We start from the raw sequence: 72,089 nt of genomic DNA, 5'->3' as shown, positions 1-72,089 counted from the left end.
TGTAGTTGCACCAGTATCAAAAAGTACTTTGCCAGGATGAGTGAGTATCTGGAGCGTACCTATCACTGCCTGATCGGAGTTAACCACCTCCTCCAAGCTGGTGCAGTTTAACTTGCCGAAGGGTTTCTTGTTCTTCGAATTCCCTCCGGTGTTTCCTCCTCGGCCTCCTCCTCCTCCTGGCTGACCTCCTCCACTCTTATTCCTAGGGCAATCCTTCATCATGTGCCCCTCCTCATGACAACCAAAACAGATGATCCTTGGCTTCCTGCAATCCCTGGAAAGGTGGCCTGTTCTTCCACAGCTTCGACATAATACCAGGTTTGCAGGCTAGGATCCTTGATTCCTCTTCTGGTTGTTGTTGTTGTTGTTGTTGTAGTTGTTGTTGTTGTTGTAGTTGTTGTTGTTGTTGTACCTTCGTTTGAAACTCAAGCCAGTGTTAGGCTTGTTGATGACAAACCTCTTAGGCTCGAATTTAGCCTTCTTCCTCTTCTCATCCTGCAGTTGCTTAAAGTCATCTTCAAGAGTGATGGCTGCATCCACCAACTCTTGGAATTCAGTTGCCCTCATCATCCTAAGCTGAACCTTGAACTGGGGATTCAATCCCCGCATGAACCTCTTTTTCTTCTTGTCCTCGGTGTTGACCTCCTCAACATCGTACCGGGACAATTTTGAAAACTCCCTGACATAAGTCATGATGGCCTTATCCTTCTGCTCGAGACTCTCAAATTCTCGACGCTTCAGCTCCACAATGCTTTCAGGGACATTGGATTCCCTGAACTTCCTCTTAAACTCCTCCCAGGTGAATACCTTCCCAGCCGGATAAACGGCTACTATATTGTCCCACCATGATGCGGCAGGTCCACACAACAAGTGTGTTGCGTATCTGACCTTCTCCAGGTCATTGCATTCGACGGTGTTGAGCTTTCGCTCAGTGTCCATCAGCCAATCCTCCGCGTCCATAGGCTCGGGCGCGTATGCGAAGGATATAGGCTTAGTATTCTGGAAGTCTGACAGAGTGACTCCCGGGTTATCGGGTCTTTCCACCTTGTTTTGTTGAAGTAGCTCCTGAAAGAACTTGTTCTGCTGCTCCAACGTTATCTGTTGCCTCTCTTCCATCATTTGCATGTACTGGATGAAGTTCTGCTGCGTCATGGGTGGTGGTGGTGGTGGAAACTGATTTCTGGCTGCTTCGTCAGCCTCCTCCTTTTGCTTAGCCTCGCGCTCCATGCGCTGCGCTTCACTCTCCTCACCTACCGGTCCCGACATATCCCCCTAGTTCTGCAACACAAGGTGATACTCATAATTACTCCATGCGCAAGTTTTCTGAGCTCAACTTTGTCCACAGAACTAGTCACGCAATGGAAATCAAGAAGCAAATCCAAATCATTCAAAACATATACCATGTATATACATACTTAAGTGGTCTTATTACAATACTCAGGTCGATGTGAGTATGCAAACTCACTTATTGAAGTATATGTGCAAATTTCTACAAATATTACACACTACAATACATGTGGTACTTATGTATTGTAGTCTCGCCTCCCTTGGTGGTCTCTAGTCGTACTTCACTCCCGGTACATCCCAGGCTTCCATCCGGTCGAACGTGTCATCCTCCTGACAGAATCTGGAATGTAGGGTCTTGCCGTTGGCTGGTAGTCGGAATCAGAGGATGATCCGAGGGAGAAATCTGTGTTCATGAATTGATTATTCAAAACATCATAATCCACCCATCGGGTATACTCCCCTGTGACTCCGCCATAGGTATTACCTCCATCAGTATCTGACTCGATCAGTATCGGGTACTCCTCATAGTCACCCCTATTATACTGATTGCCCTGGAACTGGGTTGTGGCGTCCTCATTCATCTCCACATTATTTCTGACTGGATTGCTAGAGTTTCCGGTGTCTGACCCCCAACGCCAACCTGTTGAGTTCTCTATAGGAGTCTCGGAACGCTGATTGTTTCCGGATTCCTCTCCACCCTCATATCCTTTATAGGAACTACTAGGATAGTGCCTAGGTGTAATGGGTGTAGTTTCTAGTTCAGGATGGTCAATACTAATGTAGTCACCAGCTGAGTAAACTGGTGTGTGCACTTCATTCTCCATGGTTTCCTTCCCCTTAGTCTCCTCCTTGGGTTCAGTGAACTCCTCTAGCATTGTATCAATTGCCCCCGACAAATGTCGGTTCAACTGAAAGAACAATGACAGTAAGTTGCGGCTATTGTCCATGTACTTCGCGGCTTCTGCTGGTTTGCGTTTTGCAAATTTGAAGTGGTTAAGCATAGGATCATCTTCCTCCTCCATGTGAGGAATGTGTGAGAATTCGGAACCCATAAGCTCTTTCGTCTTATGCTCCCGGATATCAGTGATGGCTCTCATAATGGCTATATGGTAGGCTGTTTGGGTAGTTCTAGCCTCACCTGCTGGCATCACTATACTCATTCCTAGGGATTCTGGAAGTCTTAGTCCTACCCTACACTTTGCCAATACAGTACCGTCGTAGTACATGTATTTCTTTACTTGGATCTGGGGATCACACCCAAATTCAAGTAACATGGCACGAAGAATATCTGCGAGTCCTCCTTCGTATTCACTCAGTGTTGAATCCATCACTTTCACGTTTCGTCCCGGACGTGAACTTGCCATAGTTGGCTGTAGAAATAGAAAGAATATAAGATTAGTAATAATGCATCATAATAGAGATAATAAAGAATTATCGCACTAAAAGATATGATTGTTGTATTCTCAATTGAATATACACCATATTTTTAGAGAATTATTTACTAATCCTATTTGACTCCTAACGTTCGGTCCCATTTACTAGGTTCCAACCTAAGGTCAAAGCTTTTGCTCTGATACCAACTGTGGTCACCCTGCATACCACTGCATGTTGTAGTATGCCAGTCGTTGATATAACATTCACGAAGTACCATTCCGCAAATATTACATCCCTCAGAGTAGTACAACAGAACATAGCAGGTCCATAAATCATTCATTTATTATTACAAGCATAATGTACATATCATCTCGGAGCTCCTCTTGGGTCCTAAGAGGAATACTCCTGGGTTCGAGGCGAACCCAACTTAACTTATAATACATGAGTCTTACTAAGTGGTACATTTATTCCCTCGAGCAACTAAGTACTAAGAGTTCGTACTGCTCGGATACTACTACTACTTGGTTATTCTAGACTTGATCTCCTCCGGAACCCTCCCCGGTTCCGTAGACTATAAGGTAGTCTACGCCTTCAACACCTCCAGAGAGGTCTGGTTCTTCATAGCCGATGATCTCGGCTCCTTCAGGGTTGTCGTTGTCCTCCTCCAGACGGTTCAGACAATCTAAGTAGGGGATTTAAGAGTGGGATGAGTACGAGCGTACTCAACAAGTTCATTATAGAAAAGAGGTGTTTGATGCACTAGCTCCGATATTAGACCAGAAAGTCTAATACCAATGCAGGTTTTGATAAACATTTCTTCAAGAGGTTGCTTTTATTTCAAAGAACTATGTCCGTCAGCCTTCACCGGTTTACTAGAACTTCATGGAGCTCCTTTCCGGCCGCGTTCGCAGTTCCATATCCCGGAATAGGGAGTGACAGGTCACGGTTCTTTACACTCTGCAGAGGTGTGTTGCTTTACCCATAAGAAATCTTAATCTTGGTGCCAACCGGGCAGCTTTCCCGTCCACACTTCCTTCGGTGTGGGGCCCGGTATAAGGTCATAGCCAATCATATTCCTCCGCTACCTCGCACACCCACCCTTTGCTGCACCCCCGACCCTGGGTACTCGCCGGTCCCATTAGTCCCGTATTAGGGTGGACCCCGACCACGACGACAGTCTGGGATCGAACCAAACTCCTTTGCCGGCAGATGCAACCCCTCATAGACCGCAATACCGTGGGGACTTAGCTGGCTTCCCCAACCTACCGCTTGCACTTCGGCGACAAGTGTGCTACGGACAAAGCCGTGGGGACTTAATTGGCTTCCCCAGCCTACCGCTTGCCCCGACAGATGATAAGTGTGCTACGGTAAAGCGCGTCTGTTGATGTACAAGAGGTGGAAATACGATTGACTATTCCGTCCCACTCCAGATCTTATGGTTAACACGGGTATTACGGCACAAGAATTACTGGACGACATTTGTTGTTTAATCCTAGATGGATATAAACCCTTGCAATGGAACCTCCACCATATCAACACAATCCATGGTTCCATTTCCCACCACATAGTCATATTCATAGTTATGAAAATAGTGGTTTTGGTTTTTATGCAATAGTGATAATCATAGTACTTTGCAAGTAATTTGATAAAAATACTCAAATGGTATGAGCAAGTGATGAACTTGCCTAAACACTGCAAAGTGTTGCAGTTGGATGGTGTGGACTGACCCTTGTCCTCTGTTTCTGAAAAATAGCATCATTGTCCGATAAGGGCAATGGTTAAAGAAGCATTGATGCATGATTCCATTTTTAGGGTTTGTTCCCCCCTTCCGATGTCGTTATTATTTCATGTAAGAGGTTAATACTAAGAATAATTTGGGGATACTCTATTTAGAGCAAAATACAACCTTGAAATGTTTTCAAGGTGTTTTTAAAGTCCAAAAGAATTTATGGACTTATTTTCATTATTGAAAATAATATATGTGATTTAAATGATTATTTTAATCATCAAATTTGAACTTATTCTTGTTTATCTTCAAAAATTATATTTCATATTTTATTATGATAGAGTTTTTTATACTGAGTGGTTTTCATATTTTTAATTATTTTTTTAGAGCTATTAAACATTTCTTGTGCAATTTCAAAGTTTCTGTATTTTAAAGAATTGTGAAATGACACAATTGCCCCTGGGCCCATCTGTCGGTGTAACCCAGTGGGTTAGGTCGGCCGACCCACCTGGTCCTCGACCAGCTCACTCCTCTCTCTCTCTCTCTCTCACGCGCGTTCGAACCCTAACCCTATCCCTCTCTGGCGATTCGCGTCGCCTCCGCCGTCGCCGCTCGATTCCGGCGAGCTCCGCTGGAACTGGCCCCCGCCATGATGCGCAATCGACGCGCCTCACGACGGCGGTCATCTTCATCCGCGTCGATCTGGAGCGGTGCTGCTCCAGCTCGTCTTCGTCCTCCTCTGCGGCGGCTAGGGTTACGGGATCCGGACGATCCCGCCGTTCCTGGCGCCCTGGTGCTGTGGCGCCACCGTGGCTTCGCCGCCGAGGTGCATGTGGTGCCGTGGTGCTGCCATGGCCTGGCTTGGCCTGGCGCCACCACGCTCCAGCGTGTGCCACCGTGGCCGCCATGGCTGCGCTGTTCTGCTTGACTCCAAGTAAGTGCGCCTCCTTTTCTGCTCCCCTCCTGTGCCTGACCTTCTTCTTCCTCTAGCCCTACTGATGTGCTTTGCTTGCCTGTGCAAGAGCTGTGGTGCTCTTCTGCAGCGCCTTGTTTGCCTACTCCTGCTGTGCTATGCTGCTGCGCTATGCGTGTGCTACTGCTGCTGTGCCATGCGTGTGCTACTGCTGGGTGTGGCCCTGCCATGCCTCTGTGCAGGAATTCCTAGTCTAAGCACTTGCTATGCTAGCATTTCTTGTCTAATTCCATCCCTGTGCCTCTGTTCTTGTTAATAAGCTTGCCAGATCCTCAAGTGTATTCATTTCAATTGCTATGGCTTGATTACAGTGTGTAATTCTTGCATATTTGCAAGTGCCAGAACAATTGTGGGCTAATTCTTGTGCTCAATTCATGATTATGCTCAATTGAGCATTACTGTGGGCTTAACAGTGTTATTCAGTAATGAATTGATGTGTGCTTTGCTTGTGTAATATGATCCAGTGGCTCATCAATCATTTGATGTGCTACTGGATACAATCATAAATTAATTATGTGATTATCTGTGATATAACTGTTGCTTAACTGTGGCTATTTCATTTATATGGTTCATGGATTGATGCCAGGCTTGCCCATGTCAAGCTTTTGTATGCTAAGGCAAGACCTGATGATCATATGATCATCAGTACTTGATGACTCTCTGCTGTCCTATGGCTTGTGTTTCACTGATGCTCTTACTTGGCCTGTGTGTCACTCAAGCCTGTGCTGGTGCATGCTCTTGCCTACCCCAGCACCTGCTGTTGCTTGCAGTGATCATCTAGATCATTTGCAAGTGTCTGTATCATTGGTTGCTTGTGTATTTCAATTATCTATCTAGTTTGGCTTGATCATATGGATAATTGATGTGAACTGCTCTGCAGTTATGATCATTTTATTGAGTTTGGTAGGGCTAGATGGATGCCAACACTTGGTTGTGTACCCTAGCCCTCCTTTTGAACCCTACAGGGTGATGATATCTATGCATGGCTTCTTTGTTGGGATTGGTTAAGTGGTTGAGGTGGCCTTGACAGCAATTCTTTGCTGTTAAGGTAGCTCCCACCCTTGTTGGCTAGTTGTGACTCACTGGATGCTTTCTGGGTGATCCTTTTGTTGGATTGCCAGTAGCTTTTGATGTTGAAATCAAATAGACAATGATTTGTCTAAACTCTGATGGTTTATGAACCATTTAGTGCTAGGTGAATTGGAATGGCTGGTTAGGGATTAAATCCTTGTTGGATTTCTCTGGTTGTGTCACTGTGTTGACACAACCAGTGTTCCCTGGATGTTTTCCTCTAGTTATTTGTCAACACCCGGATTTTTAAGTCCAGATGCCTATTATGCCGTACATCGCAATCCCAGGAATAATGTTTTTGCGAGACATAATAGTAAGTAGCATAGAGTAATCATTTATTACAACACATATTGTCTTACAACCATAGATCACATGATCCAATATTACACAAATATATTGTTCAACAACACAAATAGTAGTGGAAGCGAAGTAGTAGTGGACTATCTATTCCACAGGCAACGCTTGACGTTAGAAGACGATCCTAGTTATCGTAGACGTCATGCTGTCCGTCATCCTGATACTGTTGCTCTCCTTCAAAGTCTGGCATTTGAATAGCCAGGGCAAAGCCATGAGTACTTTAAAGTACTCGCAAACTAACACTAGAGTAATTACTTATTGAGTGTAGTAAGGGTGCTAAGATCTAGGTTTATTTGCATAAAGCCAAGTTTTAATTTGATAAACATTTAGTAAAGCCTTATCATGTGCTAGACTAACTCAAGTGGGAACATTAGTGTCATTCCCACAACTCATTTTGATTCACCTCGATATCACCTTTCAATTCATCATTCCTTTTTAAGATCAAAATTCTGATAACGGAGACAGTATGGCCTTTCCAATCGTCCGTAACCGTGGACACGGCTATTCGAATAGGTTTAACACTCTGCAGAGGTTGTACTCTTGTGCCACAACTTTTGATTACATCCGTCGAGGATAACCCCGAATCATCGTAACACAGTACGCGGATCATCAATCATAACCTTTCACTTATATATGCTAGTATGAGCACCTCTCCCCATGAGCTTGGCCTCCCGGTGAAAACCAACAGTTAACCCGGGAACTGCACAGGGCTTGGGCCGTACATTCACCTCATATTCACATCATTCCACACTTAACGAAGGCAGCCTCGGCGTAACCCCTATGATGCTTGTTTAGAGGGAACCCATACTAAAATACACAAGTTTCTAGTTAAGCCCTACCCATAATCAGGTATTGTCGGGGTACTTGTATAATTGGAAGGGTATCGCATTCAAACCCAATCATCAGTTTTATCAAAAATAACCATCTTCTCTTGGTCATATTCACCTTCAACTTTACATTCTTTCAAAATCATTTCACTTCACCATGTTCCCATCTAGAGTAGTCAATTTTAATTGATTAGCACTAGCAACTATTTCCTGAGGGGTGCTATCTAGCTTTGATTTGTTCTAAGCTAACTTCAAGTATTGTTCTACTCTAGACCAAGTGAATCATATATCAAAAAGTACTTTGAAAGTAGATAAGCAAAATAATTGCAAGGTAAAAACATGGGATAGGTAAGACATTAAATAAAGTGTGATGGTGCCTTGCTCTTGTAGAGCTATACACTTGGTGTTTAGCAAGGGTTAGCTTGCCTTGAGCAGGGTAGTTGTCAAAGTTCTCCTCTTCTTCCTGGGAGTAGGCTTCCTCCTCTTGATACTCCTCGTTACTAGCGTCTATATACGAATACGAGGTATAAATACTAAACCAAGCTCACATACTAGTCTAAAACACACCAAAGATTCACACACTAATCCTAGCATCATATTACTCATGGCATGGTGGATTAAATGGGTTGGTTCTTATTTAAGAGAAAATAATTTCCTCTCATTATTCTTATTTCTTTAATTTGCTATTTAGATCTTTAGAGAAAATAATTTCCTCCCATTATTCTTAATAAGATTTAATCTCTTCATATAATAATCAGGTATGAAATATAGGTTGACCAAGGTCAACATTCCATATCTATTATATGTGAGTATAATTTAATTGAAGTGCTATACTTCACATAATTTAATACTAACATTTAAATGAATTAAAATCTCTAAGTAATACTAATCAGAGGTTCATTAGCCTAAGGTCATTTCCTCTGGTTATATTACTTAGGATCAAGATTTAAATGAGAGAGTAGCTCTCATACTATTTATAGAATTTAAATTTCAAGATTTAAATGCACTAGTAATGGCTACATAGCCACTATTTTGATCTAGCCCATGATCATACAAACAACCTGTCTATATTATTGCATAATCAATTAGAGGACATCAATTGTGATTTATTAGAGTTGGAAACAATTCAAAATCAATTATGGTTGAATTTTAAATAAAGTTTGAATTTACAAAAGTCCCTGTCTTGTTATTTTTATCAAATTAATTCTACTTTGAATTTGGAGGTGGGACCAGTGGCATTGGATGGCTAATTTCATTAGCTTTCCAACAGTATAAAGTTTGCTAGATTTGGATTTGTAGATTTCAAACTATTCAAATTTTACTAAAACATCTGCAGGGTTTTTGAGTAAATATTAAATCTAGATTTGAATTGCTGGGCTAGGCGGGAAACACTACTGGGACGAAACAGAATTTAAAGACACAGCCCTGACGAGGTGGGGGCCACCCGTCAGTGGCTTTTAAAACAGCGAATCGGTACGCGTGAGATGAGCCGTAGGATTAGAACAGAATCCAACGGCGTGTGATCGTCGTCATCTCCGACGAGCGACGGGCGCACTGGCGGCGAGCCCAGGGGGTCGGAGGGAGTACCAGGCCGTCGGAGAGGAAGGGCAGGCTACTCGGTGAAGTGGAAGTAGATGGGGAAGCATCTGGTGCAGCGGCGGAGCTCGGCAAGGCTCCAGGCGATGCAGAGCTTCCGCGGGCTCCGGCGGCTTCGAGCTCTCGATTCGAGCTACTCCGGCGAGGTGGGGTGAAATTGACTGGGGGAGAAGGGTCAGTGATGAGAGGGGAGCGAGTTGTGTGAAGAAATGGAGGGCCGATCGTCTCTATTTATAGAGGGAGGAGATGGCCGTGGGGTGCTGTGGAGGAGCGGCCATGGCGTGGTGTTTCTGCCAATCGAAGGGGCAAGGCGAGGACGGCTAGAGATAGGCCTCGTCCTGGCGATGCTCAACGTGCAAGGAGGCAGAGAAAAGGGCGACAGGATCGTTCACGAGCTTGCAGGGAGTGCGGCAGAGCGTGCGGCATGATTCGGTCGAGGACGACAGTGACGGAGCAGGGGCAGGCTAGGGAGGGTGTCTGGCGTGTAGAGGGCGGGGAGGCGATGCTCGACGCAGGCGTAGTCTTTGCAGGGGTGGCGTAGGGCACTCGAGCGCGTGGCGTCCTGGCGCGGCCAGAGCACGGTCACCGCGTTGGTTGGCATGTCCTGGCAGGGTTTGGACGCGCGTGTGCTGGCCAATGCCAAGCCTTGGCGAGCTGGGGCGGTGTACCGTCGGTGTCCTTGAGCTGTAGAGATGCTCCAGGACAAGAAGAAGGGGCGAGATGGTGGCCAGAGAGGGATTGGCCAAAGGTGGCCGGCATGGTACGGGTTAGGGTTCATCTCCTCACTTTTCCACTTTAAACGATGGTGACAAAGGCTAGGCTCGATGCAGGGATCATAGAGGGAGCTAATGATCACCAGAGAAAGTTGGTTTAGGCTAATATCCAGTGGACAATGGTGTGTAACACAAATCTGAAACTATGCCTGCCAAGTGTTCGATCATATGGCCGCATGAATTTTTTTGATGAATTTTGGAAATCTTTTTGGTACATCTTATTTATATAATTAATGTGAAAGATTGGTGGTGGTGGTATTCATTTTGGAGTTGAAATGCAAAGTTTCAAATTTGAGGTTATCTTGTTTTCATTTTCGGGTTCCATTTTGGCACATCCTTTCTGGTCAACCTAGTCAACTCTAGCCCTGGTGGTCAACATGAAAGTTAATCACCTTGACATGGTCTTGGATGACATAGCATTGGTTGACCAAGTTTAGTTTAGGAATAAAAAGATAAGGAGGTGCAAAGTGGTGAAGAAATTAAAAAGAGGACATATGACCATTATCATATGTGTGAAGGTTTTGAGATTTTCTTTGGTTTGATTCTTGTTTCATTGATGCAATTGTGTTTGTTTATCATATCTAAGCATTCTACAAGCAAGAGATTAAACAAAGATGGCCTTTGGTGAAGATTTGCAATTTGGCCTAAGTTGTATGTGAGGGAGAAATGGGTTTTTCTCAATTTCTTCAATTCCTCTCAATTTAGGGTTAGGTGATCTTGTTTTAGGGTTTAAGCACACTTGATCAACATACTAACACTCATCATGGCAAATGCACAAAATAAAATCACTCATATGCATGAACTATATGTGGCACTATATGCATAGAAAAAGTTTTTGTTAATTGCAAATTTTGAGTTTGGGAAAAGTTCTTTCTTGATTATTATTGTTGAAACTTGGGATGTTACATTATTCTTCATTTGCTTGCACCAAATGGCTGGATAGCCAGATGATGATACAAGCAGGGTTCTACCCTCTTTTGCTTCTGTGACTTGTGCATATGCTGGATTAATATGAGCAAAACCTTGCTTGCTCATGATTTATTGGTATACCTCACTCCAGCTCCTAGAAATGTGTTGGTGTAGAGGTTTAGCTGTTGGTTGATTTCTGGGCTTGCCCTGCTCCTCCTTGCAAGCTTGATGCTTGGTTTATTTTTGGTGATTATGGAATAGGTGAGACAGCTCTGGCTGTTCACCTGTTCTTGTTGTTCTTGGTGTGCTTACCCTTGTGGAGCTGCTGCCGGTGAACAGCTAGGGTTTGGCTCAAAAAAGGTTATATATGGTTCTCCCTTGCTCTCTCTGGTCGACAGCAGTGGTAATTTCATTTGGTGACTCCTCTCTGTGCTGGTGTGCTGTTTAGCATGCACACATGCAGTGTGAGCTGCCTGTGTGTGTGTGTGTACCTGATGCCTTGTACCTGGCTTGGGACTTGGCTGTGAGCTGATCAGCTCGGCAGCTGTTGGCCATATCCTCCCAATTTCCATTTCTTTCTAACCTGCCAAGTGGCTATGCCACTTGGCATAACTTGTGTTAGCTGTGTTTGTATGCAGGGATGTGGTGACCCGGCATACCACTGCATGGTGTAGTATGCAAGTCTGATATAACACCAATGAAACACCGTTCCACTAGTATTACATCGCTCAGAGTGGTACAACAGAAACATATGCGGGTCCAAGGCATGTCTATAGAATTACAACATTTACTCTGTTACATAAGATCATCATAGCCTCCTACTTTACAATGAGGTAAAACTGCAAATAAACTCCAGAAGAACGACTCGTAGTCTAATTCTATCACGAACTCTATTTGTAGAGTATTTGACTAGCTATAGAGGCTATGAATAGGTTCTAGCTAAATAGGAGCTAGGTTTAGGAAGCTAGTTCCTTTCTATGGCTAAACTAGGTTTTCTCCTTGTTGGATGTGGTGTCTGACTCCTCTGACAGGGTCCTGTCTCTTGAAGTAGTTGTTGACTCCTCGGCCTTCGAGTTGCACTGTAGATCCTCCTTCGATGCCTTCATATCTAAGCAGGGGATTTAAGAGTGGGATGAGTACGAGCGTACTCAACAAGTTCATTATGGGAAGGAGGTGTTTAATGCACTAGCTACGGCATTAGACCAGAAAGTCTAATACCAATGCAGGTTTTCATAAGCATTTCTTCAAAAGGTTGCTTTTATTCAGAAGAACTATGTCCGTCAGCCTTCACCGGTTTACTAGAACTTCATGGAGCTCCTTTCCGGCCGCGTTCGCAGTTCCATATCCCGGAACAGGGAGTGACAGGTCACGGTTCTTTACACTCTGCAGAGGTGTGTTGCTTTACCCATAAGAGATCTTATCCTTGGTGCCAACCGGGCATATTCCCCGTCCACACTTCCTATGGTGTGAGGCCCGGTATAAGGTCTAGCCAATCATGTTCCTCCGCTACCTCGAACACCCACCCTTTGTTGCATGCCCCGACCCTGGGTCCTCGCCGGTCCCATTATTCCCGTAATTTCAGGGTGGACCCCGACCACGACGACGATGCGGGATCGAACCAAACTCCTTCGCCGGTAGCTGCAACCCATCATAGACCGCAATACCGTGGGGACTTAGAATGGGTTCCCCACCCACAAGTTGTTCCGCAAGCCGCAACCGCTACGGTATGCACAGCATAACCGTGGGGACTTAGAATGGGTTCCCCACCCACAAGTTGCTCCGCAAGATACAACCGCTACGGTAAGCGCATCCGTTGATGAACGAGAGGTGGAAACACTTTTGACTACTCCGTCCCACTCCGGATCTTATGGTTAACACGGATATTACGGCACAAGAATCACTGGCGACATTTGTTGTTTAATCCTAGATGGATATAAACCCGTGCAATGGAACCTCCACCATATCAACACAATCCATGGTTCCATTGCCCACCACATAGTCATATTCATAGTTATGAAAATAGTGGTTTTGGTTTTTTATGCAATAGTGATAATCATAGTACTTTGCAAGTAATTTGATAAAAATACTCAAATGACATGAGCAAGTGATGAACTTGCCTTTCTTGACTGCAAGATTATGCAGGCAAGGTCTTCGATACGTAGTAACTCCAACTTCTGAAATAGCATCATCGTCCAGTAAGGACGATGTTGAAAAGATTGGCAAGGATGCAATAATGCATAAGTATGAGATGCAATCGCTCTAAGCGTGACTTAACCCCAATGATTTAGGATTAGTGAGTGGTAATGATTAGTTCAGGGTGTGTTGCACTTTTAGAGTGATTCACAAACAAGGTTCTTATTAAGGTGTGGTTACATGGTATCATAAACAGGTGTTGCAATATATCATAACAATAATATTAATAGCACACAACTATAACATTTGGTATAATCCTAACATGTAATGAATAGTGGTTGGTTTTAGCACTACATGGCATGGTTAATTATCATATACTTCAAAAGAATAACTTTTGAAGAACATGTTCTTTAATAAAGAACAAGTATGATAATTAAGGTGGTGGAGTTCTATGGTTTACTATGGTTTCAACTAATTTTCTGGAGTAAGGTTTAGATGGATCCAAACAAGGTTGGATTCATCAATACCTAAGGCTGGTAAGGCTGAGTTAAGCTTAGGCATCCCAAGCAAGTATTTATACATGGTTGCTATCAAGGTTGATTCAGCTGGCTGGTGATTGCTAGCTAGGGTTTATAGGTTCTTATAAGCAGGGTTGATGGTGATTCTTATTTTCTTCAAAAGAATAACTTTCGAAGAACATACTTCTTAAGTAATAAGAAGTATATCAATTAGGGTTGAGGTTGTTTAGGTTTGCTATTTAATTCCCTAAGTAAAGAATGGTTGGTTCTTAGATGGAATGGTTCCTAAATATTTCACACTAATAGGGTTTAGTGGAGTATGGTATGTAATGCTAAACATTAGATATGATTGTTATAAGAATTCATCACGATGGTGTGATGCTAAGTAGGAATGATTAAGTTTGGTGTTTTAGTAATAGGATCTAGGGTTTACACTTGGCTCACCCTACTTGATTAACTAGGTAGGATAGGTATGCATACATGGACTACCAATTATTGATAATAGGGCTCCTACAATTTTATGTGGCATGGCAAGTATGTAATTGCTATTATGATTCTATGTATGAAAATTAGAACACCAAGATTATATGAGAGGATCTAGGGTTTAGGTTTTAGAAGTAAATTAGAGTTCAAAAGAATTAGTGGAGCTATGGTTCCAATTTGGATTAGGGTTTTAGAATTACACATGAACTGATAAGTTCCTAGTTTTCTACCATAAGGAACTAGGGTTTACTATTTACCATTTAGTTCTATGATTAATAACTTCAATTTAAAGTTGAAGTTATTAATAACTTGGGAATAAAAATAATATTGAATTTGGTATTTTATTATTTTTAAACAATTAATAATTAAGGTAATTATTATTTAGGGTTTTAAATCCTCCTAATAAGGATTTAATAATTTAATAGAGAAGGAAAATTAATTTTATTGTTTTCCTTATATACTTTACTGGTTTTTATTTATATTATACCTTTTTCCTAATTATTGAATTTTAATTGAATTTAGAATTAAAATTAAAGGCTTAATTAACAAGTATTAAATAATTGAATTTTTATTAAAAATAAAAACTTCATATTATATTTTTATTGGATAGACTTTGGTTTTCTAAGAATTTTGATATCTCATTTATATTTTTCTGAGTTATATTGAATTTGATATGAATTTCTAAAGTTTCTATTATTTTCAGGAATATTGAAATAGCTATAATTACTAAGGATACCGGTTCGTTTTGTACCCAGACGCAGACAGGTGGGGTCATTGACCCGGTCAGTTGCCACGCAGGCAATGACCGGTCAAAGGACCTGAAACGGCTCCACGGCCACGTCGACTTGACCGGCGGCTCAACGCCGGCGACAGGAGCAGGCGGCGCAGCCGATTTATGGCACTCCAGGACGCGCGGCTGGGCTCAAACGAACCCCCGCGACACACTGAGTACCATGGTGGTAACGGTTTTCCCAAATAGCCACCGGAGCGTCACCGGAGAACAAGCCCGCGGCGGAGCAACTCCGGTGGGATCTCGAATCACGGGCTACGGTTGATGAAAATGCATAATTAAGGGGTCTCTGGGAGCGCACACTCACCCTGAAGCTGATAGGCTGCTCGACGAAGCCCGGGATGGTCGGAGTTGCCCTCACGGACATGATTTCCGATGAGCACCTGAGAAAGGGAATGTTGAAATTGGGCCAATTTGTAGCTCCCCTGGTCGCGTGCTTCCGCACAAAGGATCTACGCGTCGAGGCGCATCTCCAGGACCACTTGCCGGAGTCTGGGGCGGCTCCTATCGCTGGTTTCTTCTCCGACGCCGGCGACAGAGCTTGATGGTTTACGGTGAATAGAGAGGTACCGAGAGGGATTGGTTGAGCGGAGGTGAACAAGGATGGCACGGCGGTCATTCTGGTGCTTTTATAGGCCTCGAGGTGGTCTAGAACGACAACGAGTCGTCGGCGACGAACGGCCAGGATGCGGTGGAGATGCGACTAGGGTTTTCGGTGCCCAAATCTTGATGGTCCGACTGGCTGCGGATTCCACGACCATGTGCTAGGCTTCTGGGACGAGGCTTGCATCCGGATGGTGCTTATCGGCGACGAGAACGTGGCCGGCGAAACCGAGCACGTCGTCGCGGTGGCGTCCATGCGGGGAAGATGAAGACCACGTCTTCACACGATTTTTAAAGCAAGGTGAAACGGTATGTGGTTTGGGTTGGGTTGGCCTGGTGGACTTCTGCTGGGCTCGTGTTGGGCTGCACTTGGTGGGCTTCTGCGGCCAGGTAAGGTCCAGGTGGTTTTTCTTCTCTCTTCTTTTTCTTCTTTATTTTCTGTTTTGTAATTCTACTTTGAATTTAGATCTGAATTAATTTTCTATCATGCAGGTATTGCAAATTTAATTCATACAAGGGTTAGTCCAGGGTACTACAATTTCTTGAGTGGTGTATTTGCAAATTTAATATGACACTATATCATTAGTTTATTAATTAGTATTGGTATGTGGATTAAATTTCCATATGGACATAAATTTGAATAATAACTTTGAATTATTCAAATTATTCTCTAAGTAATATTTTAATGTCACCTTGAAATACTTAGAGTTAATAATACTCTTTTCATGGTTTGGTCTTGGTTATAATGATAAGTGGTTGATAACCACACCTGGGTTTAATCATATGATTTAGCTAGTGAGAAATTTTAGGTTCTAGTTATATTCACCTAGTGGGAAAGGGTTTAACTCTCAATTATGGCCTAGGTTTTAATTGTGATCACCCAAGTGATACACAAGCTAGGATTGAGATTTAATTCTAGGTTATAGAAATGAGATGACACCATATTGTATGTGCTAGGGTTTAATCTCCCCTAACCATGATAAGGTGGTTACTTGCTTAATATTTCATGTGCTTCTCTTTTGCTAAGGTTTGAGAATTAGATTTATCTTCTATCAATTGGCTTCTATTATTAACCTCAATTTATCATTTTAGTAACTACATTGGTTATAGTTCTGTTTATAGTTAACTTTGGTCATATGGATATATGGTTTCTCACCATATAAATTATAGGCTTTAACTCTAAGTTTTACTTAGGTGCTTGTATCCTATACTTCAAGTTCTTAGGGTTCATGATCACTACTCAATTTATAATGATCAAGATTTGGCTGCCTAAGGTATCTCTCATGAAATGAGTTTCTCACTTCTATGTTCAAGCATTGTCTTGATCAACTAAATATAACACTTCTATTTTACTTTCTTGGATGGGACTATTATGGTTGCTTCAATAATTTATATCCCAGGAGAATACCTGAGATATTCTGTTAGGGTTCTTCTTAAACAATGATGATATGGTCATCTGGTATAAGGATAGTTCTCTCCCTTAAATTTAAGTGTTGCCTCAACTATCTTGAGTATAACACTATAGCTTGAGCTCTCTCATATATGAATGGTTTATCCTAGGTTTTATGGTGTACTCCTAATATTTATTTAGGTTGCTGAGCTAAAGATTCAATTGTCTAACTTAGTTGGATTATTCCACTCCTTATTTCACTAATGCATGGATATAGTCTTATTCCACTTGGTATTTGGTTATCTCACCACTCCAAGATGAAATGGTTTACAACCCAATACTTTAGTTCCAAGATTGTCCTTTATTCATTAATAGGTAAATCTAGAATTGATATGAATGGCTCTCTCACTTGGGAATGACTTTAATGCTAACCTAAGGTTATTCTCCAAAGATAATGATGTGGTCACCAATATCTATGGTTAACATGAATGGGTTCTCTCTCTAGGAAATGTCTTCAATAATATCCTAGGGTTTCTCTGAGATGATGATTTGAATACATGGATGTATATTCAAGGTTTAGTTCAAGATTTATCATTGATCCTCTGATGAGTAACATAGAACTCTCACTTCTCTAGGTTTGATGTATATTAATATATAGTAAAGAGGATTATATATTTCTAGAGTTTATCTCCTTGTCTTGCTTCCAAGAATGAAGTAAAATAAATACCATGAGATTCATGGTAGGATCATGGATTAGTTTAAGACATGGAGAAGATAAGTGGAGAATAGTTTCTTCAATTATTGTTATTTGATTTCCAATTACATGGGTGTTCACATGTTATGGCTAGGAATATCATGTTGTGATATTTAATAAGATCAGGTAGTTGATCATTTAGTAAAGTGTTGTTGTGTTGATTATTAGTTCCATTTGATCTAACCCCTTAGATCAGTTCATCTCTTCCCTCAACAAGGTTTTAACATAGTCACGCTGAGGTTTATAGCGCTTGACTTGATGAGCTACTTCAATTCCACCAAGGTCAAGTGAAACTTCAGTTACTGTGACTGTTTTACTTTAAAGCGCGAAAATTCCCCAGATTTTCTATGCATGAATGCAATGCACACATCTGTTTCCTCTAATTTTATAACCCCAATACCTGGGATATTACAAGGGATCAAGATGATGATCAAATGGACATGAAGATCATCAAGTCCAAGACTAAATGAAGATTAATTTGTAGTGTTTAGGATAGAATCTGACATTGTACTTTTCTTTTATTTTATTTTTCTATTTTGCCAATTCTTGTAATGTGTTGTACTATTTCTTTATTTCAATTTGGAATATTGTAAAGACAATGTATCTTGTGTGATAATCAATAAAGATCAAGGTTTTCTCTAATGAGCTTTACTTATTATTTGTATTGTTTAGATTGTGTATTATTTATAATTGTTTATTGAATTATCTCAAGTTTGAATTATGAGATATCTATTTGATGTTTGAATTTGGAATTTCAAATTCAAGTTTAGGTTTGAATTCAATCATGCAACTTAAAATTGAATTCAATCATGCAACTTAAGTTTGTGATGCAATATCCCTTCTCTCTTCTCCAAAATCCTAGTTTAGTTGAATAAGAGCAAGTTTGTCGCACTCTCGAAACCCTAACCCTGTAAGGTGTCGAGAGAGAAACTTGTCCCCCTTCGATGCAGTTTTGTTTTAAAAGCGCGAAATTTCCCCAGAATTTACGATGCAATGCACATCCCTTTCTAAAATCTATTCCTCGATCGTCTCTAAACCTGGGATATTACAATAGTTGACTATCTCAATTATGAACATGTCTTGTCATTGGGTCTACAGATATTGTTATTTATAACATTAATCGTACCATCGAGTTAAGGAAATGATGATATAATACACATTTCAAAATGAGATGAAAAAAAAAACAATGGCAAAGAAAGTGCTTACACAAGTCCTGATACTTGCGTTGTCTAAACTATTCGAAACATGGAGGCATGCTAACAATAACCATTGTGTTCCATCTGATGAGATAAAACAAGTTTATTATCACCAGAACCATGCCACTCCTTTTTCAGCTAGCCATGAGCATTGCTTTTATTAACCTGCAATAACATAAAGCAAATAAATGCAACAACAACAAAGGAGGCTAAGCATGATGGATGGTACAAATAACATGAGTACAAAAACCGGCATGGAGCATAGAAATAAAAAAAGTGTGAAGTTCTGCCATTAGGTGAAACAATTGCATGTTTATAGATGGCAAAAGCAAAATCAATAAAAGTTTGAATTAAAGAACATGGTTGCATAATCCAAAGTTAAAGGCAAACTGCATAATTGTTTTTTTTTACATTCAGTTCATGAGTTGTATTACCAAGATGGGGCTGGGGTTATTGCCTCCTTATTCAAAATAAGTAATCACTAACACAAGAATAATTAAATAATTGGACAATAGCACCAAGGAATCACGGCACGACCATGCGGCTAGTCTATATAACTCAAAATCATGTCACATGATGATACGGGAAAAAATGATTTTCAAGTATAGGCACGTAAGACTCTTGGGTGATGTTGGTCTCAGATTTTATGGACTTGTGTAATGATCTCACAGTTGAAATAAGTGAGGTGATACGTGTATTTATCTACAAAGAGATATTAGTGAACAATAATTTATTCTCCTTAGACTATACATACTGTTAGGTTAGCCATGTTTGCAACAATAATCAAGATGAGTGCAGTGCATACATGAAAAGATACTATCTGATTAGTCCCTAAAGTACCAAGTTCCCACCTGATATATAATGTAGACAAAGGTCACAAAGCATAATGGGCTGTCCCCCAAATAACATTTGAAAAGCAGGAAGCAATAACATGCAATCATGTAAGGCTATAGCATGAGAAACTGCGTACTCAAACGGTATGAAACATCTCTTACTTGTCCAATAGACCATTAGCTTTACAACCCAACTCTTCATGTACAAGTGGTGAAGGTATTTTACAATAAAGAGTATCATCAACAAATTATATAGATGAAATACATGAATGTCAAGTCACTCTAGAAATTAGAAACCAAGGTTATAGCAAGGTTTTGATACTGTGGTCGTGAAATAGAATATCAAGGCAACGTACACCCATCCATTATAGAATTAGACTGATAGATATATCTGCTAGAATTCGCAATGCACATATATTTATCAAATAGACTAATGCTCAATGTAATAAATATGTTTACAGTGCCTCAAATATGAAGCTAAACTAATAAAGAAATATTTCATAGGCAGAAAAATAATCGGATATGAAGCATAGTAGTATGCTAACACTTTCAACAAAGCTTTACTATTCTTATGTATAATGCCCTGCTTTGGTGTCTTGGGTATTCTTTCTGTGTCATGGCAAAAGCTTCGGAAGCAAACAGTTGAAAGATAAGGATGTAAATTAACTTCAAATTTTAATTACATGCAATGGAAGTTGATATTAGTAGATACTTTTATGAAACAATACAATTTCATAGTCTATCTTTTAACACCTGAAGGGAACAATAACCACATAAGATGAGATCATGATGCCATGCTAAATGTCAGTTTCATGAACACTTCGTATTGACTACACATCAGAAACCCTCAAAGTTAAAGTTGAAATGACAACATAAAATATACAGATGTCTCATTTATATAAGCAGTGTACTTTGGGGTTAAATTCAACTGGTGTGTTTTACATAATAGAAAAAAATGACAGGAAAATAGAAAAATGAATTCCTAAAACCTCAGTCATTTTTTTTTACCAAAGGTAATTAAAGAGTGGAACCTGAACAACAAAGGATCTTAGTTCGAATTCTAAATCAGGCAATTCAATGATGTAGTTCGCTTAATAAAGTGTAGAGATAATTTCAAGGATGAAATCTGATTTGAAGCATAAAGTTGAAAAATATGAAGTTACCTAGCTTAACCGAGACGATCAGACACTTCTTTATTGCAGTTCTTAAATATAGTCAACTGAATTTTAAGTCTTTTTACATTTAAACGTCACATGCCATCGGACAAAGCTAAGTAAAATTAACCTTCAACCGATACAGAGTAGCTCACATCAGTAAATGAGTTTCTTGTCTTACCTTTTGTAGTTCACGTTTGCTATTATTGCCTGATAAAAGTTGGAGCCTGAATTCTGTGAAAAGTTTACCAGATTCAATGGAATTCTCAAAATCAGTAAACATTAAAATATTATGCAAATGTAGCATCGCAGAATAAGTGTGTCCAACAAGAGCTGATTATAGATACATGAAGATTGACTTTGGAAGCAGAGCATAACCTTGCTGTCAACAGTGAGCTCATCCAATGGCTTGAACATCCTAGTTAATGGCATCTACGCTAATTGTGTCCATGGCCTAGCTGTTAAATTAAATCAACAATGTTTAGTGTACACAAGCATGACATTCACCCGAACAAAACTGGATGTCAGATAATCTTTAGGCGACACACGCATTTAAACAAATAGACAATAAGAAGTTCAAACTTCTTACAAAAGTGACAATCTGGTTGCTAAATATCAAAGGGTATACTCTTCAAGGAACACATTAACAAAGAAAATGGACATGCAACTTCCCAATCTTCCGAATTAATTAAACTTCTTAGTTGGGCCCTTATAACACAAGCCAATCCCTAAGAGCCCACCTTTCAGGAACGGGGTTGAGAGTCAAGAAGCCTGCCAATAGTACAGCAACTGTTACATCCTGCCGAGATGTCCATCAGGCACCAGCACAACAACTAAGCAACGTCATCTTCCCTTGGTATTATCAGTTCTAGAAAAGTAATTGGTAATCAACAATAAAAACAGAGATCATAGATATGAAAAGGGATTTCGAGGGGAGATATATATGAACTTGGGAGGACAGAGAAACAACAAGATCATATAATCTCTACAGTGATCATCGCTAGGATGATTTCACAGAAATACCTTTGACGTCAGCAAGCTTGCTGAGGAACATGATGAAAGTGGCAGAGCCGTAGCTGGACAAGCTAGCTCATCGTGGTGGCTGCCACCGCTCGAAGTAGAGTTCGGCAGAGCACTAGGGTTTCCTTTCGCAGCCTCCTACCCTTCTATGGAATTCTGCAGCTGTAATTTTTTTTCGTAATATTTGCTGCCTTTTTATTTGATCTTCAGTGTTGTCAATGGACTCCTACCTTAAAATTTACAACATGATTTAGAGAAGGATAATGTACATGATGAGCAAAAGTAATTTATGGATGCTGATAAACATTCAACATAAATTTCAGATGCTTAAAGTTTCTAGTGTATAGCAAATGGTTTACTTTCAGTCACTTAATCCGGAGAAGAGAGAAAGGAAAATAGGAAGATAGCAAATGATAAAATGTAAAAGGACATGAGAAATAATACTTAGAGGTCAAAGTGTAATATTACTAAAGCTTGCAGCTAAGGGAAACCAGAATCATGTACTTCATGCTGGAACTTAGTTGGTGCTTTGTTGCTACATTAGCATCCCTTGTAAAATCAATAGATCGTACATATGGAAGTTATTTGATTTATAACATGGAAAAAATTGTTAACTTTGGAGTTCAGACTTATGAGATAACCATTGAGATTTAGAATAATAAGTACTCCGTATAAAATAAGTGATTACCTTTACACTTGAAATTAAAATATTCACTGTAACAGATTTACGATCTGTACGATCTGTCAACCAGAATATTCAAAACTTTTTTCATTATCTATCTACGTAACCTTTTGTTTTCAAAAGCATATAAGTGGAAAACGAAATCTGCTGATTACGTTCATCCATATGCAAAGGAAGGGAAGTCATTAGGAGTCTAGAAAACCTACAATGCAATCTTCTGGTGTCTTTTGCCATTATTCCCGAGGCAACACACACTCATGGTCCCCTTTTAGTGCGAGATGAGGCGTAGCGGGGCACTGATCCTGATAGAAATTGCCGTGACATTGTGGAATTTAATTTTCATCCTAGATAATCCAATAAAAGGAAAAAGGAAGAATAATAAACACATGATAATCCAAATATATGATAAATTTAAACCTTGGTGTAAATTTATTTATAAAAAAGGTAAACCTATGACCCACATAGATGGCTACGATCTTAAGAAACAGAAGCATGGAAGCATCACCAAAAAATTATCCCAACGATCTTTACACTTCCTTACTTTTCCAGTTGGTTCCTTTAACACATACAAACTGACATGAACATAATCAAGAAAAGTGCAGAACAAATCTATGAGGATGATTGCACGATGTACTTAAAACTGAATAGATCATACAATCATCATTTCTGTAGCAACCATTTACCCAATTAACATGACGCAACTGAAAAGTTGTGAGAAAGCTCTGTCATACCTGAATATGCATTCTCGCACAACATTTTGACAGAGGGGGAAACAGAGATAAAGTCGATGAAATCTGATGTCTGGTTGCCATGGAGGAGGGTAGATTGCAATAAGTGGCAAGCTGACTTTGTGGAAAGAGGATTTGACATCAACGATCACAAGAGGAGATGCGAGCACCAGCCAGCCAAACCTGCAGATCAGTGCCCAAACCAATAAATCCCTTTCCGCTGACCGTGTGGCCCATTAGGAAGGCCACACTCCGCCACCTGACATGCTGCTGGAGGCTGGAGCCCCTCTCAACTGTGCCAGCGGAAGAAAGGTGGGGAGGGCAGCGGCGGCGTTGTTCCGCCTTGAACGATTGGCTTCGATCAAGAAGGGCATGGACAGAAAGGGGTAGTCTCTCAACGTCGACGACCGAAACAGCGGCATCACACCTAGTTTCGCCTTACGCCGGTATCGGGAGGAGTGGGGTCTGGGGTGCGGCCGTGCGGGGAGATCGCCGTCCTGAAGGAAGATGGGGCTGGTCCACTCATACGGTGTTGCAGGGAGTGGAAGACGAGGCTGGCCATTTCACTGGACATACGAATCGTCTACCAAGCCTCCGTGGGCCGCCGAGCAAAGCCGCAAGACCCATATAACCGTTCAGCGGCCCGATTAACTAGGTGCGTCCTAAGTTGATCTGTGGAGAAGCGGCCCGGTAACGGGATATGGCCCATTTAACGCGATCAAACTAATCAAAAAAGGATTAGCGACGGATCGGGATTGATGTGTTGATGTACACCGTTGGATTAGTCGATCGAGCGGCTAGGAACCTTAAATCGCTGTGAGAGCCCCCTAGTGGTTCTATTTTACTGTTACTTAATAACTGACATAAAACATTTCATCTACGAAGTACAATCTGGTTCACTTGTTTCCAGCCACTTTTTGGCCACCATATGTACATATATGGCTTGAGGCTCCACTCTCTTCTCAAAACGCTTCTTACAGTATTAATATAGGACGTGTGTGCTACTTACATCTTCATATAGCTACAAGTAATATCATCCTAAACTTAGGCTTTTTCTGTTGAGGTCTTATTTGGACTGGATCGCATTCGTATAGGAAGACAAATGTTAGAACATCGACACAAATTTACTCCATTGGAATGGGCGGCATTAGGAAAGCATGCTGAACTTAACCTTTGACATACTCTACACTACAGAAGCATGCGTGCAATTAGCTAGTCATCAGTTTGAGGTCACAGATAGGAATAGGTGGTCCATATGCTCATTAGCTGGTCGGTCGGCTCACCTCATGCTACATTGTCCTTTGGCAGAGAAGGTCTGATCCAATCTCAGCGCCTGTAATCTTGAGGTGTGGTGCAATGATAGGAAACATTGGACTTGTGCCCCTGGAGACCCAGTTCAGTCGAAAAAAGGAATGGACTGTTTGACCTGCTACACTCTGTCTCTGTGGCACTTAGCTTCAGCTGAGTTTTCCTCTACTGAATGAAAAGGAAGAGCAGAGATCCTGCCATTCGTGGTCAAATGGTCCGGCGGTAAACAAAGAATGGACATGCTCTATGAAATTTAACATGACTCCAGGTCCGAGTAGTTGTGGGCATGTTTCATGCACTTCCAAAGCATACTATTGCATGTTAATACCGATAAATTAGTCTGTAAAGTAGCAACGATATCACGAATTATTTCCAATCATTTAATCAGCACAACAAACTATTGGTTTATTTTCACGCCATGTGGATGTACCAGCACGAGCAAGTAGGACAAAAATGAGTCAGATAGGTGAGGTTTAGGGACAGACCTAAGCGGCAGGTGGTAATTCAGGATGGGATTGTAGTATATCATGCTAATTTCTTTCAATAATCTTTGTTAAAATCTCCTTTAAATTCCTCAAATTTCATCTCAAGGATCTGGGTATTAGCATTAAGTGCATCAGGCTGAGCCTAACTATAGCAATATCCTTTAAAAATTGCTCAAAGTATTGAAATGCATGAGAAAGTAAGATTTTCTAACGATGCTCAAGGCCACTGTCAGGGTGTACATAACTGATTTGAAGCAAACTGTAAAAAACGGCGGCTAGGGCTTTAGTTCATTTTCCTTCAGTAGCTCCCACCATGCTGCTCACGTTAGTACAAAATTTTGAACCACAGGCTTCACATGTTCAGATGGAACCGGCAATGAACACCACTACCCACTGCTGCTATCTGTTGCCAACTTGTTGGGGACCAGCATTGGTCAGTTTCTCTATTTCCTTGAAGGCTTTCCGCAGTACTTCCTTGGCGACTTTGAAGGAGCCTGCTGATAGAGTTCCCTTCTCTGCACACTTCATCGCGTCGCGAACTAGATCATTGAATCTCCAAGTCGCGGAATTTGTGTGCTGGTTTTCACCTTCAATATTGCGTCCAACACATACTGGCCCCGTCTTTGTCTTTTTCGTCCATCATTTCGTGATGCATGGCTCCGGAATCATGTCGACGTCTTCCAGGATGAATACTCCGAGCACATGTCTGCACAAAAGTGAGGGCTTACCAGGATGTGTTCTCTGTTCTCTCTACATATGCACCTAGCACATGTAAATTGTCCTAAATTATTTCATCTACCAAGTACAACCTCATTCACTTGTTTAGAAGGCCTCCTTCTTTTGGCCTATATATGCTTGAGGCTCCCCCTCTATTGTTAACATTTCCCTACAACAGTTATAATCAACCTATAGTTGCCTCCTCTCAAAACTCGTATAGGTGTATGTATTCCGTTGTGACATCTTTGTATAGTTACCACTTATAAGTAATATCATCCTAAAATTTGTCGTTTCTTCACTGAGATCTTGGTGGGCAAGATCGTATATCTCCATAAGCAAGAAGAAGATTAGAACATAGAAACACATTTACTGGCTTGGAATGAGCGGCATTGGGAAAGTATGCTGAACAGGTCTAACTGTTCCACCGAGGTGCACTGGTGGAAAAAGGGCCTTTGGTCGCGGTTCGCAACTGCCATTAGTCGCGGTTGCGCAACCGCGACCAAATGAGCGCGACTAAAGGCCCCCTCCTTTAGTCGCGGTTGCTTAAGAACCGCGACTAAAGGCCCGTCCACGTGGGCGCCAGGCGGCCGTCGGGGCGGAGGACCCGCGACTAAAGTCCGCCGCAGGTTTAGGGTTTTAGGCCTCCCTAAACCTGCCCCCCCCCTAACCTGTTTTCTGTTTAATTTGTATTGTTTTCTTTCTTTTGTGCTTTATTGTAATTTTGAAGGAGTTTCACATATTCTACGGTACTACATACATGCATATGAATGTACAATTTCAAACAAATTTGAAATTAGAACCAAAAAGAATTCAAGAGGAATATACAATATATATTCAATATCATCGGATGACCATATACAAGTTTGAACAAGTTTCCATACATAATTTAATGCATGTATAGTTCTACGTCCTCGTAATGGTGTTCTCCTTTAGGATCGAGGACTTCCCTCGTGAACCATCCAGCTAGTTCCTCTTGAAGTGGTCGGAAGCGAGCTTCTGGACTAAGCATCATCCGGAGTTTATTCCTCTGAGCATTGGTATCACTCGGATTGCGCTCAGAGGTGTATCTCCGGATCATCTCACAGACATAGTATCCACATAGATTGGTCCCCGGTGGCTGAATATCGCCACCATTCTTAGCCTTTGACCACATGAAATGTAGCTCTTTTTTGAATTCACCGACCTTTTGATCTGAGAACAGTCTCCAAACTCTACGAGGCAAAGAAAATTAAATGAACAAGAGAGTTATTAGTTAATTACTTGAAGCTTAATTAGGAAATGAACGAAATAGGCCGATCGATATAGAGCGCAAATGAATGAAAATAATTACTTCTGCAGCATTCTTCTCATGTCGGCCCAAAGATTTGAATCCAGAGTTAGAGAGTCGTGGACGAGACATTATGATTTGTCAACTTTAATTACTAGCAGAATCCAGTGGAACATGCGGACACGATACATGCACAGTACGTCATGCATAACTCATCGATTAGCCGGCCACATACCATGCATGGAGTAAACAAAAGAGAATGTGCTCAAGACATAAACACTCACCCAAAATGGTAAGGAAATAGAATATCACTTTTGAGTTCCTGCTTTGTAAGAAACTGCCACAGGTCTGCCTCCACGTCGGCGGGGTGATGCTGTAACACATATCCATTAACGATGTGTGGGTCAATGAACCCAACATCATGGATGTTCCTTACTTTGCATTCTTTAATCTTCATTCTGCATGTATAATAGCGGACACAACAATATAGTTAGGACATATATATATAGTGCAGGCAATATGAACGAGATGGGGAAGAAATAAATCACTTACATAACGTAGCAACTGATGATAGATTTGTCGAGCTCGCGCAGATTGAAAAGCTGGAACAATTCACTCAGATGAATTTGTACAGAGTAATGTTTGAAGTGATGCTCATATCCAACTTCCGCATAAATATATTCTTTGGCGTTTTTATTTTTTATGTAACTCTTGTACCATTTCAGCAGACCTTTCATTTGTGGAGGTAGATCCTCTTCCTGCGCAGGCTCGACGAGAGGCCCATTCTTCACATATGTAAGTACTACCTCCTTCACTGGCGCCTCATCAAGGCCTAACAGTTCACGAAGAGTAATACCTAAGTTGGCCGCTTGTTCTCTGGCACTCGTTACAGTCAATCCCTGTGCTGCCGCAGCTTCTATGATATCGGGGGCATCCGGACCGGCGGCTGTCACTATAAGCGGGGCAATCGATTGTTTACTTTGTTCCCCGAGCTGGGCAACTCGTTTCCCGCTTTTTTTACTTTCTAATTCCGCTTTCTCGGCCTCCTCCCGCTCTCTCTTCTCCTTGAACATGCGTGCCTGCTTACGAAGTTCACGTGCATAGTCGTCAGGCAGATTCTTCGCGGCTTGGGACGGTGTGTTCAAAAATGACTTAGCCCACTTCTTTTGCTCATCAGGAAATACTGGCTTGGGCTCGGGCTCTCTTTTCTTCTTGCAGTCCGCCTTCCATTTCTCATAATCAGCAGTCGCGGCCGCCTCGACTTCCTCGGCACTACGTTCCCAAGGCCTCGTGGGGAGAGGCTTCAGTGATGGCTCCGGTACCTTTGTTATCTTAGGTACATAAGGGTCCGGGTTAATAATCCAGGACTGCTTCTGCTTCTTCGCCGGAGGTGGATTGGGGGGCGGCGTCTGCTTACCCGCCCGGGGCGGACTAGGGGGCGGCGGCTGCTTACCCGCCGGAGGTGAATTGGGGGGCGGCGTCGGCTGACATGAAGGAGGTGTAGGTGAAGCACCACCACCACCACCACCACCACCACCGCCACCACCACCGTAGGGGGGTGGACTTGTTGGAGCCTCGCCTGGAAACTTGATAAACTTTTTTTGCCATAGAATGAAATGGCGCTTGACATCTCCAAGTCTTCTCGCCCCTTCAGGTGTAGCAATGTCAATGTGCAGGTCCTCAAACCCTTGGACTATGTCCTCCACCGTGACACGAGCATAGCCATCTTGAATGGGGTTGTTGTGGTGGAGTGCTCCAGGTAAACATGGTAAAGCACTGCCGATGGCTACCTTCATGGACATGTTCCCGATAGGATAATACAGATGACATTCTTTTATCTCCTTTATATCGTCCATGGGGTAGCGAGGAGGCTCCGGTGCAGTAATTTCGACCACCAAAGGCTCCGGTGCAGTAATTTCGATCGTCGGTGCACCATCCGGTGGGGCCTCCGTGGAAGCCACGCTGCTTCTCCGCTGCTGGCTTCCGAGATCCAATGGATGATCTTCATGTTGCGCCCGAGCTGCATCTCTTTCGGCTACTAGTACACTCACAGTTTTCTTCATCACATCCATTTCCGATGCCAACCGCGCCACAACATCTGCTTCCCGATCCATCTTTCTCTTACGGCTTCTGTAACCGTACGGGTCATCGTTCTGGGGGAACCCTATTTTCCACGGAATGTGCCCCATGCCTCGTACACGTCCTCCGTGTTCAGGATTCCCGAGGGCTTTTGTCAGCGCGTCGTTCTCTCTGTTGAACTTGATCTTCCCCTCTTGAGCATCCCCCATTGCCTCAATAAGGGCTTGGGTGGGTTTAATTATTTTGCCCCGGTAAACACACTCCCCTGTCTCCGGGTTCAGCGATCCCCCATGCCCGTACCACCAGCTTTTGGCCCTTGGGTCCCATCCCTCCGTACCTGGACGGATTCCTCGCGCCCTCAGCTCGTTCTCCATCTTCTCCCACCTAGGCTCCCAAAGGCGATACCCTCCTGGCCCCTGATACGTCCAATTTGCATCACTATTTTATATCATAATTTGCTGTTATTCATTGATATATTTCATATTGGGACACAATACTTATGTTATTTCATCTATTTTGCATGTTTCATCATTATTGGGAGATCAAGCACCGGAGCCAGGATTCTGCTGGAAAAAGCACCGTCAGAATGCAATATTTCGGAAGATCAACTCTGGAAGGAAATTATACCAAAAATCCTATTTTTCAAGATGACGAAGGAAGCCAGAAGGAGGAGCCAGGAGGAGCCAGGGTGGGCCCACACCCTAGGGCGGCGCGGCCCAGGCCCTGGCCGCGCCGCCATGTGGTGTGGAGGGCCCACGGCCCCTTTTGCCTCCTTTTCTTCGCCAAACCCTTCGTCCCGAAGACCTAAGCCAGAAGGGGTACCTCGTGAAGAGTTACAGCCGCCTCTGCGGGGCGGAGAACACCAGAGGGAAAAGAGCTCTCCGGCGGGCAGGAATCCGCCGGGGAAATTCCCTCCGGGAGGGGGAAATCGACGCCATCGTCACCGTCATCGAGCTGGACATCATCGCCATCACCATCATCATCATCTTCACCATCATCACCGCCGTCATCACCGCTGGACACCGTCATCGCCGTAGCAATTTGGGTTTGATCTTGATTGTTTGATAGGGGAAACTCTCCCGGTATCGATTTCTACTTGTTGTTGATGCTATTGAGTGAAACCATTGAACCAAGTTTATGTTCAGATTGTTATTCATCATCATATCACCTCTGATCATGTTCCATATGATGTCTCGTGAGTAGTTCGTTTAGTTCTTGAGGACATGGGTGAAGTCTAAATGCTAGTAGTGAACTATGGATGAGTAATATTCAATGGTGTGATATTTAAGTTGTGGTGTTATTCTTCTAGTGGTGTCATGTGAACGTCGACTACATGACACTTCACCATTTATGGGCCTAGGGGAATGCATCTTGTACTCGTTTGCCAATTCCGGGGTTGCCGGAGTGACAGAAACCTAAACCCCCGTTGGTATATCGATGCAGGAGGGATCGCAGGATCTCAGAGTTTAAGGCTGTGGTTAGATTTATTCTTAATTACTTTCTTGTAGTTGCGGATGCTTGCAAGGGGTATAATCACAAGTATGTATTAGTCCTAGGAAGGGCGGTACATTAGCATAGGTTCACCCACACAACACTTATCATAACAATGAAGATTATTTAGCCGTATGTAGCGAAAGCACTAGACTAAAATCCCGTGTGTCCTCGAGAACGTTTGGTCATTATAAGTAAACAAACCGGCTTGTCCTTTGTGCTAAAAAGGATTGGGCCACTCGCTGCAATTATTACTCTCGCACTTTACATACTCGTACTTTATTCAACTGTTACATCAAACCCCCCTGAATACTTGTCTGTGAGCATTTACAGTGAATCCTTCATCGAAACTGCTTGTCAACACCTTCTGCTCCTCGTTGGGATCGACATTCTTACTTATCGAAGATACTACGATACACCCCCTATACTTGTGGGTCATCAAGACTATTTTCTGGCACCGTTGCCGGGGAGTGAAGCGCTATTGGTAAGTGGAATTGGTAAGGAAAACCTTTACTGTTGTGCTGATTTTATTTCTGCCTGCTGCTATAAGTCATTATGGAGAGATCTTCTCTTCAATTTTTATTTGGGAAATCTACTACTACTGCAACGGTAGTGGATGAAGCGCCAGGTGAGGAAGTAATACCATATAAAATACCTATGAAAATTATTGAACGTGTTATGGATAACCGCTATGAAGGGGATGGAACTGTCCACCCCGGTGATCATTTACTGTTTTTGCATGAATTATGCGGGTTATTCAAATGTGCAGGTATTGCTATGGATGAAGTGAGGAAGAAATTATTCTCTTTATCGCTGTCCGGTAAGGCGGCGCATTGGTATAAATTACTGGATAATGGGGATTCTCTTGAATGGAATGATATTGTGCCCCGGTTTTATTCTAAGTTCTATCCTCCAAGTGAAATTCATAAGGATCGGAATCGCATATATAATTTTTGGCCTCATGATGGAGAGAGTATTGCCCAAGCTTGGGGGAGATTGAAGTCTTTAATGCTCAAATGCCCCATTCATGAGCTTCCTGGTAATGTTATTATTGATAATATCTATGCAAGACTTTCTTTTCAAGACAAGACCTTGCTGGATACTTCTTGTTCTGGATCATTTACACGCAACAAAGAAGAGTTTAAAAGGGACCTTCTTGATCGAATCCAAGAAAATACTGAAGGTTGGGAGAACGACAAGGATAGAGAATCAGGTATAATTTATGATTATAAATGCATTGAAGCTTTTATGGATACTGATAAATTTCGTAATATGAGTGCTACATATGGTCTTGATTCTCAAGTTGCTGTAAATCTTTATAAAGCTTTTGCCTCTCATTATGAATTGCCAAAGAAGAATTTTGATAAGTATCATGAACCGTATAAAGATAAAATTGATTCATCTATTAATAAATGCGTTGTAGTTGAAACTGCTGATCATGTTATTCCTGAAGCTTATATTGAAAAAACTCCTTTCCCTGCTAAAATGAAAGAGTACTCTGTTATAAATAGTGCGGTTCATAAAAGTGAAAGGAAACCTGTAGAACCTGAGGAACAAATAAAAGTTGAACCTGCTGTTGCAATAGTTAAAGATCTTGTGACGGAAAATGTGGAGGATGGTCATATTATTTTCTGCGAAGATGCTTCTCATATTGTTTCACATCCTAATAAACCCAAACAAGCTAGTGTTCCTATGATATCTGTTAAAATTGGTGATCATTGCTATTATGGATTATGTGATATTGGTGCAAGTGTTAGTGCTATTCCATATGAGCTTTACACGGAGATTATGCACGAAATTGATTCTTGTGAACTTGAAGATATTGATGTGGTTATTCAGCTGGCTAATAGAGAAACTATTTCTCCAATTGGTATTGTTCGAGATGTGGAAGTTTTATGCGGTAAGATTAAATATCCTGCTGACTTTTTGGTACTTGGTTCTGCTGCTAGTGATTATTGTCCTATTATTTTTGGTAGACCTTTTCTAAATACTTGTGGAGCTATTATAGATTGCAAGAAAGAGAAAATTTTGACTAAATTTGCTGGTGAATCTTATGAGTTTAACTTCTCTAAATTTACTAAAACTCCTTATAAAGCTGATTTGCCTAGTAATGATTTTAAAATGGAGCAATGTGCATCTATTGTTCTTGTTCCTAACAATCCTTTGCAGCAACATTTGGAGGATAGCGAGAGTGAAATTTTTAGGAAAGAAAGAGATGAGCTTGAGGAAATTTTTCTTCGCCAACCTATTCTCAAGCATGATTTACCTGTGGAAGATTTGGGTACAACACCGCCACCTAAGGAAGATCCTGTTTTTGATTTAAAGCCTTTGCCTGATAATCTTAAATATGCTCATATTGATGATAAGAAAATATATCCTGTTATTATTAGTTCTAAGCTTTCAGAGATTGAGGAAGAAAGGTTATTGGAAATATTGAAGAAGCACCGAGGCGCTATTGGCTACACTCTTGATGATTTGAAAGGGATTTCTCCTTCTATTTGCCAACATGCTATTAATATGGAAGATGATGCAAAGCCTGTTGTTGAACCTCAGCGTCGTCTAATCCCGAAGATGAAGGAAGTGGTAAGGAATGAGGTATTACGACTTCTTGAAGCTGGTATTATATATCCTATTGCTGATAGTAGATGGGTTAGTCCTGTGCACTGCGTTCCCAAGAAAGGAGGTATGACTGTTGTGCCTAATGATAATGATGAGCTCATTCCTCAAAGAGTAGTTGTAGGGTATAGAATGTGCATTGATTTTCGAAAAGTTAACAAAGTTACTAAGAAAGATCATTACCCTTTACCATTTATTGATCAAATGCTAGAAAGATTGTCTAAAAATACTCATTTTTGCTTTCTTGATGGTTATTGCAGGTTTTCACAAATTGCTGTTAAAGCTAAAGATCAAGAGAAAACCACTTTTACTTGTCCCTATGGAACTTATGCTTATAGACGCATGCCATTTGGTTTATGTAATGCTCCTGCTACTTTTCAAAGATGCATGTCTGCTATTTTTCATGGTTTTTGTGAAAGTATTGTAGAGGTATTCATGGATGATTTTTCCGTCTATGGGAATTCTTTTGATAGTTGCTTGCGAAACCTTGATAAAGTTTTGCAGAGATGTGAAGAAACTAACCTTGTTCTTAATTGGGAGAAATGCCACTTTATGGTTAATGAAGGAATTGTATTGGGACATAAAATTTCTGAGAGAGGTATTGAAGTTGATAGAGCTAAAGTTGAAGCAATTGAGAAGATGCCCTATCCTAGGGATGTAAAAGGTATTCGTAGTGTTCTTGGTCATGCTGGGTTTTATAGGAGATTTATTAAAGATTTCTCCAAGATTTCAAAACCTCTTACTAATCTTCTTCAAAAAGATGTACCATTTGTTTTTGATGATGATTGTAAGGAAGCTTTTGATACTCTTAAGAAAGCCTTAACAACTGCTCCTATAGTTGAACCTCCTGATTGGAACTTACCCTTTGAAATTATGTGTGATGCTAGTGATTTTGCTGTAGGCGCTGTTCTTGGACAGCGAGTAGATAAAAAACTGAATGTTATTCATTATGCTAGTAAAACCCTTGATGCTGCTCAAAGAAATTATGCTACAACTGAAAAAGAATTATTAGCGGTAGTTTTTGCTTGTGATAAATTTAGATCTTATATTGTTGATTCAAAAGTTACTATTCATACTGATCATGCTGCAATTAGATACCTAATGACAAAGAAAGATGCTAAGCCGAGGCTTATTAGATGGGTACTTCTTTTGCAAGAATTTGATTTACATATTGTAGATAGGAAAGGTGCTGATAATCCTGTTGCTGATAATTTGTCTAGATTGGAAAATATTGCTTATGATCCTGTTCCTGTTAATGATAGTTTTCCAAATGAACAATTGGCTGTAATAAAGGTGAGCTCGCGAGACAGTCCTTGGTATGCTGATTATGCTAACTTTATTGTTTCCAAGTACTTGCCTCCAACCTTTTCAGCTCAGCAAAGGAGGAAATTCTTTTATGATTTGAGGTATTATTTCTGGGATGACCCACACTTATATAAAGAAGGAGTGGATGGTATTATGCGAAGATGTGTTCCCGAATATGAACAACAGGAGATATTGAGTAAATGTCATGGTAGTGCTTATGGAGGACATCACGCCGGAGAAAGAACCGCACAAAAGGTTCTACAATCAGGTTTTTATTGGCCAACTCTCTTCAAGGATGCGAGAAAGTTTATTTTATCTTGTGATGAATGCCAAAGGGTTGGTAATATCTCCAGACGTAATGAAATGCCAATGAATTATACTCTTGTTATTGAACCGTTTGATTGTTGGGGATTTGACTTCATGGGACCTTTTCTGTCTTCAGAAGGTAACACTCATATACTTGTTGCTGTTGATTATGTTACTAAATGGGTGGAAGCTATACCTACAAAAAGTGCTGATGGTGAGACCTCTTTAAGAATGCTCTTAGATATTATTTTTCCTAGATTTGGAGTGCCTAGATATATTATGACTGATGGAGGTTCTCATTTTATTCATGGAGGTTTTAGAAAAACTCTTGCTAGGTATGGTATTAATCATAGAATTGCTTCCGCTTATCATCCTCAAACTAGTGGGCAAGTAGAATTATCAAATAGAGAGATTAAATCTATCTTGCAAAAGACTGTTAATAAAACTAGAAAGAATTGGGCTAGTAAATTGAAGGATGCATTATGGGCTTATAGAACTGCTTATAAAAATCCCATGGGAATGTCACCTTATAAAATGGTTTATGGGAAAGCTTGTCATTTACCTTTAGAACTAGAGCACAAAGCTTATTGGGCTGTTAGAGAATTAAATAAAGATCCTAAACATGCCGGTGATAAGAGGTTGTTGCAATTGAGTTCTCTAGATGAATGGAGAAGTGAAGCTTATGAAAATGCTAAACTCTTTAAAGAGAAAGTTAAAAAATGGCATGATAGGAGGATTATCAAAAGAGAATTTAATATTGGGGATAAAGTCCTATTGTATCGGTCTCGTCTCAGAATCTTTGCAGGGAAATTACTCTCGAAATGGGAAGGACCATATGTTGTCGAGGAGGTGTATCGTTCAGGAGCAATTAAAATTAGCTCTCTCCAAGGCAATGCTACGCAAGTGGTGAATGGACAAAGACTCAAGCATTATATCTCGGGTGATTCTTATAATGTTGATGTGGATATTATTCAAGTGGAAACACCGGAAGCTTTCATCAAAGGGCAAACTGACAGTCCGCCAGAACTCGACTTTGAATAGGTAACAGTACTGGTAATGAAAAGTACGCAATTTACTTTCCGAACAATATTTTCGCTGTTTTTGGAAAATATGAGAAATTACGAGTTCGAAACGGAGTGGAAAGGACGCACGAGGGGGTGCCACCATAGGGCGGCGCGGCCTGACCTGGGCCCGCGCCGGCCTATGGTCTGGCCGCCCCGTCGCCCCTTTCCGACTCTGGTTCGATCTGGTACTTTCCGTTTGTCGTGAAAAATTTTGCTATATAATCCCCCGGACCCCTGGAGGTCCGTATATCGTGTTTTCGACGTGTTTTGTTTCGAGCTGTTTCTGCCAGGATTTGCTTCGGATCTAGAGCCATCATGTCTTCGTCGGAAACTCCGAAGGACAGCTCCAGCAAGGATGTTGGCAACTTGTACATGGAGGAGCTGAGGATGCACCCCAAGGAGTTGCTGCTCGTTGAAGGAGAACTGCAGGTCAAGGATGTTCAGGGTCCTAAAGGAGAAGGAAGCCTGGAAGACAGGATGGAGAAGCTAGAACAAGAGGTTTTCAAGTACAAGAAGATGGCTGAGCGTGAGGTGGATATCTTCCACAGGATTGTGTCTGAACTCATTGCTGAACATGAGAAGGAAACTGCAAAGCTTTGGAGCGACATCCTCTCACTTCACGACACCACCAACAAGCTCCAAGCACAACTCTATGATTTTCAGAATCAGAACTGTGAGTATGAAAACAGGTTTAAATACATAAGCCGTCTTTGCTAGTTTCAGGATCCCCGAGACCAAGATGTCGTTTCTTGATGGAGAGCCTCTTCCTTGGAAGTTTGATGACGGGAATTCATCACCACCATCGCCGCAGGAGTAATTCATCATCGGTATTGGCATCCCCTTGGTTTGTTCCAAGCTTGGGGGAGTGCCGCGGTATCACATTATCACTACCTTTTACTTTTATTGTCAAGTAGTGTCATATCATGAGTAGGGAAGTTATCATATAAGATGGGTTGCGTTTGGAAGTATCTCTCCTTTAGTTGGTTATCTATGTATCCCTTGGTGTGAGTTATCGTTATGGAATATTAATGAGAAGTCTTATCATTTACATATTGCACATCTTATTTTAGTTTGCAATCTCTACTATATGATTCACCTTGTTGTTAGTATTGGAATCACTTTGGGAGCATTGAATAAATCTATTTGGTTTTGGCAAACTTAGCATTGGTCAATAGCAACAACACTTTGAGGTTTAAATAGAAAAGAGAAATACATGTAGATGTTTCATTGTCTTTCTTGTTAGTTCATAGCTTATTATTCTGAAGTTAAAATTGTTTGTGCTTACAAGGAAGATGCATGATTGTTTCTATCACATGTATATTTGTTTGTTTCCCTCGACTCTTATGCTTGCTAATTAACCTTGCTAGCCAAAGACCTGTACTGAGAGGGAATACTTCTCGTGCATCCAAACCTTAACCCAAACCTATGCCATTTGTGTCCACCATACCTACCTACTACATGGTATTTTCTGCCATTCCAAGTAAATACTTCATGTGCTACCTTTAAACAATTCAAAACTTAGTATCTCTTATTTGTGTCAATGTTTCATAGCTCATGAGGAAGTATGTGGTGTTTTATCTTTCAATCTTGTTGGGCAACTTCCACCAATGGACTAGTGGCTTCATCCGCTTATCCAGTAACTTTGCAAAAAGAGCTGGCAATGGGATTCCCAGTCCCAAATTAATCAAACTAAATAGACACTCCTCCATGGTATGTGATTGATGGATGGCACCCGAAGGATTCGGTTAGCCATGGCTTGTGTAAGCAAAGGTTGGGGGGAGTGTCATCATCATCATAATAAAGCTAAAATAAAAAGGCACTCCTTCATGGTATGAGATTGTTGGCAGGCACCCGAGGATTCGGTTAGCCGTGGTTTGTGAAAGAAAGGTTGGAAGGAGTGCCAAACAAAATGAAAATAATATGGGAGCCGCTCTTAGGAGGTTGTCTGGCAAGGGGGTTAGAGTACCCGCTACCAGTCGTTGACAACAACAAACACCTCTCAAAATGTTACTTTTATTACCTCTATATGATTGCAAAACTAAAAAAGCTCTAGCACATGATTTAATCCCTGCTTCCCTCTGCGAAGGGCCTGTCTTTTACTTTATGTTGAGTCAGTAAACCTATTTCCCTCCATCTCAAGCAAGCATTTGAGTAGTTGTGATCAAGCCATTATATTGTGATTTGCTACATCATGTCTTTTATTCTTCCTTGTTTAGTACAAGTTTTATCTGAATGAATATAGCTTTGCAAGTTATCAATGATCATGAGAAGACCATTATGATTGAGTATGCAAGTTGTGCCTTATAAACTCTAACATGAGAGCGCTGCTCAATAAGATAAATATAATCTGTTAGTTGTTCTCTGACCAAGAACGAAGTTTGCCATCACCAATTATGATTTCTTATGCACCTTTACTTGTGATTACCTTATACTTGTTTCAATATGAGTTATAAGAGATTGTTTACTATAATGTCTTGTGTGAATGAATATGATGCTTCTTGTCCGTATTTTATTTATCGACTCTTCACTCCATAAACATGTGGTCATGTCTATCGAGTTCAGTTTCGCTTGGGGACAAGCGAAGTCTAAGCTTGGGGGGAGTTGATACGTCCAATTTGCATCACTATTTTATATCATAATTTGCTGTTATTCATTGATATATTTCATATTGGGACACAATACTTATGTTATTTCATCTATTTTGCATGTTTCATCATTATTGGGAGATCAAGCACCGGAGCCAGGATTCTGCTGGAAAAAGCACCGTCAGAATGGAATATTTCGGAAGATCAACTCTGGAAGGAAATTATACCAAAAATCCTATTTTTCAAGATGACGAAGGAAGCCAGAAGGAGGAGCCAGGAGGAGCCAGGGTGGGCCCACACCCTAGGGCGGCGCGACCCAGGCCCTGGCCGCGCCGCCATGTGGTGTGGAGGGCCCACGGCCCCTTTCGCCTCCTTTTCTTCGCCAAACCCTTCGTCCCGAAGACCTAAGCCAGAAGGGGTACCTCGCGAAGAGTTACAGCCGCCTCTGCGGGGCGGAGAACACCAGAGGGAAAAGAGCTCTCCGGCGGGCAGGAATCCGCCGGGGAAATTCCCTCCGGGAGGGGGAAATCGACGCCATCGTCACCGTCATCGAGCTGGACATCATCGCCATCACCATCATCATCATCTTCACCATCATCACCGCCGTCATCACCGCTGGACACCGTCATCGCCGTAGCAATTTGGGTTTGATCTTGATTGTTTGATAGGGGAAACTCTCCCGGTATCGATTTCTACTTGTTGTTGATGCTATTGAGTGAAACCATTGAACCAAGTTTATGTTCAGATTGTTATTCATCATCATATCACCTCTGATCATGTTCCATATGATGTCTCGTGAGTAGTTCGTTTAGTTCTTGAGGACATGGGTGAAGTCTAAATGCTAGTAGTGAACTATGGATGAGTAATATTCAATGGTGTGATATTTAAGTTGTGGTGTTATTCTTCTAGTGGTGTCATGTGAACGTCGACTACATGACACTTCACCATTTATGGGCCTAGGGGAATGCATCTTGTACTCGTTTGCCAATTGCGGGGTTGCCGGAGTGACAGAAACCTAAACCCCCGTTGGTATATCGATGCAGGAGGGATCGCAGGATCTCAGAGTTTAAGGCTGTGGTTAGATTTATTCTTAATTACTTTCTTGTAGTTGCGGATGCTTGCAAGGGGTATAATCACAAGTATGTATTAGTCCTAGGAAGGGCGGTACATTAGCATAGGTTCACCCACACAACACTTATCATAACAATGAAGATTATTTAGCCGTATGTAGTGAAAGCACTAGACTAAAATCCCGTGTGTCCTCGAGAACGTTTGGTCATTATAAGTAAACAAACCGGCTTGTCCTTTGTGCTAAAAAGGATTGGGCCACTCGCTGCAATTATTACTCTCGCACTTTACATACTCGTACTTTATTCAACTGTTACATCAAACCCCCCTGAATACTTATCTGTGAGCATTTACAGTGAATCCTTCATCGAAACTGCTTGTCAACACCTTCTGCTCCTCGTTGGGATCGACATTCTTACTTATCGAAGATACTACGATACACCCCCTATACTTGTGGGTCATCAGCCCCATAATATGATTGTACTCCTTCTTAGCCGCATTTTCCTTATTTTTTTCGATATTTGAATGAACTGCTCCGATTTCTTTTGCTTCACAAATTCTGGCCAATCATGTTTCAGTTTCTCATATTGTCCTTTGAAATCCGGAGTCTTGTTCTGCTTGACAAAGTCATGGGCTAGATTTTGCTTGAATTTCCGGAATGCGTCGGACATCTTATGAAGAGCGAACTGTTTGACTAGCCTCCTCCTCTCCTTGTTTTCCTCAATCTTGTTACCCTCGTCATCGAATTTGTTGTATTCCGGAGGTAGAACGAAATGTTCCATAAGCTTCTTGAAGCAATCTTTTTTTGTTCTCTTATCGACAAAAGTGAAACCAAGACGTGCCTTCTTTGGCTCATTCCACTCCTGGACGGCGATCGAGACATTGTCTCTAAAAACGGCTCCGCATTGGCTGATAAACTTGGTGGCGTTCTTGCGGGGCTCCAGCGGCCTGCCGGTTGCACTGTCGACAACCTCGAAGGTACATGTTTCTCCTTGTTTCATCGTCTTTGTTGCGCCAAGCTTTGACGATGTACTCGATTGTTTCGACGATCCGGCCGAGGGCTAAAATAAGAAAGAGAGTCGCGCGCGTTAGTACACACATATTTATTCAAATCAGTTAGTTTGTATCACCAGAGGCTCAATGTATATATATACCTCGGCGCTGGAGGTGGTTGCTACTTCCAATTGAAGATCGTCGTTTATCGACGTTTCTTCGGCATCATCTTGCTGACGGCCTTCATCTTGACCGTCAAGGTTCAGATAAGAAGAGATATCATCTTCTTCTTGTCCGGTCGGCACATATAGAATATCGCCGTTTATGATGCCGAACATATGGTCTTCAGCGTCCGGATCATAGCTGGCCATAATCGGGTCAGCTCTATCGTCCGCCATATGTCAGTCCTGAAAACATGTAGTCAAAACAAATTAATTGTGTATATGCCAGCATTATCACATCTCTTCTACATATAAAGAGAGAGGGCGACGAGGGAGACGAGAGGGGGGACGCAGTGACCGCGTGACCGAGAGACCGGTGGCGATGGCGAAAGGCAGGAGGTGGCGAAAGGGCGGTGGCGGTGCCGAGGACACATAACCCTCGCCGCCCCCTCTCGATCCCAAAAAAACACCACGCATATACGGAGGGGGCGACGAGCGCTGCCGGCCCCCTCCGTATATGCGCGGTGGTTAAGTCAAATTTTAGTTAAGTCAAAAAATTTAAGACAAATTTTTTAAGTCAAATTTTGAGTTCTTTTAAAAGTGAAAAAATACAAATAATATGTTAAGTTATTTTGAGTTCTTTTAAAAGTGAAAAAATACAAATAATATGTTAAGTTATTTTGAGTTCTTTTAAAATTGAAAAAATACAAAAGGGAAAATTTAGTTCATTTTTTGACAAACTTTTGTTAAGTTATTTTTGTTAAATTTTGTTAAGTTATTTGTTGTTAATTTAAAATTTTGTTATATATGTTAAAGTTTTTGTGAAATCGGCAATTTGGTTAAGTTACTGTTTTTGTGAAGTTCAATTTTTTTGTTAAGTTATAATTAAAGTTTTTATAAAGTTAATTATTACAAAGTTTTAATTTTTTTTGTTAAGTATAGTTAAAATTAAAAATAACAAACAAAACATAAAAAAAAAGAAAAAATATCCTGCGGCGCCCCCTCTCTCGATCTCTTCCTCTCCCTCGCGCGCGGTGTGGCCGGCGGCCAGCCGCGCGCCTCCTTCTCTATCTGTGTGATGCGCGCTCGCGCGAGGCCGGGGGCCGGCCGGGGCAGACAGGCGGGAGGGCCGGCGGCGATGAATGTTCATGAAGAACAGCGCGCGGCGGCGCGTGATGAACATCACGAAGAACGGCGGCGCGCGGCGAGGACACACTCGCGGCGGCAATGCGCGGCAATGGTGCATGCGGCGGCTGGGGAAGAGATCGAAGCGCGCGCGCGGTGCGAGCCCGCCGGAGGAGAGACCTGCGAGGGCGACGAGGGACGGCGTTGATGCGACGGAGAGGGACGGCGAGGGACGGCGGCGGGCAGCGAGGGCAGCCTGACGGTGCTAGTCGTCGTCTTCGGCGGAGCGCGGCAGAGACAGTCGATCGGCGCGGGGAGATGAAGTGTGAAGCGCCACGCGCCGCGCGAGTTTAAATAGGGTAGGGCCTTTGGTCGCGGTTGGGGTCACCAACCGCGACTAAAGGGTATTTTCGTTGGGTTTTTCGTTTCCCGCGGAAAAATACCCTTTAGTCGCGGTTGGTGACCCCAACCGCGACCAAAGGCTATTTTTCAAATTAGTTTTCATTTCAAAATCTGAAAAATACATATAATATATCAATAAATTCAGAAAATTAAAACTAATTCATTTAAAAATCTTAAAAATACAAATAATATATCAAAAAATTCAGAAAAATAAAACTAATTCATTTCTAAATGTTAAAAATACAAATAATATATGAAAAAATTCAGGAAAATAAAACTAATTCATTTAAAAATCTTAAAAATACAAATAATATATCAAAAAATTCAGAAAATAGAACTAATTCAATTCAAAATCTTAAAAATACAAATAGTATATCAAAAAATTAAGAAAAGTAAAACTAATTCAATTCAAAATGTTAAAAATACAAATAATATATCAAAAAAATCAGAAAAAAAATAAAACTAATTCAATTCAAAATGTTAAAAATACAAATAGTATATCAAAAAATTAAGAAAAGTAAAACTAATTCAATTCAAAATGTTAAAAATACAAATAAGTTCTCCCGGCCACCAGTTCTTCCCGGCCACCTCTGTCTTCCCATAAGTTCTCCCCGGCCTGTCTTCCCGCCTCTTTCTTCCCGCCTCTTTCTTCCTGCCACTTTCTTCCCGCCACTTTCTTCCCGCCTCTTTCTTCCCGCCACTTTCTTCCCGCCTCTTTCTTCCCGCCACTTTCTTCCCGCCTCCTGTCTTCCCGCTCCCATTTTTCCCGCCATTTGTCACTACATATATGTAGCCCGGCTTGGCCAGCATTATCACATCTCTACAATCTCTCATCACTCTCTCATGGCTTCCACCGCACCCACTCTAACCTACCAGCAGGTGGAGGAGCTTTGCGCCTCGAACTACCCTTGCCCACCGGGCTACCGCGTCCCCGCCGGCTGGAGCTTAAGCGCCGGCGGCGTGCCGGTCCCTCCCGTCCCTCCCGTCCCTCAGGGTACTGCGCGCCGGGCGGCCATCATGAACCACCACTACCTCGACCTCACGCCAGAGCAGCGGATGAATCCCCGCTGGCATCCTGATAACCAGCATACTTGGGACGCCTTCTTCATCAATCGGCGTGAGAGGGCGCTCGCTAGGTATGAGGAGGACGGTCTGCCTCCTGGGAACTTCCACGAGGCCGGCCGTCGGCTATGGTGGTACGGCCGGACTCTGCAGAGCGTCATGGACTACATCACGGCCGGCGATATCCCCCGCCTGCGCTACCCTCAGTTCGACCCACGAGCGCCGCCCGACGACAGCGACGACAGCAGCGACGACGACGGCGGCAACTTAGAAGGCGACGACTACCAGTACAACGACGGCGGCTATGAAGACTACGAGTATGCATATTATACGCCTAGGCAAGAGTATGACTAAATCACTCCAAATTTCATGTATCATCAGTGGTATCTCAAATCATTCGAAAATGGACACCAAACACATCACGGGTACTATAATTCACATGATCCATTCAACAAAGTTTGGTACAATAAATTATTACACATCATTTCTTCCCTTGTGTCCCTGCTTGCTTACGATTGTGCCGTATCCATGGAGCATCCTCATCATTTAACTTAATGCTTGGGTCGGTGTTCACTTTGAAGGGCAGAATTTCAGCAAACATATTATAATCTTCTGACATGTCTGTCTTGTCCTCCACTCCCACGATGTTTCTTTTCCCTGAAAGAACAATGTGGCGCTTTGGATCATCGCATGATGTACTGATCGTTTTCTTATCTTTCCGTTTCCTCGGTTTGCTACTCATGTCCTTCACATAGAAAACCTGAGCGACATCTTTCGCTAGGACGAATGGTTCGTCAAGGTAACCAAGATTGTTGAAATCCACCATTGTCATTCCGTATTGTTGGTCCACCTTTACCCCACCTCCTGTTAGCTTGAACCATTTGCACCGGAACAAAGGGACCTTAAAGGAGGGTCCATAGTCAAGTTCCCATATCTCCTCTATGTAACCATAATATGTGACCTTTTGCCCATTCTCGGTTGCTGCATCAAAGCGGACACCACTGTTTTGGTTGGTGCTCTTTTTATCTTGGGCGATCGTGTAAAATGTATTCTCATTTATCTCGTACCCTTGGAAAGTCGTTATAGTCGAAGATGGTGTCTTGGCCAACATGTACAGCTGATCTACAACATGATCGTCATTCATTAAATGTTTTCTCAACCAACTACCGAAAGTCTCCATGTGGGCCTTCCTAATCCAGGATTCAGGCTTCCCAGGGTTTTCCGAGTGTAAAATATTCTTGTGTTTCTCAAAGTACGGAGCCACCAAGCTGGAATTGGTCAGAACTGTGTGGTGTGCTTCAGTCAGAGAATGGCCGTCCATACATATCGTTGATTTCCTTCCGATCGTGCCTTTTCCACTTAGTCTCCCCTCTTGCCGCGATCGAGGAAGACCAATCGGCTTAAGGTCAGGAACAAAGTCAACACAAAACTCAATTACCTCCTCATTTCCATAGCCCTTGGCGATGCTTCCTTCTGGCCTAGCACGGTTACGAACATATTTCTTTAATATTCCCATGAACCTCTCGAAGGGGAACATATTGTGTAGAAATACAGGACCGAGAATGGAAATCTCTTCGACTAGGTGAACCAGGAGGTGCGTCATAATATTGAAGAAGGATGGCGGGAACACCAACTCGAAACTGACAAGACATTGGATCACATCGTTCTGTAACCGTGGTAGAACTTCTGGATTGATTACCTTCTGAGAGATTGCATTGAGGAATGCACATAGATTCACAATGGCTACTCGAACATTTTCGGCGAGAGCCCTCAAAGCAATCGGAAGCAATTGCGTCATAATCACGTGGCGATCGTGAAACTTCAGGTTTTGGAACTTTTTCTCCGCCATGTTTATTATTCCCTTTATATTGGACGAGAATCCAGACGGGACCTTCATACTGCTCAGGCATTCAAAAAGATGACCTTCTCTTCTTTGGTCAGAGCGTAGCTGGCACGACCTTGAAACCATTCCGGATGCCGGTCATCAGGGTCTTTCAAACGTTGCTGGTCCTGCCGTGCTTCCTTTGTATCATTTGTCTTCTCATACACGCCCAAGAAGCTTAGGAGGTTCACGCAAATATTATTCGTAACGTGCATCACGTCGATTGCAGAGCGGACTTCTAGGACTTTCCAATATTCTAGCTCCCAGAATATAGATTTCTTCTTCCACATGGCTGCGTGCCCGTCAGCTTCCTTCGGAACTGATTGTCCGCCAGGACCCTTTCCAAAGATGACTTTCAAATCCTTGACCATATCAGATACCTCAGCACCAGTGCGTTCCGCAGGCTTCGGCCGGTGATCTGCCTTGCCGTTGTAATGCTTGCCTTTCTTTCTTACTGGATGAATTTTCGGAAGAAATCGACGATGCCCAAGGTACACGTTCTTCTTACAATTTGGCAAATGTACACTTTCAGTCTCATGTAAGCAGTGCGTGCATGCATTGTATCCCTTATTTGACAGTCCCGAAAGGTTACTAAGAGCAGGCCAATCGTTGATGGTTACGAAAAGCAACGCTCGTAGGTCAAATTCCTCTTCTTTGTGCTCATCCCACACACGGACACCAGGTCTGCCCCACAGCTGTAAAAGTTCATCAACTAATGGCCTTAGGAACACATCGATGTCGTTGCCGGGTTGCTTCGGACCTTGGAAGAGCACTGGCATCATAATGAACTTCCGCTTCATGCACAACCAAGGAGGAAGGTTGTAGATGCATAGAGTCACGGGCCAGGTGCTATGGCTGGAGCTCTGCTCGCCAAAAGGATTCATGCCATCTGTACTTAGACCAAATCTTATGTTCCTTGCGTCAGCTGCAAAATCTTTGAACTATCTATCGATCTTTCTCCATTGCGTTCCATCTGCGGGGTGTCTCAACTCCCCGTCCGACTTACGGTCCTCTTTGTGCCATCGCAACAACTTGGCATGATCTTTGTTCCTGAACAGACGTTTCAACCGTGGTATTATAGGAGCATACCACATCACCTTGGCGGGAACCCTCTTCCTGGGTTTCTCGCCCTCAACATCGTCACCAGGGTCATCGCCTCTGATCTTATAACGCAATGCAGTGCATACCGGGCATTCATTCAAATTCTCGTATTCACCGCGGTAGAGGATGCAGTCGTTGATGCATGCATGTATCTTCAGAACCTCTAAACCTAGAGGGCAGACAACCTTCTTTGCTTCGTACGTACTGGCGGGCAACTCGTTATTCTTTGGAAACATATTCTTCAACATTTTCAGCAAGTTTTCAAATGCCGAGTCAGCTACACCTGCATGTGCCTTCCATTTCAGCAAATCCAGTGTGCAGCCCAGCTTTTTCAGACCATCATCGCATCCGGGGTACAGCGCCTTTCTGTGATCCTCTAACATGCGAACCAAATTCTCCCTCTCCTTTTCAGTTTCGCAGCGTCTCCGTGCATCAGCAATGGTCCGACCAAGATCATCAACGGGCTCATCACGTGCCTCTTCTTCACCTTCCCCTTCACCTTCCCCTTCATGAAAGTATCACCGAAATGAGCAAGATAGCTTTCATCGATGAAATCATCCCCTTCTTCATCTTCTTCCATTATAACCCCTCTTTCTCCATGCTTGGTCCAACAATTATAGCTTGGCATGAAACCGTGCCGAAGCAGGTGCATGTGAACATCTCTTGAGAAAGAGTAACCCTTCTGATTCTTACAGTTAACACATGGACAGATAACAAAACCCCCCTGCTTGTTCGCATTAGCCACTACGAGGAAATCTTTCAAACCCGTAGTGAACTCGTCGGAGAGTCGGTTACCGTACATCCATTGCCGATTCATCTGCATAATTATAATATAAAATATATAATTAACCATCATGCATTTGTTAAACTAACTAGCTACAAACAATAGAAATTAAACAATGAACTACACACATGCATATTTTATCAATGACACACATGCATGAAAGGTTCAAGTTGCTAACCGCGATCGAGGAGGAAAAAATAAATGAGGAAGCTCAAGTGTGGCTCCAACACTTCATATCATGTTTGTTTCATGCTCTTGAGGCATTTTATCAAACACCTTGTGTGCATAAAAGGAACCAAAAGCAAACCTACACCCCCTTGTGAAGCTTGTGAAGAGAAGTGGCACCAAATGGCTAAGTGCTGTGAGCTGAGGCCCTTTTATAGGGATGGGCCTTTAGTCCCGGTTGGCCTGGCCAACCGCGACTAAAGGCCTTCGGGCCAGGCCTGAGGACCTTTAGTCGCGGTTGGCCTGGCCAACCGCGACTAAAGCCCCTCCCGTCCACCAGCTGGCCAGCGAGCGCGCTGGGCCCAGCTCTTTAGTCGCGGTTCGCCACCCGAACCGCGACTAAAGACCCCATTAGTCGCGGTTCCTATATTTTGGCGACTAATGGGGCTGGACGGAAGGCCATTTTTCTACCAGTGGTGGATCCCTTGGAATAGATAGTCAGGCCACTTAGTACTTGATTTACACTACATAAGCATGTGTTGAGCTAGCTGGCCACCAGTTTGAGGTCGCAGATAGGTGGTTTATACGCTCAGTAAATGGTCGATCTTGATGTCTGACACTGCTACGTTCCTTGGCTAAGGAGGTTTGGTCCAAACTCAGCGCCTCTTATTTTGTGATGTGGGATTGATCTTCTTATCTAGTCGATCTTCGTTAGGAAAACTTTGGACTTGCACTCTCCAAGCCCCATTTCAGTTGAAAAAGAAACATACCGTCTTTGCCTGCTACGCTCTGTGGCATATTTGGAAACGGGGAAGCAGGAGGACTTTTAGCAAGACATGGTCTCGGTCTCGTGGTTGAAGTAAGAAATTTTATGTTTTTTTTTCGTTTCTTGCAAGTTTCTCTATAAGCTTGTTTCAGCTGTTTGTACAGTTTTCCTCTTAATGAAAAAAATCAGAGCTCCTCCCATTAGCTGTGGAATGGTCCGGGATAAACAAAGAAGGAAAAGGGGGATCGAGAGGGTTACTCTATGAAATTTAACATGCCTCCTTCAGACTAGTTGTGGACATGCTTCATGCACTTCGAAATCATAGTATTGCATGTTAATACCAAGAAATTAGTCCATAAAGTAGCAACGATATCATGAATTATTTTCAATCATTTAATCTACCACAAAAAACTCTTGTTTTATTTTCACGCCATGTGGATGTACCGCCCTGTGTTGGTGGAAAGAAAATGAGCTAAATAGGTGAGAGACTATGTCAGTACTATGGTTTAGGGACGGAGCAGTGGGTGGTAATTTCGTGTATCATGCTAAAATCTCTTTTTAAAATTGCTCAAATTTCATCTCAAGGTTCTGCAGTATTAATATGAAGTGCATCAGGCTGAGCCTGACTATAGCAATCTCATTTTAAAATTGCTCAAAGTATTGAAATGCAGAGAAAGTATGATTTTCAGATATATTGACACATGAAATAGAATGGCAAAGATTTGATACAATGGTCAATGCACTTTAACTAGCCACTAGGTCGACACTCGATCAAACTGGATTAGCGGCAACAAGGTAAAGTGTCCATTGGTCATTGCCACGATACGGTGGTAAGCGGCGACTTCTTACTCATGGTACCACAGCTGAAATAGGTCTCATTTTCAAATTCGGTAACCATGTTCAAGGCCACTGTCAGGGGTGTACACAACCGGTTTGGAGCCAAACTGTACAAACCGACGATTAGGGCGGTAGTTCATTTTCCTTCAACCACCATGCTGCTCAAGTTAGTAAAAGAATTAGAACTACGGGTTTCACAGGTTCAGATGAAACCGGTAATGAACACCCCCTAGCCGCTGCTGCTATATCTTGCCAACTTGCTGGGGACCAAGCAACCAGCACTGGTCAGTTTATCTATCTCCCTGAAGGCTCTGCACAGTACTTCCTTTACGACTTTGGAGCCTGCTGATAGAGTTCTCCTATCTGCACACATCATCGCGTCGCAAACTAGATTACTGAACCTCGAAGTCGCAGAATTCGAGTGGTGGTTCTCATCTTCCAGATTGCTCCCAACAAACATTGGCCTTGTCTTTGCCTTTTCGTCCATCGCTTCGTGATGAATGCCGCCAGAATCATGTCGGCGTCGGCCAAGATGAATACTCCCAGCAAATGTCTGCATAATATTGCCGAGAAAGCAAAACCTGCAGCAACCACACCAAGTCTTCTTCTCAGCAAAATTGTAGATAACACAATTGGCTTCGTAGGGGCTGTCCTGAACGTTAACAGCATCGTGATGCAGCAATTCAATCAATTCCATTTGGAACATTTCAAATGCAGCCCTGGTATAGAAGTTCTCTGATTGTTTTCCAAGATTTAATTGGTTTTCAGGAGTCGTTCAGGAGGAAACAAAGCTAGACCTTTTATGAGCTTCATTCATATACAATTTGTCAACGTGTTGATCAATCTAATGGTAGGATGAGGAGGCGGAGGAGAGGCATATCGCCATTGGTGCCATTGGGTTGTGTTGGACACTTGGAGTTCTCTCTAGTACTTTGCTTGGTGATTTTTGTGCACGTGTTAAAGTTTGGGCTAGGAAATCGTTCTCTCTTCCTATCTTTACAGAAGTGGTGTTTTTCTGACTTATGAATTACTTCCTCTATTCATAAATATAAGACGCTTTAGCAGTTCTATTTGTGCCGCCAAATCATCTTATATTTGGGGATGGATGGTGTGCATATTTGTCTTGCACAGGAAAATTAACTGACAACTACCAGAGTATCAAAAAGAAAGATGGCACCTTACAAGGATGTGTTCCTCTCTACCTAGCCCCTACTAACTGACATCCCTAACTTATTTCATCTACAAAGGACAATCACGTTCACTTGCTTCCAACCACTTTTTGGCCTCCATATGTGCATATATGGCTTGAGGCTCCACTCTCTTCTTAACATTTTCCTACAACAGTTTTGATCCAATTGTGCGTGCCTCTTCTCAAAACGCTGCTTAGAGTATTGATATAGGAACTGTGTGCTATTTACATGTTCATACAGCTACAAGTAATATCATCCTAAACTTAGTCTTTTTCCGTTGAGGTCTTGTTTGGGCTGGATTGTATCGACTGTATAGGCAAGAAGAAGGTTAGAACATTGACACAAATTTACTCCATTGGAATGAGTGGCATCAGGAAAGCATGCTGAACTCGACATTGGCCATACTGTACACTACACGAGCATGCGTGCAGTTAGCTGGCCATTAGTTTGAGGTCACGGCATGACGGACAGGGCCAGGTGGTCCATATGCTCATTAGCTGGTCGGTCACCTCATCTCATGCTACATTGCCCTCTCGCATCTCAGCGCCTCTAATTTTGAGATGTGGTGCTTTGATGGCGCGGAAAGCATGGCACTTGTGCCCCGGGAGCCCCTGCTCTGTTGAAAAAAGGAATGGACTGTTTGGCCTGCTACACTCTGTGGCACTAGCTTCAGCTGACTGTAGACCTATGTCAGTTCTATGGTTTAGGGACAGACCTAAGCGGCAGTATTAACATTAAGTCCATCAGGCTGAGCTTGACTGTAGCAATCTCCTTTTAAATTTGCTCAAAGTATTTGAAATGCACGAGAAAGTAAGATTGTCGGACATATTGACACATAAACTAGATTAGTAAAGGTTTGGTACAATTGTGGTTGCAATATACCAGGTGTGTGTGTGTGTGTGTGTGTGTTGTGACAACAAGCGCAGCAGCACCTGCTGGCACTCATCACTAGCCACAAGGTCGACACTGCATCAACAGGACTGGAGTAACGCCCATTGGTTACTGCCATGATACGGTGGCAAGCCGCAAGTTCTTGCTCATAGTACTACAGCAGAAATAGGGCTCGTTTTCATCCTTCCGTAACAATGCTCAAAGCCACTGTCAGGGGCGTACATAACTGGTTTGAAGCCAAACTGTAAAAACTGGCGACTAGGGCGTTAGTTCATTTTCCTTCGATAGCTCCCACCATGCTTCTCGCCTTAGTACAAAATTTTGAACTACAGATTTCACAGGTCCAGATGGAACCGGCAATGAACACCACTACCCACTGCTGCTATATGTTGCCAACTTGCTGGGGACCAGCATTGGTCAGCTTCTCTATTTCCCTGAAGGCTTTCTGCAATACTTCCTTTGCGACTTTGAAGGAGCCTGCTGATAGAGTTCCCTTCTCTGCACACTTCATCGCGTCGCGAACTAGATCATTGAATCTCCAAGTCACAGAATTTGTGTGCTGGTTTTCACCTTCGAGATTTCGCCCAACACACACTGGCCCTGTCTTTGCCTTTTTCGTCCACCGCTTCGTGATGCATGGCTCCGGAATCATGTCGATGTCTGCCAGGATGAATACTCCGAGCACATGTCTGCACAATATCGCCGAGAAAGCAAACCTGCAGCAGTCACACCAAGCCTTCTTCTCGGCAATATTGTAGACAACAGTGTGCCTGGTAGGAGGATCGCTATGTCTTTCGACATAGTACTTGTCTTCATAAGGGCCGTCCTGAACCTTAATAGCATAGTGATGCAGCGATTCAATCAACTCCGTTTGGAATATTTCAAATGCAGCCCTTGTGTAGATGCTCTCTGCTTGTTTTTCCAAGATCGAATTGGTTTTCAGGAGTTGTTCAGGAGGAAATGAAGCAAGATCTTTCTGAGCTTCATTCGTATACAATCTGTCTATGTGTTGATCAAATCTAGTGATAAAAGAAAGGAGGGACCCTCTTGTAGTGAAGTTATTTCTATAAAACCTACTGACCGTTTCTGCTCTACGGGTCAGTGACAACTCTGCAAAGAAGGAGCTTGTTAGGTATGCAGGAACCCATTTATGTCTTGCTTCAAATAGTGATCCCAGCCAAGTGTTCTCCCTCAGGCCATACCTGTCGAGAATAGAACCCCAGAGCATGTCAAAAGCAGGCATGGTATCACACTCGTTGACACATCTCTTTAACTCGATATGGAGCCCAGGAAATCTCCTGTAGACATCCGACAATTTCGTCTTGCATCTAGAAAGAACTCGCCATCTACAAAGTCGATGGAAACATTGAGGAAATACCTTGCCAACTGCCTCTGTCATTGTTCTGCCTTCATCTGTTGTAAACGAAAACGGCAATCGCTTATCCATTGCTGTCAGCCATGTATCAAAAATCCAAGCATATGAAGATTCTGCCTTATCCAAGACCAGCGCACAACCAAAAACAACACTGTCACCGTGGTGATTCACGCCTGTGAAAGCTGCAAAAGGCAACATATTCTCATTTTTACTATGAGTGGTGTCGAAGTAAACAGCATCTCCAAAGTATTTGTATGCCATTCTAGCTCTTGCATCAACCCAAACTGCACTCCTCAAGCAGTTTCTACTGTCAACTTGTATGTTGTAGAAAAAACCAGAGTTCTCCGACTGCTTTCTCATCAAGTAGGTGAAGAGAGCACATGCATCAGTGTCACCAAACACATTCCTCCGCACCTCCTGCAATTGATCGGCATGTTCCTTTCCAGAGAGGCGACGGAGCTGGACCTCCCGCACCTTGTCTGGGCTAACAATAACATGAGTGTGCTCCAGCACCAACTTCGTGATGACCCACTTTTCTTGCCTTCTCCACACCACCTCCATCATCGCTGGGCAGCCGTCCCGTATAGAGAGGCGCTTCCTCCTCTTCTTGTCGCTAGATTCAACATCCTTCTTCTTGTGATGTCCCTCTTTCATGCACACAAAGCGCTTCGTGACGAGCACCTCGATACCTTTCCGCCGCTCGGTGCGGGATCGGGCAACACGGATGCCGAACCCAAGGCGTAGCGCATACGCGCTGTAGAATGCACGCGCAGCTGCGTCGGACTCAAATTCCATGCCCAAGCATGGTTCACCGTTCTTGACCAGCTCATCAGCTGCCACAAGCAGCTCATCTCCAGCGGTCAACATGGATCCATCAGAATGGTCGGTACAATTAGTCTGGGAAGTCATCGCAGCTTGATCAACATCAGCGGTGCCTGCATCATCCTCAACATCTATGAATTCTTCAACGAGTCCATCTTCTTCGCTAGATGAGAACTCCATCCAATCCAAGAGTGCCAAAGCTCAATTTACAAGGATAATCCCAGACTCCCTCTGCGCGGCGAATTGCTGAAATAATCCAATAGGAAAAAGAATAAGCAAATAGTCTCAGAAGTAAGAAGTCAGAACAGCCTACGCAGCACAAATCACTGGACAAAATAACAAAAAATATCACGAGCGAGGCAGAAATTTGACACCTTAATTTCACTACAGACATGAATCTTCAACTAAACCGAACGATGTTCAACCAAATTTCACCGATTAACAAATTTCCACTCACCCGCTGCTGGACCACGTTCAGCTTAATTCCACCCATTACCCATCTCACATATTTGGACTAACATACTGTTAAGAGTCAGCAAACAGGTAAACCTAGTGCTAATCCTAATGCTAATCAGTGTAGCAGGCGCCGAAATGGCGAAATTCACGAGCGGAAACGGAATGGTGCCGACTGAGATCGATCTGGCAGGGTTCGCAGCAACGAATCGAGCTGACGTCCAGAGCAGAACATACGGCAACTCAAGCATGCTTAGCTAGGGATTACTTACCGACAGAAGGAAGCGCGTCTCCGACGGAATCCCAGCCCGCGCCAATCCAGCAGCAGAGAGGACGGGGAGGAGGAGGTCTATGGGTGTAGAAAAGGAAGGGGGGCAGGCGTGCTCCGGCGGGATGAGGAGGTCGAGAGGCGGGCGGGGGCCTAGTGGATTTCGGCGGCGACGGCGATGGCGGAGAGTAGAGGGGGTTCGGCGGCTGGTTGTTTTGGCTGAAAATAAACAAACGTCATGAGGTAGTTTGCTCCGGTACAACCCCATCCCCTAAACTCAAAACAAACTTAAATACAAAAACGGCTGAGATTTCTTACCCCTTCATTTAATATTAAACGGTATACGTAGACTTATACAAAATCTGTATGATCCAACTAAATTGTATGAATATGCCGCATACGTATGTATATAATTATGTATGTACGTGGATTATTGGTGACGATTCGTCCGCGCGGTGGCGGTTATGGCCGTCGGGCTGGAGGGGCGACAAGGTGGTGATGGGCAGCCACGATGCACTGTGAGGCGAAGCTAGACGACACAAGTCTCGGCAATGTCTCATAAAGCCGTACCGGTATGGTTGGGGCGGCGTGCAGGCTAGACGGCGGCGTGACAGCGCGACGAACGGCCCCAGACGGTCCGGTGCAATTTGGCCGGACTATCCATCGCGTTGGGAACAAGACTAGCCGGATTGTCTTGTGATTTTTGCGTCGGACTGTTTTGCGGCGCCGGACTGTCTTGTGGTGTTCGCGCCAGACTGTTTTGCGGTGCCGGACTGTCTTGCGGTGCCCCCGGACTGTCTTGCGGCGACTGTATACCTATATGTGGGAATACTGAGTTTTGGATTTGGGTTTGGATATGGACCGAAACAATACTGGTTGAGTTTTGTTGAGTTTGGGGAGGGGGTTGTACCGTCTTTGATTGCACTTTGACACAAATGACACTTTGTGGCATTGACAAGTTGGTCACTTTGTCAAACCGAATGAAAGATGTCATTTTGCCAGTTATTTCTGCCCATCCCACGCTCAAGAATGGCTTCTTGTTTGTTCAAAATTATTTCACCTGGTAAGCCGTCACGACCTAAATTATTTCACCTGCCAAGTACAACCTCATTCACTCGTATTGCACCATCTTTTGGCCTATATATGCTTGAGGCTCCCCAACAATTGTTAACATTTCCCTACAACAGTTATAATCCAACTATAGTTGCCTCCTCTCAAAACTCGTATAGGGGTATGTGTTCCGTTGACATCTGTGTATAGTTACCACTTATAATTAATATCTTCCTAAACTTTGTCGTTTTTTCACTGAGATTTTGGTGGGCTAGATCATATATCTCTGTAAGCAAGAAGAACATTTGAACATAGAAACACATTTGCTTGCTTGGAATGAGCGACATCGGAAAAGTATGTTGAACTGGGCTTAAGCTGGACCCAATCAAATAGATAGTTAGTCGGGGTCGAGATGCGGGCATGCGGCCGAGGGGGTTTCAGCGACGACGGCGGTGGCGGAGAGTAGAGGGGGTTTCGGCGTCGGCTGAAGGCAACGATGAGCAAGCCAGTTACTTGAAGCGAGTTAGCTGCATTCATGTCCGTGCTAATCTGTCGACTGGAGAGTTGTTCGCTCACCAAGTCATCTTTGATTGCACTTTGACACAAATGACACTTTGTGGCATTGACAAGTTGGTCAATTTGTCAAACCGAATGTTGTCAGTTATTTCTGCCCATCCCACGCTCAAGAATGGCTTCTTGTTTGTTCAAAATAAAATAAAAACTTGTGTTCCTGGCTTACTGCAATTGCAATCCAGCAGGAATCCTCAACAGAATTGAAAGCACAGATCAAAATATCCAAGATGCCGTTTAGAGCACAGGAAATGGGCAATTAAGTTTTATGAATGGACTAACACGAGCTGTATATAGGAGGCTGCTCTCGAGTGGGAAACATCTTTGAGCTCAACCTTTTCTATCTTACCAATACAGGCAAATATAGTAGTACACTGACTGCTACAAAGCACAAAATAGTAGAGATACGAGGGTTTTTATTTCTTTCTCGTACACTGACTGCTACAGAACACAAAATAGCACGGATCCACACGGTTAAATCCAAATAACAGAATCAGAATTTCTGCTACCACTTTGATCCAAAAACCAAGCATGGTGACCGGAAACAGTAGTTTTAGGAGCTGAAACTAAGCACCGGGCTGCTCAAACTGCAGGCACTATGACGACACAGGCCGTGCAGATCCGCATCAGAAGCAAACTGGTAAAAACCAAACTGATGTGGTTTTATTTCTTAAGCGCATTCATTCTGTCCCTCAGATAGTACAGCTTTGCTCTCCTGACTTTCTTCCTGTCTAGGATCTTGATTTCTTTGATGTTTGGGGAGTACCTGAATGCAAAAGAGAACTTGGAATCAGGAAAACAGTCCACATGAAACAAGTATCATGTAGTGATACCTTTCTTTTTTTTAACTTCTTCAAGGCCAATTTGTTAGGTGAAGGGTTGAAGAAATTAACTGCAGAACAAAAGGAAACAGATCATGCAAACAAAAGGAGAGCCCATATGAAATATCAAATATCCTACTTATGCCATTTGTCCATTGTACTCAGTCCCACAGCACACACACATGGAACAAAGGCTATATGTACTAGTATGGACTCACGAAAGGTAGTTAACCATAGCTGGATGTACAAATTTATGAAATTACAAGCTCCATTGGTAACAAAAGAAAAGTAGTTCATTTTGCCAAGAAGATTAACGAGAAACGCTGTGCTTTGTCTCAAATATTACTCCCTCCGTTCAAAAAAAAAGCTTCTCAACTTTTTCTAGCTACGGATGTATCTATAGCTAAAACATGGCTATATACCTCCGTATCTAGACAAAGTTAAGAAGCTTTTTTAGGAACGGAGGGAGTACTAGTTTTTTCACAGTTCACATAAGGGTCCGTTGACCAGATGCTGCATTTTATGGTTTAGGCAATAGTAACCGTTTGCCATGGATTCACAGCTAATATTAGGATCAGAATGAAGCTGGTGCCACCGTTCTCATTGGCAGATGAGATACTACCAGGAATATCAAGAAGGGGGTGAATCCCGAATAGCTCAGTTCAGGTAACTACACTTCTAGCACAACAGCTGTGCATCCATAATTCCATATTTGTTTAATCAGATATATTCAGCAACATATTAAATAGGGATTTAGTGAGAATCACATATTTTTCCCTGGTCTCCATCATTATAGTATGTGATTATACTCACGTGGTGGTGTGTGTATGTATAGTGAAGTGTATGTTGTAATCGCAACCAAAAGGTTCATGCACAACTTAAAAATATGGCATGTTCTGTCCTGCTAAAAAACAGGGATCACTTACAAGTACTGTGAATTGTTGTCTGATGTGCATGCACAATACATTATAGTCGCAAAAAAGATAGTGCAAAACTAAGACGTAATTCTAATGTCCACATGCAAAAAGATCAGAAACAAAGCAGTATCAACATGAAAGTGGAAGAGTGAAGCACATATTTGCTGTCACTTACAGTGGAAAGACGGACTCAACTCCCACGCCAGCTACTAATCTACGCAATCTGAAAGTTGTAGCGATCCCAGCATTGCGCCTTGCTATGACGATGCCTTTCAATGTAGACTCGCGCCGCTTGTTCTCAGGAACTTGCTGTTTATACATAGAATAAGAACAGCAGATGCATAACTGAACAGCAGTAAGGCGAGGGTGCATTTACTTGGTACTTACCACTCTCATTTGAACAATACATCCAGGCTGTACATCAGGAATCTCCCTCTCCGTGCGGACTTTGTCAACTGCCTCTTTGTTCAAGATCTGAAAACATTCAAGTAATGAACATGTTGCTCTGTTCAAATGATCATAGGAGCATGCTATAGGGCTGCTGAAAGTAACTCTTGGCTTACATTCATAATGTGCCTGGCCGTCTTGTCAGGCCTCTTGAACTTGATGTGTGGCGGTTGCTCAACCATGGGAGAGCTGGAATCTTCATCCTCAACAGAAGCCTCGGCAGCCCCCACTGTCGAGAACCCCCTCACCGCCAAAGCCTTGGTGCAGACACCGTAAGCCTGAACACCATCATGTGGAACGATTGGACTCTGCACATCAAAAATTCAGCCCAATGACACAACCAGGATCAATTAGTAACACAGGACGACAAACCCGCAACTTGTATACCCAACACGAACACTGGCACACACACACATACACACCACGATTTGACGAACCCAGCTGCAGGACCTCAGAGTCAGAGGTTCTGCGAACGACTGGGCAACCCCGGGAGGTGCACAGTCCAGGAGCTTCACAGACGCGCCGCGGGGTCCGGCTCGACAGACGCTCCGCAGCAAAGCCTGCATCTTGCGACCAGTCCTCTGCATACAGAAGTGCACACACTGGGATCAGATTATGTGGGTAGATTCCATTCCCGGCACTTCTGGCAGGAAAGACGGGAACGCACATAGGGCGGATCTAGATGGTGTGCAGCGGCACGCCCAGTAGTTGAGAAGGTCAGTGGGATTAACCAATCGCTGGGTCGGAAAAAACTCACCGGAGACCTGCGGACGGGGTGGAGACAGCAAGGTCTCGATGTCCCGACGAGGAAGAACGGGAACGGAGACGGAGGCAAATCGGGAGAGGCGGGGATTTTCGGATACAGGGGGTGGGGCGGCGTGAGATTGAGGCGCCGGCGGCGACGGTACGGTGGGGCGGCGGATGTCGGTAGGTTTAGGACTCGGGAGGGAGGAAGAAAGGGAGAGAGGTTCTGGTAGGGCTTGCTGTGATACAGTGGGTTCTGGGCCGCTGGATCAAAACGGAGGGACAGGATCAAGTCACTTACTCAGCTCGACCTATTCATCTCAAACTTTGCAGAAAGCCCCTCAAACATGCTGTAAATTGTAAAATAGATTATCCATCATCATACAACATCTCCAACAGGTAACCTAAAATACATCAAAAAAAACAGTTTTACATCACCTGTTTTTGTGTGTTTCCGGTGTTTGCACCATCAAAAGAAAATTTCGCATTCCACGTGATGTAAAATAGGGGTCCCATGACGCGGCATGATACCCGGGTCACGCTGTTGTGGGTATACTTCATGGGTGTATCATCGACAGTGCCTAGATCCGGCAAGCCCGGGTGGCCCATAGACGGTGATGTGGCGTGTGGCCCATCGGGCGGCCCAGTTGCTGTTGATCATGAAGGATGAAGTCCGGCCCAGGATCAGTTAGCCAGATCCGCACCGACCTTTGGAGGAACCCGGATCCGTGGAGACCCATGAGGAACCCGGATCCAGTACGACGTATATGGGAGGCGGATCCTTGACGTACACGGTAAGACATTGTACCGTAGTTAGGCAATCTGTAATCCGGCTAGGACTCTCCATGTAAACCCTAGATCCGTGCGCCTTTATAAGCCGGATCCCGGGAGCCCTAGAGGCACAACCACAACTCATTGTAACAACGCGAAAGCGCCCAGATAATTCCAGACAACCAGCAGTAGGTCCTGTCCTCGTGCAGGTGTTCCGAAGCTGGGTAAATCGCGTACCACCGTCCCGTGTGCACTCCGCCCTATGGCCCCTACTTCTTCTCCCCCTCGTGAGGATCCCTTCTCCGGGGTACCGTCGAATAGGCAACGACAGTTGGCGCCCACCGTGGGGCCTGCGGCGTCTGGAGGCCGGAACCGGGAGGGTTCCGCCATGGGAAGCTACGACGACACGATCGCGGTGGGGCGTGTTCTTTACGCCGGAAATTTTCCGATCGTCCCTCCGGACAAGTGCTGGATTCCGGCTAAGACCGACCCCGTCAAGCTCTCTGATACGTCTCCGACGTATCGATAATTTCTTATGTTCCATGCCACATTATTGATGATATCTACATGTTTTATGCATACTTTATGTCATATTTATGCGTTTTCCGGAACTAACCTATTGACGAGATGCCGAAGGGCCAGTTCCTGTTTTCTGCTGTTTTTGGTTTCAGAAATCCTAGTAAGGAAATATTCTCGGAATCGGACGAAATCAATGTCCAGCATCCTATTTTTTCACGAAGCTTCCAGAAGACCGGAGGAGATACGAAGTGGGGCCACGAGGTGGCGCCACACTAAGGCGGCGCGGCCAGGCTAGGGCCCACGCCGCCCTGTTGTGTGGGTCCCTCGTGACTCCACCGACCTTGCCCTTCCGCCTACTTAAAGCCTCCGTCGCGAAAACCCTATAAAAAAGCCACGGTACGAGAAACCTTCCAAAGCCGCCGCCATCGCGAAGCCAAGATCTGGGGGACAGGAGTCTCTGTTCCGGCACGCCGCCGGGACGGGGAAGTGCCCCCGGAAGGCTCCTCCATCGACACCACCGCCATCTTCATCAACGATGCTGTCTCCCATGAGGAGGGAGTAGTTCTCCATCGAGGCTCGGGGCTGTACCGGTAGCTATGTGGTTAATCTCTCTCCTATGTGCTTCAATACAATAATCTCATGAGCTGCCTTACATGATTGAGATTCATATGATGATGCTTGTAATCTAGATGTCATTATGCTAGTCAAGTGGGTTTTACTTATGTGATCTCCGGAGACTCCTTGTCCCACGTGTGTAAAGGTGACAGTGTGTGCACCGTGTGGGTCTCTTAGGCTATATTTCACAGAATACTTATTCACTGTTAGGAATGGCATAGTGAAGTGCTTATTTATATCTCTTTATGATTGCAATGTGTTTTGTATCACAATATATCTGTGTGCTACTCTAGTGATGTTATTAAAGTAGTTTATTCCTCCTGCACGGTGTAATGGTGACAGTGTGTGCATCGTGTAGTACTTGGCGTAGGCTATGATTGTGATCTCTTGTAGATTATGAAGTTAACTATTGCTATGATAGTATTGATGTGATCTATTCCTCCTTTCGTAGTGTGAAGGTGACAGTGTGCATGCTATGTTAGTACTTGGTTTGGTTATGTTGATCTGTCATGCACTCTAAGGTTATTTAAATATGAACATTGAATATTGTGGAGCTTGTTAACTCCGGCATTGAGGGTTCGTGTAATCCTACACAGTTAGTGGTGTTCATCATCCAACAAGAGGGTGTAGAGTCTAGCATCTATCTATTTATTCTGTTATGTGATCAATGTTGAGAGTGTCCACTAGTGAAAGTATGATCCCTAGGCCTTGTTCCTAAATATCGCTATCGCTGCTTGTTTCTTGTTTCTTCGCATCTTTACTTCTGCAATATTACTACCATCAATCGCACGCCTTGACAAGCACTTTTCTGGCGCCGTTACTACTGCTCATATTCATTCATACCACTTGTATTTCACTATCTCTTCGCCGAACTAGTGCACCTATTAGGTGTGTTGGGGACACAAGAGACTTCTTGCTTTGTGATTGCAGGGTTGCTTGAGAGGGATATCTTTGACCTCTTCCTCCCTGAGTTCGATAAACCTTGGGTGATCCACTTAAGGGAAACTTGCTGCTGTTCTACAAACCTCTGCTCTTGGAGGCCCAACACTGTCTACAAGAATAGAAGCACCCGTAGACATCAAGCACTTTTCTGGCGCCGTTGCCGGGGAGGAAAGGTAAACGGCACTCACACACTGGATCCCGGCAACGAAGCACTTTTCTGGCGCCGTTGCCGGGGAGGAAAGGTAAAAGACAATCATACTCCGGTCCCAGGTAACTAAGTACTTTTCTGTTGCCGTTGCGTGTGTGCTCGAAGCTATTTCCTTTAGATCCTGCAATTGCATCTTTTGGTTTCGTGTTTTACACTAGTAAGGCTTAATGGAAGACAACAGCAAAATGAGAGATCTTTATGAACTTTATCTTGAATTAGGACATGATGTGTTTGAAGAGAAAATTAAAAAACCCATGGAACTTATGCATGCTAATGGGAATGTTATTAGTATGAATGCTTTGAACACCATTGTTGCTAATGCTATGGAAGAATTTAAGCTTGGGGAGGTCAGTTTTGATGAAAATGATCTCTTTAGCCCTCCGGGTATTGAGGAGAAAGTTTATGTTGATTATGATATGCCTCCCATATATGATGATTATAATGATATTGGTCTTTTGGTGCCGCCTACTATGGAGGATAAGTTTAATTATGATTACAATATGCCTCCTATATTTGACGATGAGAATAATAATGATAGCTACTTTGTTGAATTTGCTCCCACTACAACTAATAAAATTGATTATGCTTATGTGGAGAGTAATGATACTTTTATGCATGTGAATAAGAATGCTTTATGTGATACTTATATTGTTGAGTTTGTTCATGATGCCTCTGAAAGTTATTATGAGAGAGGAAAATATGGTTGTAGAAATTTTCATGTTACTAAAACACCTCTCTATATGCTGAAATTTTTGAAGTTACACTGGTTTTATCTTCCTATGCTTGTTATTTTGTTCTTCATAAACTTGTTTATTTACAAGATTCCTATGCATAGGAATCATGTTAGACTTAAATGTGTTTTGAATTTGCTTCTTGATGCTCTCTTTTCGCTTCAACTCTCATCCTTATGTGAGCATCATTAAAATTGCTGAGCCCATCTTAATGGCTATAAAGAAAGAACTTCTTGGGAGATAACCCATGTGTTTATTTCACTACAGTACTTTTTTTTTATATTTGTGTCTTGGAAGTTGTTACTACTATAGCAACCTCTCCTTATCTTTATTTTATTGCATTGTTGTGCCAAGTAAAGTCTTTGATAGCAAGGTTCATACTAGATTTGGATTACTGCGCAGAAACAGATTTCTGTCTGTCACGAATCTGGGCAGAATTCTCTGTAGGTAACTCAGAAAAATCTGCCAATTTACGTGTGTGATCCTCAGATATGTACGCAACTTTCATTCAATTTGGGCATTTTCATCTGAGCAAGTCTGGTGCCAATTTAAAATTTGTCTTTACGGACTGTTCTGTTTTGACAGATTCTGCCTTTTATTTCGCATTGCCTCTTTTGCTGTGTTGGATGGATTTCTTTGTTCCATTGACTTCCAGTAGCTTTGTGCAATGTCCAGAAGTGTTAAGAATGATTGTGTTATCTCTGAACATGTGAATTTTTGATTATGCACTAACCCTCTAATGAGTTGTTTTGAGTTTGGTGTGGAGGAAGTTTTCTAGGGTCAAGAGAGGAGGATGATATACTATGATCAAGAAGAGTGAAGAGTCTAAGCTTGGGGATGCCCCGGTGGTTCATCCCTGCATATTTCAAGAAGACTCAGGCATCTAAGCTTGGGGATGCCCAAGGCATCCCCTTCTTCATCGACAACTTATCAGGTTTCTTCTCTTGAAACTATATTTTTATTCGGTCACATCTTATGTACTTTACTTGGAGCGTCTGTGTGCTTTTGTTTGTGTTTTTGTTTGAATAAATGCTTGTGTGGGAGAGAGACACGCTCCGCTGGTTCGTATGAACACATGTGTTCTTAGCTTTTAATGTTCATGGCGAAGGTTGAAACTGCTTCGTTCATTGTTATATGGTTGGAAACGGAAAATGCTACATGTAGTAATTGGTATAAAGTCTTGAATAATTTGATACTTGGCAATTGTTGTGCTCATATAGATCATGTTTAAGCTCTTGCATCATGTACTTTGCACCCATTAATGAAGAACTACATAGAGCTTGTTAAAATTTGGTTTGCATAATTGGTCTCTCTAAGGTCTAGATAATTTCTAGTAAAGAGTTTGAACAACAAGGAAGTCGGTGTAGAGTCTTATAATGTTTACAATATGTCTTTTATGTGAGTTTTGCTGCACCGGTTCATCCTTGTGTTTGTTTCAAATAATCTTGCTAGCCTAAGCCTTGTATCGAGAGGGAATACTTCTCATGCATCCAAAATCCTTGAGCCAACCACTATGCCATCTGTGTCCACCATACCTACCTACTACATGGTATTTCTCCGCCATTCCAAAGTAAATTGCTTGAGTGCTACCTTTAAATAATTCAAAATTTATCACCTCTGATTTGTGTCAATGTTTTATAGCTCATGAGGAAGTATGTGGTGTTTATCTTTCATTCTTGTTGGGCAACTTTCACCAATGGACTAGTGGCTTCATCCGCTTATCCAATAATTTTGCAAAAAGAGCTGGCGCGGGGTTCCCAGCCCCCAATTAATCAACCTTCATTAATAATTCTCTTCACATGTTTTGCTCTGATTCATCAGTAAGCAACTTAATTTTGCAAATAGACACTCCTTCATGGTACGTGAATGTTGGAAGGCACCCGAGGATTCGGTTAGCCATGGCTTGTGTAAGCAAAAGGTTGGGAGGAGTGTCATCCATAAATAAAACTAAAATACATGTGTAAACAAAAGAGAAGAGGGATGATCTACCTTGTTGGTAGAGATAACGACCTTAATGGGAGCCGCTCTTTGAAGGTTTGTCTGGCAAGGGGGTTAGAGTGCCCACTACCATTCGTTGACAACAACAAACACCTCTCAAAATTTTACTTTTATGCTCTCTTTATGTTTTCAAAACCAAAGCTCTAGCACAAATATAGCAATCAATGCTTCCCTCTGCGAAGGGCCCTTCTTTTACTTTTATGTTGAGTCAGTTCACCTATTTCTCTCCATCTCAAGAAGCAAACACTTGCGTGAACTGTGCATTGATTCCTACATACTTGCATATTGCATTTGTTATATTACTCTATGTTGACAATTATCCATGAGATATACATGTTATAAGTTGAAAGCAACCGCTGAAACTTAATCTTCCTTTATGTTGCTTCAATACCTTTTACTTTGAATTATTGCTTTATGAGTTAACTCTTATGCAAGACTTATTGATGCTTGTCTTGAAAGTACTATTCATGAAAAGTCTTTGCTTTATGATTCATTTGTTTACTCATGTCATTACCATTGTTTTGATCGCTGCATTCATTACATATGCTTACAATAGTATGATCAAGGTTATGATGGCATGTCACTCCAGAAATTATCTTTGTTATCGTTTACCTGCTCGGGACGAGCAGAAACTAAGCTTGGGGATGCTGATACGTCTCCGACGTATCGATAATTTCTTATGTTCCATGCCACATTATTGATGATATCTACATGTTTTATGCATACTTTATGTCATATTTATGCGTTTTCCGGAACTAACCTATTGACGAGATGCCGAAGGGCCAGTTCCTATTTTCTGCTGTTTTTGGTTTCAGAAATCCTAGTAAGGAAATATTCTCGGAATCGGACGAAATCAATGCCCAGCATCCTATTTTTCCACGAAGCTTCCAGAAGACCGGAGGAGATACGAAGTGGGGCCACGAGGTGGCGCCACACTAAGGCGGCGCGGCCAGGCTAGGGCCCGCGCCGCCCTGTTGTGTGGGTCCCCCGTGACTCCACCGACCTTGCCCTTCCGCCTACTTAAAGCCTCCGTCGCGAAAACCCTATAAAAAACCACGGTACGAGAAACCTTCCAGAGCCGCCGCCATCGCGAAGCCAAGATCTGGGGGACAGGAGTCTCTGCTCCGGCACGCCGCCAGGACGGGGAAGTGCCCCCAGAAGGCTCCTCCATCGACACCACCGCCATCTTCATCAACGCTGCTGTCTCCCATGAGGAGGGAGTAGTTCTCCATCGAGGCTCGGGGCTGTACCGGTAGCTATGTGGTTAATCTCTCTCCTATGTGCTTCAATACAATAATCTCATGAGCTGCCTTACATGATTGAGATTCATATGATGTTGCTTGTAATCTAGATGTCATTATGCTAGTCAAGTGGGTTTTACTTATGTGATCTCCGGAGACTCCTTGTCCCACGTGTGTAAAGGTGACAGTGTGTGCACCGTGTGGGTCTCTTAGGCTATATTTCATAGAATACTTATTCACTATTAGGAATGGCATAGTGAAGTGCTTATTTATATCTCTTTATGATTGCAATGTGTTTTGTATCACAATATATCTGTGTGCTACTCTAGTGATGTTATTAAAGTAGTTTATTCCTCCTGCACGGTGTAATGGTGACAGTGTGTGCATCGTGTAGTACTTGGCGTAGGCTATGATTGTGATCTCTTGTAGATTATGAAGTTAACTATTGCTATGATAGTATTGATGTGATCTATTCCTTCTTTCGTAGTGTGAAGGTGACAGTGTGCATGCTATGTTAGTACTTGGTTTGGTTATGTTGATCTGTCATGCACTCTAAGGTTATTTAAATATGAACATTGAATATTGTGGAGCTTGTTAACTCCGGCATTGAGGGTTCGTGTAATCCTACACAGTTAGTGGTGTTCATCATCCAACAAGAGGGTGTAGAGTCTAGCATCTATCTATTTATTCTGTTATGTGATCAATGTTGAGAGTGTCCACTAGTGAAAGTATGATCCCTAGGCCTTGTTCCTAAATATCGCTATCATTTGCTTGTTTCTTGTTTTCTGCATCTTTACTTCCTGCAATATTACTACCATCAACTGCACGCCAGCAAGCACTTTTCTGGCGCCGTTACTACTGCTCATATTCATTCATACCACTTGTATTTCACTATCTCTTCGCCGAACTAGTGCACCTATTAGGTGTGTTGGGGACACAAGAGACTTCTTGCTTTGTGATTGCAGGGTTGCTTGAGAGGGATATCTTTGACCTCTTCCTCCCTGAGTTCGATAAACCTTGGGTGATCCACTTAAGGGAAACTTGCTGCTGTTCTACAAACCTCTGCTCTTGGAGGCCCAACACTGTCTACAAGAATAGAAGCACCCGTAGACATCACTCTCCATCGTGCCGATAGGCGGCATCCACATCTTCATCGGCGAGACCGTCGATTCCGGGAACGCACTGGTAAGTAACACTGATGCGACCGCCGCTGTGCAGGACGCAGTCGCGAAGATCCGATCTGGGTCGCAGGAACTTCCTAAGGAAGATTCCGCCTTAGATCTGAAAAAATCAAAGCCCACCCCATCCGCCCCCGAGCAGGAAATAACGGTGAAAGACCAATGCAGATCCGCCTGGGTCTCCCAGGTGTTAGAGAAGCAAAGGTGTCACTTCGTACACTTCATAGCCCACACCGCAGGAGCCGCCCCTCAAGAAGTCGGAGCTGGCCCCGTGTAGGTCGTGGCCCCGGAAAATGGCGACGCTCCGGATCAGCAGGAGGCTGTCGGAGAAAGCGATGCCCCGGGCGAAGAATCAATCCTGGGTAACCTGAGCCCAACCTCCGACGACGCATCCTCCATGGACACCGAAGAGTTCGATCGCAAGTTGAGGGAACTCGGAGGCGATGAGCAAGTCGAAGTAGATTCCGCCCAGCCAAAGCAGGTTCTTGCAACCTTAGCAGCGCTGGATTAGCAGGAATCAGGGGACGAGCACACCACCTCCGACCCACAGCCATCCTATATCGGATCTCCGCGATCGCGGGAGCGACCATATAGGGAAGTCCTATCCCCAGAAGAACTGGTCGAACAGGCAGGCATGGATGCAATCGCACACTCGGCGATCCTCAACAAACCCATAACTCCCGAGGAAGCTGCAGATCTGGAGGCCCTAGAAGCTACGAGACTGGAGATGCTGGCAACAGCTCAGAAATTCGCCAGAACCGCAGCAGCAATGCTGGACGAAAGGAAAGAAGTCGCGCAATTCGTGGAAGGTTTCCAACAGCGCGAACATGAGGTTGACCAACAACTCGTAAAAGTCAAGGAGCTCCAACAGCACTGGAGAGACAAGGTCACCGAACTTCAGCAGGAGGTTGATCAAATCAGGCGAGAGGCTATACCCCCTCGCAAGATTACTTTTGCAACCCCCACTGAGCAACAGCCACTGGCAACCCCAAAGGACAACATGAAAAAGGCTGCGGAGATCTTGAAAAAGAAGGATGAGGAGATTGACATCGACTATGTTCGCACGCTCGTTGCCTCAGCAATGAAGCAGCAGAGTAAGGCCGATACTTCGCGCAGGTTGGAATCCAATCCGGATCACTGTGTATCTACCGCGCAGAAGGACGCCCGTGTCAATCGCCACCCTGATGATGAATCGCGCACCGGATCCACGGAGCGCAGAAGAAAAACAAGGGAGCACCCAAATCCGATCCCCGTACCATCAAAGACACCTCCGTCAGATCCGAAGAAGGGGAAGGATGCAATGTACGCTGGAAGGAACAAGTACCGGAACCCATCACCTCCGCCTAACGGGTACCCGCGTCCCCCACCTCCTCGCCGCCGCAGTCCAGTCAGAAACACCAGGCCCCATGGGGCCGGTGGAATCAACATCCGCGACAACATGCCGCCGCCACGGTTCAGGGAGCGTACGCCGGAGCCACGTCAGAACCAGAACAACGATCGTGAGCCGGAGCCCAGAAGGAGCCGGAACAACGACCGTGATCCTGAGCCCAGGAGGAGCCGGAATGCAGAGCGTGAGCCGGAGCCCCGCCGAAGCCGGAACGACGGAGGAGACTATCACCAAGGTGAAGGTAGCCACCGGAGCCGGAGCGAGCCACGGGAAGATCGCCGGGAATCAGAGGGAGGAAGCAAAAAATCTTACAGGCCCCCTCGCAGATCTCCCTCACCACCACCTAGTGGCGGAGGTGGAGGCGGAGGCGGTGGCCGAAGATCTCGTTCTCGCTCAAAAACCCCAGGCGGCGGCCCACGTGATGCCCGAGAACGCCTCAATGAGTACAGATCTGACTACATTGGCCCAAAATGCTTTGGCAGGATGATTCGAGAGGAACCAAAGCCAAGGATGAACCTCAAGCTACCCGGAAACCTGAAGAATTATGATGGCACGGAAAGGCCGGATACCTGGATTGAGGATTACTATAATGCTGTAACCTTTGCCGGAGGAACCCCTAATATTGCCTGCCGCATGCTTCAGTTGTACCTTGTAGGTCCAGCCCGGATCTGGCTCAGCGACCTCGAGAAGAACTCCATCTTTTGCTGGTTTGAGCTGAAGAACGCCTTCGAGAAACACTTCAGGGGCACCTACAAGAGACCTGCCACAACAAGCGACCTACAGGCATGTATCCAGAAGAAGGGTGAAACATCGAGGAACTCCTCACCCGATGGTTGGCATGCAGAAACGAGTGCGAGAAAGTTGATAACCGCACAGCAATGCACGCCTTCATTGGTGGCTTGCAGCGAGGAGGACTGCTGCGGCACAAGCTGACCTGCTTGGTCAATGCAAATAAACTGACTTTGGATGACATGATCACCATCGCCAGTGATCATACTGCCGCCGATGACGATGCAGGCGGAGATCTAGTAGCTACAGCAATCCCCCTGCATCAGCAAAAGAAGAACCGTGACAATGGCAGTAGCAGCGGCACCAAGCGAAAAAAACCCCTGATGACCAAAAGAGTGGCGGATCTGACTTGATCGCCATGGCCTTCCAGCGTGGAGGCCAAGGAGGCGGAAGAGGCCGCGGCCGCGGTGGCGGAGCTGGAAGGGGCCAGCAGCGTGGTGATGAGGTCACCGCTGCCGGAACCCGCGCCCCCCAAACTTATGAAGAGTACAGAGACATGCCTTGCCTGGCCCACCTGGATCCGGTTACAGGAAAGTCCACTCACACAAACCGCAACTGCAAGTGGGTCAATGATCTCAAATCTGACCCGGAAGCAGGATACAAGCGAGCCCGGAAGCACCGCCCACGCGGCAAAGGAGGCAAGGGCAAGAACAAGGACAAGGATGAAGACAGTTCCGAGGCGATGGACGAGGATGACGCTTCGCCGGATCCCAAAGCCGGATCCGCAGCTAAACCCAACCCCTTCGATAAAAAGAGTGCGGGCGCATACCACACCTTCCTTGGAACTCCAACAGTCAGTGCAAGCAAATCAGCTCTCCGGATCCTGAACGCCACAGTTCCCGCTGTGCCGCAGTATGTCAGGTGGTCGGAAACTCCATGTACGTTTGACAGAAAGGACCATCCTACTGTCATTCCGAAAGAGTGCTACGCCTTGGTTGTAAGTCCCCGCATCGACGGGTATGATTTCTCCAAGTGCCTCATGGATGGCGGAGCCAGCCTGAACATCATGTACCTGGAAACTTTGGAGCGGATGAACCTTACCAAGGAACAGCTAAAGCACAACACCACTGAGTTTCATGGTGTGGTTCCGGGTAAAAAGGAAAATTCCCTGGGCAGCATCAGACTTCCCGTGGCCTTCGGCGACGCAAATAACTTCCGCCAAGAGATGATCACGTTTGAGGTCGTGCCCTTCAAGAGCTCCTACCACGTCATTTTCGGCAGGCCCACCTACCACAAGTTTCACGCTAGAGCGTGCTACATATACAACAAACTCAAGATTCCGGGTCCCAAAGGTATGATTACCGTATCCGGAGACTACAAGAAGGCTCATGAATGCGAGTTGGGCGAAGCCGCCTTTGCAGAATCTGTGATATCCGGAGAGGAGCTGCAAGGCTACAGAGCCGCGGTGGATCCGACTGAGATGCAGATCACCAAGAAGCAGATCTCCGAACAGAAGACCTCGTTCAAGGCCGCGATAGAAACCAAGAAGCACGACCTCATCGTAGGAGACACCTCCAAGCAGGTTTCAGTCGGAGCCAACATGGACCCCAAATAGGAAGACGCGCTCGTCGAGTTCCTCCGCGCTAACATGGATATCTTCGCATGGCAACCTTCTGACATGTCCGGAGTACCTAGGGAACTCGCCGAGCACTACCTCAACATAAATCCGGGGGCTAAACCGGTGAAGCAAGCTATGCGACGCTTTGGAGATAAGAAGCGCCGCGCCATAGGAATGGAACTAGCTAAGTTACTAGAGGCAGGTTTTGTAATAGAAGTTATACATACTGATTGGGTCGCAAATCCCGTCCTTGTACCCAAAAAGAACACTGAAATACTAAGAATGTGCATCGATTACTCCGGCTTGAACAAGCATTGTCCGAAGGATCCGCTCCCCTTGCCGCGCATTGACCAAGTCATTGATTCGACGGCGGGGGCGGAACTTCTGTGTTTTCTTGACGCATATTCCGGGTATCATCAGATCCGGATGAAGGAGTCTGACCAAAAGGCGACTTCGTTCATCACCCCTTTTGGCACTTACTGCTATGTCACCATGCCCTTTGGTTTGAAAAATGCAGGTGCCACCTACCAACGTACGATGCAGCGGTGCCTGAAGGACCAAATTGGCCGGAACGTGCACGCCTACATCGACGACATCGCGGTCATGACCCGGAAAGGATCCGACTTGATCAGCGACCTCACAGAAACCTTCAAAAATCTCCGTCGGTACAAGATGATGTTGAATCCGCTGAAGTGCGTCTTTGGCGTGCCAGCCGGAAAACTCCTTGGCTTCATAGTCTCTCATAGAGGCATTGAGGTTAACCCGGAAAAAATCAAGGCAATCCTGTGTATAAAATGGCCAACTTGTCTCAAAGATGTGCAACGATTAACTAGCTGCATCGTAGCAATCAGTAGGTTTGTTAGCCGTCTTGGCGAGAAGGCGCTACCTTTGTACAAGCTGCTGAAGAAAACAGACAAATTCGTCTGGGACGACGCAGCTGACGCAGCACTTCAGGGATTGAAGGAAATACTCACCTCCCCACCTATCTTGGCGGCCCCAGTAGAGTCGGAGCCAATGCTCCTTTACCTGGCGGCTACCAACAAAGTTATCAGTCTCGTCATCGTGGTGGAGCGAAAGGAAGAAGGTCATGAGTATGACGTCCAAAGACCAGTCTATTACATTAGCGAGGTACTGACGGAGTCAAAGCAAAGATACCCTCACTTTCAGAAGCTAGCTTATGGAGTGTTCCTAGGCAGCCGGAAGCTGAGACACTACTTCCAAGAGCACCCAGTAACAGTCGTGAGCAAGGCTCCGCTATCAACGATTCTCAACAACGCTGACGCAACAGGACGCACAGCAAAATGGGGCATCGAGTTATCCGCCTTCGACATCGCTTACAAGCCCAGGACTGCGGTTAAATCCCAAGTCTTGGCAGATTTCGTCGCAGATTGGACAGAAGCTCCGGATGCAAATCTGGAGCCGGAACCAGAAACATGGGTTATGCACTTCGATGGATCCAAGCAGCATCAAGGCTCAGGAGCCGGAGTCACCTGAAGTCCCCTACCGGAGAAGAACTGCAGTACGTTCTGCAGATTCACTTCGAAGCTACAAACAATATGGCGGAATACGAGGCTCTACTACACGGTCTGCGCATCGCTAACGAAATTGGGATCAAGAACATCATATGCTGCGGGGAGATTCCGACCTGGTGGCACAATAAGTAGCCGGAACCTGGAACGCCAGAAACTCCGTCATGGCGGCTTATAGAGACGAAGTGGACAAGATCGCCAAATGGTTCCTCAGATACGAAGTCAAGTACGTCAGGAGAGACGATAACACAGTGGCAGACATGCTATCCAAGCTCGGATCCGGCAGGAAACCAATTCCACCTAGCATTTTCCTAGAGCACCTACGGATA

The 72,089-nt window shown here is 43.7% G+C and overlaps 2 protein-coding genes across 3 annotated transcripts; both read right to left on the bottom strand.

Moving 5' to 3' along the window:
- Positions 1 to 50,966: 50,966 nt before the first annotated feature.
- Positions 50,967 to 53,942, bottom strand: LOC127313458 (protein FAR1-RELATED SEQUENCE 5). Of its 2 annotated transcripts, XM_051343961.2 has the most exons (3): positions 53,750 to 53,942; positions 52,030 to 53,270; positions 51,781 to 51,937 (listed from the first exon to the last, which is right to left on the bottom strand). In XM_051343961.2, exons 2-3 carry the CDS (start codon positions 53,202 to 53,204, stop codon positions 51,919 to 51,921), a joined length of 1,194 nt encoding a protein of 397 aa, XP_051199921.1. In that variant the 5' UTR covers positions 53,205 to 53,270; positions 53,750 to 53,942; the 3' UTR covers positions 51,781 to 51,918. The 2 variants fall into 2 exon arrangements, with proteins under 2 accessions (XP_051199920.1, XP_051199921.1); XM_051343960.2 differs by having other exon boundaries at positions 50,967 to 53,270; positions 53,750 to 53,917.
- A 1,730-nt stretch (positions 53,943 to 55,672) lies between these two features.
- Positions 55,673 to 58,480, bottom strand: LOC127313457 (uncharacterized). The gene is made up of 6 exons (XM_051343959.2): positions 58,308 to 58,480; positions 57,973 to 58,131; positions 57,667 to 57,858; positions 57,491 to 57,577; positions 57,279 to 57,412; positions 55,673 to 56,131 (listed from the first exon to the last, which is right to left on the bottom strand). Exons 2-6 carry the CDS (start codon positions 58,114 to 58,116, stop codon positions 56,029 to 56,031), a joined length of 660 nt encoding a protein of 219 aa, XP_051199919.1. The 5' UTR covers positions 58,117 to 58,131; positions 58,308 to 58,480; the 3' UTR covers positions 55,673 to 56,028.
- Between the last annotated feature and the right edge of the window lie 13,609 nt (positions 58,481 to 72,089).

Source organism: Lolium perenne, chromosome 7, assembly GCF_019359855.2.
Source record: "Lolium perenne isolate Kyuss_39 chromosome 7, Kyuss_2.0, whole genome shotgun sequence".
NCBI lineage: Eukaryota > Viridiplantae > Streptophyta > Magnoliopsida > Poales > Poaceae > Lolium > Lolium perenne.
Note: the sequence above shows the minus strand (reverse complement) of the source record. Positions and strands in the feature narration are given on the sequence as shown.

Coding starts and splice junctions, on each gene's coding strand:
- LOC127313458 (XM_051343960.2), bottom strand. CDS start 53,204: ATGGAGTTCTCATCTAGCGAAGAAGATGGACTCGTTGAAGAATTCATA.
- LOC127313457 (XM_051343959.2), bottom strand. CDS start 58,116: ATGCAGGCTTTGCTGCGGAGCGTCTGTCGAGCCGGACCCCGCGGCGCG. Junction 57,578..57,666: donor CGGCCAGGCACATTATGAAT/GTAAGCCAAGAG, acceptor GAATGTTTTCAG/ATCTTGAACAAAGAGGCAGT. Junction 57,413..57,490: donor GTATTGTTCAAATGAGAGTG/GTAAGTACCAAG, acceptor ATGTATAAACAG/CAAGTTCCTGAGAACAAGCG.